Source organism: Acartia tonsa, chromosome 5, assembly GCF_053477335.1.
Source record: "Acartia tonsa isolate MP-2025a chromosome 5, ASM5347733v1, whole genome shotgun sequence".
Lineage (NCBI taxonomy): Eukaryota > Metazoa > Arthropoda > Copepoda > Calanoida > Acartiidae > Acartia > Acartia tonsa.
In genome coordinates, this window is record NC_137264.1 from 35,925,380 (window position 1) to 35,987,787 (window position 62,408).

The 62,408-nt window shown below is 33.5% G+C and overlaps 5 protein-coding genes across 6 annotated transcripts; 3 read left to right on the plus strand and 2 right to left on the minus strand.

Moving 5' to 3' along the window:
• The first annotated feature begins 8,054 nt into the window (after nt 1-8,054).
• LOC145319385 (uncharacterized) lies at nt 8,055-14,073 on the plus strand. Of its 2 annotated transcripts, none has more exons than XM_080161499.1 (3): nt 8,055-8,178; nt 9,749-10,533; nt 13,329-14,073. In XM_080161499.1, exons 2-3 carry the CDS (start codon nt 9,778-9,780, stop codon nt 13,425-13,427), a joined length of 855 nt encoding a protein of 284 aa, XP_080017625.1. In that variant the 5' UTR covers nt 8,055-8,178; nt 9,749-9,777; the 3' UTR covers nt 13,428-14,073. The 2 variants fall into 2 exon arrangements, with proteins under 2 accessions (XP_080017625.1, XP_080017628.1); XM_080161502.1 differs by having other exon boundaries at nt 8,131-8,226.
• Nucleotides 14,074-15,100: 1,027 nt separating this feature from the next.
• On the minus strand, nt 15,101-38,986 carry LOC145319384 (uncharacterized). The gene is made up of 33 exons (XM_080161498.1): nt 38,921-38,986; nt 38,688-38,701; nt 37,778-37,839; nt 36,952-37,016; nt 36,376-36,436; nt 36,056-36,080; nt 35,709-35,742; nt 35,005-35,050; nt 34,638-34,690; nt 32,360-32,445; nt 31,474-31,532; nt 29,502-29,566; nt 28,944-29,006; nt 28,105-28,242; nt 27,103-27,232; nt 24,426-24,601; nt 23,908-24,007; nt 23,544-23,672; nt 23,033-23,113; nt 21,894-21,965; nt 21,140-21,220; nt 20,503-20,630; nt 19,585-19,702; nt 19,343-19,407; nt 18,800-18,941; nt 18,228-18,354; nt 17,890-17,927; nt 17,607-17,664; nt 17,133-17,205; nt 16,701-16,743; nt 16,346-16,384; nt 15,872-15,943; nt 15,101-15,274 (listed from the first exon to the last, which is right to left on the minus strand). Exons 1-33 carry the CDS (start codon nt 38,952-38,954, stop codon nt 15,256-15,258), a joined length of 2,496 nt encoding a protein of 831 aa, XP_080017624.1. The 5' UTR covers nt 38,955-38,986; the 3' UTR covers nt 15,101-15,255.
• Nucleotides 38,987-41,510: 2,524 nt separating this feature from the next.
• LOC145320126 (uncharacterized) lies at nt 41,511-43,114 on the plus strand. The gene is made up of 4 exons (XM_080162566.1): nt 41,511-41,680; nt 42,258-42,308; nt 42,534-42,652; nt 42,993-43,114. The coding sequence occupies exons 1-4, from the start codon at nt 41,604-41,606 to the stop codon at nt 43,112-43,114; spliced, it is 369 nt and encodes a 122-aa protein (XP_080018692.1). The 5' UTR covers nt 41,511-41,603.
• Nucleotides 43,115-43,703: 589 nt separating this feature from the next.
• On the plus strand, nt 43,704-54,579 carry LOC145319386 (uncharacterized). The gene is made up of 12 exons (XM_080161503.1): nt 43,704-43,808; nt 44,294-44,405; nt 44,932-45,014; nt 50,452-50,534; nt 51,082-51,143; nt 51,404-51,450; nt 51,795-51,897; nt 52,359-52,445; nt 52,914-52,964; nt 53,262-53,376; nt 54,131-54,191; nt 54,469-54,579. The coding sequence occupies exons 1-12, from the start codon at nt 43,747-43,749 to the stop codon at nt 54,521-54,523; spliced, it is 921 nt and encodes a 306-aa protein (XP_080017629.1). The 5' UTR covers nt 43,704-43,746; the 3' UTR covers nt 54,524-54,579.
• Nucleotides 45,530-49,333, minus strand: LOC145319387 (uncharacterized). The gene is made up of 4 exons (XM_080161504.1): nt 49,212-49,333; nt 47,029-47,111; nt 46,509-46,560; nt 45,530-45,726 (listed from the first exon to the last, which is right to left on the minus strand). Exons 1-4 carry the CDS (start codon nt 49,295-49,297, stop codon nt 45,576-45,578), a joined length of 372 nt encoding a protein of 123 aa, XP_080017630.1. The 5' UTR covers nt 49,298-49,333; the 3' UTR covers nt 45,530-45,575.
• Nucleotides 54,580-62,408: the final 7,829 nt, after the last annotated feature.

A 62,408-nucleotide genomic window follows, 5' to 3' on the forward strand; every position in this document is an offset into this window, starting at 1 on the left:
TTTTTTGGTGAAATGGCACAAAAATTGTATCTCTTTCTCTACTTCTTATCAATCAACATTCAAGGAAAGTGAGAAGTATAAAAAATCTACTTGCAGATCTTTAGTAGCGCATCTATCCTATGATTAATTCAAAATGCCATTTTAAAGGCTGCTGTCTGAGATAAGTCGCTAAAAATGTTGTGGACATTTAGCGAGCATCAACTCTATGACTAACTTTTCCGCCCGTCTGCAATGATGGTGTAAAGGTCACTTGATATCTGAAGAATACATACAATCTATTTTTTTAGATGAATATATAATCGCGAAACCTTGTATCTTGTGCTTTTTTCATTTTGAGATTCATCTCTTTTGTAACTCTGTCTCAGCCTTTCAGATAAATTTATATTTTATTTTGTCTAATGTTATGCTTTTTGAATCCGTGAATAAAAAGTATTTATCAAAAAAATTTTCTTAAAATACAGACATCTTTCTAAAGAATGTTTGTAGGAGTAGGAGTCAAATATTCCCCCCTATAAAATATGCCTATTATTTCCAAAGATCGTATACATAAACATAATAATATAAGATTATTGAGAGTTTAGAACTATCTAATTCTAATTTGACGTTTTTGAAACTAATCTGACAAAGAAATAGCTTTAATTAGATTCATATGAGATGATATTTTACAATGACCAATATAAAAAATTAATTTACTCCCTTGCCTCTGTCAATTTTTATGCTTTTCCTCTTTGAATACAGAAGAGCTATATGCAATGAAAGTATAGAAATAGATTTAAATCCACCTTATTGTTTAATTTTAAGACTTTTGGTAAAATGTTCTTTATTTTTTGTTTTTCTTGTATAATATTTGCCTATCGAAATGTAAATGGGAAAAGATTTAAAGCTCATGGCCTAAACATTTGTTTCTTTACAAAAATAAAGGGACAAGAATAAGTATTTATACAACAATGATAATTCATATAGTCAAGCGTCTTAGAGGTAAATGGTTATGGACAGTTTATTACAATTTAGGGGAGGTTACCTCCACCCTTCCAATGGAAATCGCCCCTTGAAAAAATATTTCCCCTCCTCAATTTTATTTCTAATATAAAATTGAGAGTTGACGAAGGCTGATTTTACCCTTCAACCTTCCCTTAAGTGCATAGAGAGATCTTTCTTTTGGGAGGTAATATTGAATAGTTGTTTTAATCCGAAGTATTTTTTTAACAGACAATGCCTAAAGAAGTTTATAAACATTTTTGATAATAGTCCTGATATGACTTAAGCTCTTTTAACCCTAGCTGTGAGCTAATCTTATTTTTTTCTACTATATAGAGAAGTATTTTAAAGGGGTTGAGACATTTTCCCCCGGGGTTCTATTTCCCAATAGGCATGACACGCAGAATAGCCTAATACCAGCGCTAGACCAATACCAATCATTCATGAAAATTTTAGGACGATCAATGGTTTAGTTTACGATATCTTATTATACATAGGTAGTTACCTAAGCTTTTTTCAGCTATTCTGCTACATATTGAAAAAAAAACATTCTCTTATCCAGGTGTTGCGAACATTAAAAGAAGTTACTAAAAATAAAACAAAGGAGAACGATGAATGTCTATTTCACGCTTAACATCTCATTAACCACTGAACCAATTTAGCTTCACTTCAAAGGGATCAATCCTGAAATATCTGTGATAGTTTGAGGCTAATTTTCCAAAAAAGTTAGAGAAAATTCCACCCGAAAAAATGTGGATGAATCAATAGTTAACAGAAGATTTCTTTTAAAAAATATATACATTTTGCCTAGAACCAAATTCTGCTTGGAGTGATCTACCCTTTATTGAGGTCAATATTATTTCATTCGTCATTTTTAGTGGAAAGAAATATCAAAAGTTTTTAAAAATTGTTTATTTATATTCATATATTTTTCTACACTGTTAAAGATTGAATTGTCCTTGTTCTTATACTTCATCTGTCCTTTACAAAGTTGGAAATTAGGCAGACGCAAATAATTTGAAATCGCCCTTGATTGAAGAATTAAACTGTCTCAATCTTACAGGGACAGGATTACTTATTCTAAAACAATGCCGATTATATCTGTAAGTTGTGGCTCAAAATAATTAATTTAGGTTGGTAGAAGTTTAATTTGCATATAACTGAAATATAACATTTACTTAAATATTTACTGAAATCACTATCTAATTCCGTTTCAAAGACAAACGTTATGAAAATAAATCTGTGTTTATTCAATCTTTGCCCTCCCTAAAATTCTTGATTCGTAGTACTACAAAATTCTAAACTGAAAGATCTATAGCAGTGGTTTCCTTCTAGCATCAAAGGGCTTCGCCATTAAAAGGGTAGGTAATCCAATTTGCATTTATGATAAATTTCATAAAATTGAACCCATAGTTTGTGAGATCTTAAAGAATAATTATAAAACAATCTTCCCCTTTATTAAATAGTATATCAAATATGACACCTTGATATTAACAAAGTATTTGATATACATAATATAATTATACTCAACGTGATTTGAATCATGAAATGTTTAAAATTTTTTAAAACATATTTTATTTTATCTTTGTATTTTTTAGCGTGTTTTTTTTGTGTGTGTGTGTCAGCTTAGCAGTCGGTGCGTATGAGGGAGTGTGTGTGTGTTGACCGCTCACATTGGATCACTTTTCATTCCTTAAATTGTCCGAATTGTTGGAATTTCAGTCTCTTAGATTTAAAGAATAAAACAAAAAGACAGGAAAAAGATTTTTTTTCGATTGAAAACCTTGAATAGTAAATTATATTAAAAGATATATTTTCTTATGATTAAGCCATTTTTACAACATAATTAACAAAGCCGAAGAAAGTCCCTCAATGACGTCATAAAAATGAGGGATAAGGAGAGGAGGAGTGGGAAATAAAACCCCTAAAAAAGAATGGACAATACCTCATTTTTATGACGGAACATGATGATTTTTTGAGGGACTTTCTTTGTCTTTCTCATTAACACTACAGCAAGTATCTGTACGAAGGACCATCCGATTGAAAGACAACGTTTGTCGTAAATATCTCAATAGTTAGATATTGCATATTTATAGACACTCAAACTGCCCCAAATAAAAAAAATACAATCTATACTTTGAATAATACACAAAAAGTTTTAACTATTTGTATTACAATTGACTGCTCTATTTTAATAAAAAATATATTTAGACTATTATTGCTTGGCTTCTTATCGAAATAATTGATCTTGTTACTTCACTATAACAAAGACAGAAAGACACAAACAGACCTCTTTATTTACATATTATAAATTCTTTAAAAACAAGGATGACAACATCCATAAAAGCGAAGCTCTGAAACGATATGACAGACGAACATTAACTTTTGTTGAGTGTCAGAACTGAATATACAAAATATGAAAATATAAGGTTTGGCAAAATTATACGTAAATTTGTTGCAAAACTTCTTAAATACAGAATTCTGTTTAAGGACATACTGACATTTTTAATACTTGATTATAGAGATGCTTCGCTCATAATATTGTACCTTATTGTAATAGGAATCAGTATTCAAAAAATCAGATCTATCGGATGTTGTCATCCTTGTTTTCTGTTGTCCGCCTAACTTATTAACTGTTTTTTTTATTTAAGCTCTTCTATTTACGGATGTTGTCATCCTTGTTATTTTTTTTACAGATTGTATTTATATTACATGTGATATACTATATATCATTTTGTCAAATATCAATTAGATTTGTTTATTTTGAAAATGAATCTCTTTCAAAGTGTCAACAAGGACGAAGGACGATTAGTTTTTAAAATAGTTTAACTTAAGGCAAAACATGTTATATATGAAATGTAAAGATGTTAATGTTATTTACAGATATCTCGGGAATAGTCTCTTTCGTGGCAATTCCCCTTAAGCAGCGATTCTTCGTATTTTTAAAATGGCTTTTTATAGGTTACTTTAGGTTAGGTTAGGTTTTATTGAGTAAGTGATTGCCCCACAGGGTTAGGCAATTGGCCCCGCAGGGTTAGAGCCCCCCGCTGGAGCTAGAGATAGGATTAAACCTACTGTAAAAATTACGAAGAATCGCCCCTTAAGGTGCGTTGCCACGAAAGGGACTATACCAGATATCTCAACTACCAAAATCAAAAGAGTAAGCTTTAATAAGCTCAATTTTTGGAGGGTATTGTATGTAAATCAGTTGGTTTGCACAATTTGCAATTTGGAATTTTGAGTGTCGTACGGAGGGCCATCATATTATAGAGCAGCTGTGCTTCAAAAAAAAGAACTAAGGTGTTATAGTAGTCAGAGAGGAGGGAAGATTTGACTGTAAATTACATTTTTACCAAAAAATCCTGTTATCTTATTCGTTGGCTTAAAAACTTTTGGTGCTTTTATTTCTTAACCAATAATTTTATCTAGAAAAGGGGTAACTTTGTTTATTTTATTGGGAATATATGCAATGTAGAGGTTCATTGTCTTATTCCTGAAAATCCCTGAGTATAGTAAAGATGCAAAAAGATTGAATAAATAGATAAATCATGGGACAGAAACATTCAGCTTTCACTAAAAATTTAAATGACTATTAATGTGTCGGAGCACATATATATATCTAGTATTACATTATGTAAAAGTTTTAGTGAAAAATAAATTATTTTACTAAGGTGCATTCGAACACGGACGTTCAGACTTTATTGATTATAGAGTAGCTACGTTGTAATGAAAAAAACCCCCAAATGTTATGTAATTTTGATTGAGAAAACACCCGTAAACTTGCTGTTGTTAATGTAAAATTCGCAGACAGAAGTGTTTTAAGTCCTAGCACAACCCCTTGAGGTTAGGGGGGCAGCTGCTAGAAGACAAAAAGCGATTATACATGTCAATAAATTGCAAACATAGACAATACAAATACATACTTATTTTTACAGAGGTACAGGGATAGGGCATTAGCAGATAGATTGATATTACTCCCGTAATCATTTTGTCTTTGTGGGCATGTAAAAGCGGTTTACCTACACAGGGACTCTTCCCCCTCATTTGGAGATAAATTGAAAATAAGAAGAGGGGTTCTTTTTCCTGTGTAAATCTATATCTTAGTCTGGTTTAGGTAGGTTTTTGGGTACAGTTTAGCCAGTTGGGTTAGGGGGACTGTAGATCAATAAACCTCTACTGTCCTCTCCCTCCCTGAAACTCAACATATATTTTTTAAGGAAAAGTTTGTAAATGTGTTAAATATTGTCAACACCTTCAAATATTATCCTACCTTAGGGATACGCAAGTAAGTCGCATAAAAATATGTAGAGTAATTGACTTTTTATATATCTAACATGGATTACAACATTAAAAAAAACAGAAATCAGAAGGAAGGACAAACGAACACAAACACTTGTAGAGTGTAAACAGACCAATAATTTGTAAGTCTAAATAAAAGTGTACACAAATTTGTTGCAAAATTGCCTAAATACGAAATACTGTAAAAGAACATACTTTTATTTTTAGAATTTGTTTAGGGAGATGCTTTTCTTATATTGTACCTTGTTGTCATAGGAAGCATTATTCCAAAAATCAGATGAATAGGTGTAGTGTATCATTCAAAAAGTTGATTATAGAGTTGCTACGCTTTAAGACTTACCTAACTGTTATAGAAATCATCATGCAAAGTTTGAAATTGATAGGACAATTCCAACATGTCTAAAGGAATGAAAAGAGCTATTCGTTACTGCCGGACTTAAGTATTTTCTAAAACAGCCAGGTGGATTTGAATAAGTTGCTTGGCTGCAAAACCCTGCACAACACCGATTGCATGTAGGAATAAACACAGTGCAGTGTAAGAAAGTCATTGAGGACCCTCAGAGATGCGTAGATGTACAAATCAAAGACCAGTAATAAAATTATCCAATCAGAAAATAAAAGGCTGTCTATTTGTTTGTCTGCCTATCACACTGACCCCTCGACAGACTGGAAAAAACATTGTCTAGGTTTATTATCTACTTAAAATTTCTTTATTTTCATAGTAACTTTCATAAACGAGTTTTTACAGATTAAAAAGATGAGCAAATCTATCTAAAAATATTATAGAAACAAAGTAAGTTGAAGATCAAATGTTCAGTGATCATAAGAAAAAAGAAAATGATAAAAAATTGAAATTCACGAAACCCTTACATATCAACATATTGTATCTTGCCTGTAAGACTGACGGACCAAGTAAGTTGTACATTGGAAGCGCGTTGATAAGAGGTATCTGTACCAAAAAAAACAGCAACCTGTCTTTATTAACAGCCGAGAAAATCAGTTTCCCTTCTTAGCCTTAAAGAGTAGCTTTATCTCAAAAATAATGTTCTTGCGCTACACTATGAGTATAATTTTCTGTTAAATGTATAAATCTAAAAGTACTGTACTTGAAAGCTGTAAAAATAACCCTGACTTAAACTAAATAAAATGTTCAGATATAAAAATACCTCAATCAAGGCTGTTTTAGATTTTATTTGCAAATGTTTTAATTAATACAAAGAACTCTTCTTGACTAAACTTTGAAGTAGGATTTGTATTGTGTTCCTAATAATCTAAGGGATCTGTATTCATATTAATGAAGGAGGCAAAAGTAGCCTAAAACCATCTCAAGGCTTAAAGGCTTAGGATTATAAAGTATGTGTGTGCGTGTCTGTCCGTTTAGATCTCGTAAATGACTGACACTTTGACGTTCTACAGTTTACAGGGACGTTCAATATAAGTCCAAACTAGGTTATGATTTAATATGATTGAATCTACGCGACCTTCGAAGGGGTAAGTAAAAATCTTAGATGGGTTGACAACATTTTTTGGCAAAACTCAGTGCACGCCACTGGTTTCTACTCTTATTATGTGTTTAATTAATACAACAAAGTCTACTTATAGAGTATACGTGTGATAATTAGCACAAATGCTTATCTAAAAACCTCAATAATCTTGTAAAATCCAAAATATTTTACATAATTCAAATTTTGCCTCTTCCAATTTGAGAGAAAAGTGTCAATTTTGCATTTTACTGTGTAATTGTTCTCCTATAACAAGGATGGAAATTTCCATGAAAGCTTGTATGCTTCCATCATAAAATATGTTTAATTTCTTTATATCCTGATAATTAAAATATTATTCAATTTGGTTATAAAACAGAAAATTGTTTCATAAAAGGGATATCATATGTTTCTGGAAAATTGTACAAAAGTTAGGCTACAAATATTACGGACAAAAAAATCTTGGATTATATTCCTGCCGTAGTGACAAACTGACATACAGAACCTTGTAAAAGGTATACCTCGCTTTTGATAACTCTCTTCAATTTAGATATATTTCCCCTCTCTAATTAGGGTCACCACACGCACTGTCCCTTTGGCCCACGGCGATCTCACCGCCCCTATTTCCACTCCGCCTCTTGACCTTACAGGGGGGAAGGATTTTGTGGGGAAAGGAGTAAGGTATGTAGAGGTCGCTGGGAGGGGCGGAGCACGTTGCATTGTTTTAATCCTGGGAAGGAGGAAATAGTATTTAGAGTGGGTGATATTTTCTTAATATTTATTATGTTTCTACATAAATCAAATGCTTTGCTAAAATTTAAAGTGTATCAAATTTAAACTAATAAATAACACAATATTATGATTAATGATATTTATAATTCCAACAATTTTGAATAATTTTCTTAGGTAGAATATTTCTTAAATGCCAACAATTTTATAGGGCTACTTTTCATAACAAATTTTCATTTCTAAATTAATTTCTAATCTAATATATATTTTTTTAAAGCAAAACTTCTTTTTAAGTGGCTGTGTCTGACTGTCTTACAAAAAGGCTGATTTGTAACATCCCCTGGAATTCCCTGCCTAAATTTTCCCACTTCACCTATCACTTTCTAACCATTCCTTCTTCTCTACAATTTAACTTTTTCTCTCTTTCTTCTTTTTTCCAATTTCTTCTCTCTGTTCTAATTTCTTTATTCGATTTTGAAAAACAGGCTTGCTACTAATGGACGTTATCGTCTTTGTTTAACGTTTAAAAGTTGGACCACACCCACACACAAAATTTTAAATAAAGTTGACCTGCCTAGGCTGGGAGGAAAGATTGACGGCGTATCCATTGTGTCTTATTGTATCGGAGTCTTGCTGGTGTATCACGGAAGTGCAAATTCGCCAGTCGACTCAAGTCTTCGACTCAGATCAGGTCAGGAGGAAGCGCATTACTCTGTGTCGCAGCTGCTCTTTAACTTGGGTATGTCCGTATGTCTAGTACTATATCTTTCTATTCTGTTAAGAAATTAGAAAAATCTCCCCTGATAAAATGACATTAAAGAGTGATATAGCTTCATGCTTTTTTTTTAATTAAAATCTAATTTTTAACATTTTTTAACTATAAACAATTTATCCAAAAAAAAACTCACACTATTAATGTTCTGATTATCTTGTTATTGCAGCGCTTCTTATGGAAAAAATCAAGTTTTCCTTACTTTTAAAAACCCAGCTCTTAATTTTATTTAAAATTTCTGGTAATCAATTCAAACTTTTTTTTACTGCAAGGGAATTCGGATGCCCTTGAGATATTGATTGAGTAATAAGTATGTTTATCTGATAGAAATTAACATTACTTTATTCATTGGGTTTCCTAACTTCCAGCTTTTAAGAAAATAATTTTTTTCTCATGATAATTTAGTGTCAATTATATTTTTTCCACAAATAAACAACTTGAAATTATGTCCCTTTTTTTTGTTAAAGAAAATGAAAATATAAATTAATATATTTTATATTAAATTAAGATATGTTTTTACATTTTTCAGCACAATTTGACTTTAAATAAAACCCAAGTTATTTCTTTTGCATTTCTATGGTCCAAGTTGACATTTTTACGATCATGAGATAGACAATTTTTTTTTCTCTTTCTCAAAAATTCTGTTTTTTTTCTAATTTATTTCACACAAAATTATCTTTTTGATTGCAAATAAATTTGATAGTAGCTATCTGCATTTTTAAACTTGCAAAAGGTTAAACGATTTTTTCACTCATGATTCTAGTATTTTTATCTAATATTTCAATGGATTTTTGTCTGCCAAAAAATGGCCTCAGACCTGAAAAAAAATAGCCTAAAATCATCTAAATCCAAGAATCTTTTCTAAGAGTAGTAAAAATGCCCCTTCTATTTTGTTTCCCTAAAAATTACTACTTAAATAGTCCAGTTATTCAAGGAAGCTCTTTATAGTATTTCTAAAAAATGACGCAATAATGGCCTACCATTAGTCAATTAAAATGTATACTGGCCTGCCATTTGCAATTTGGTCTGTGTATTGGCCTATCACTGGTCATTTGTATTGTATGCCGTCTTTTTTCTTTACAGGCACTTGAAACAGCTTCCATTTCAGTGGTTTTTTTGTTTGAAACAAGAATAATTATATCTTTATTTTATTATCTTTATAAAAATGATTAAAACTATCAGAAAAAGTTAATATAGGCAATTTTCAATTTAAGACTAAAAAGAAAAACAATTTTTCCGCCTATTTATTACAAGAATGTCATGCTCTGTTGTAAAATAATAAAGCTTCATTTGTAAAATTATATTTCCTGTTGTAAAAACATTTATGCTAATTTCAAAACATATGCTTTACACCCTAATTTGGGCCTATTATTTGTCATTTCTAATTAAAGCTTTTTAAATTTTGTATTAAATTTTCATTTATAATTTTAAGCAATTTCTCAAAGAAACGTTTCAAAGCAGAATTGATATTTTTTTTTCTATCCATTAGAGTTACGGTAGAAGGCAAGACTAGCTACCATGGAGGCCATCAAGAAGAAGATGCAGGCCATGAAGGTCGAGAAGGACAACGCCTGCGACCGTTGTGACGCCTGTGAGGAGGCCAGCAAGGTTGCCAAGCTCAGAGCCGAGAAGGCCGAGGAGGAGGTGCTGGAACTAATGAACAAGGCCCGCCAGCTGGAAACTGAGCTGGACGTCACCACCGAGCGCCTGTCCCTGATCACCCTGCAGCTGGAAGAGAAGGAGAAATCCCTGATGGCCGCTGAGGCTGAGGTCAACGCCCTTAACAGACGTGTCCAGGGTCTCGAGGAGGACCTGGAGAAGACCGAGGAGAAGCTGCTGTTGGCCAACCAGAAGCTGGACAAGGCCGCCACCGCCGCCGACGACTCTGAGCGTATGAAGAAGGTGCTCGCCAACAAGGCCGAAGAGGACGAGAAGAGGATGGCCAAGCTGGAGGAGGAGCTGAAGGACGCCAGAAACCAGGCCGAGGACGCCGACAGAAAGTACGAGGAGGTCGCCAAGAAGCTGCAGCAGTGCGAGACAGAGCTCGAGAGGGCAGAGGAGAGAGCCGAGACTGGAGAGACCAAGATTATGGAGCTCGAGGAGGAGTTGAGAGTTGTCGCCAACAACCTGAAGTCCCTGGAGGTCGCCGAGGAGAAGGCCAACCAGAGAGAACAGTCCTACAAGGAGCAGATCAAGACTCTGACCGCCAGATTGAAGCAGGCCGAGGCCAGAGCCGAATTCGCCGAGAAGTCCGTACAAAAGCTGCAGAAGGAGGTAAGTTGTTTTTCAAATGAAAATTTCGCCTATATACATTATACATATATGTAGGTGTGGTGTAAAAGAAAAAAATAGTTTAATACAGTATTTTTCAAGAAGTGATTTAGATAGGTTTAGTAAATCCCCATTCACAGACGATCCCCTGTTTTATTTATCTCAAAAATATTTTCTTGAAACCTTTTTGAGATATTAAAATATAGAATTATTTGAGATTTGGCTCTGTGTGTAAAAAAATATATTATCCTGAAATTTATAATGCATATTTAAATGAGTTTAAAGTGTGTTAAATCAGATAAAAGTACAATTATTTAAGATAAGATATTTAAGAAGATATTATGTGAGGAATGTGTCCTGTTTCTCTTGTCCTGTCCGTCCATTCCTGTCCATTTTGTCCTTCCCAAGAACTCAATCCAGGTTCTTCTGGCCTCAAACAAAAATTTTATTTGTCGGTGTTCCAAAAATCTTGCAAAAAAATCATTATTTTTTTAATCAACATTTTAGCATAAATAGCATTATTATATAAAAAAAAAAATTTTTAAATACTTTTGGGTTAGGTTAAATAAGGTTCAAAATAGCCTTTCAGGGTGTAACTGCAAAAAAGTCAATTATTTTTCTTGGCTACATTCATTAATTCATGTGTGTGTTTGTGTTGACACCGTAAAACTCTTGAGTCCTTGTCTTTGTGTTTGCATTCTTCAAATTTTATGCATTTTGCACCTCCCTACATTTACTCCTAATATACTCCCATTTTTCACCCATTTACCCCACCTTAAGTTAAGAGATAGGCTCCTAGATGATTTGTTTGTCTGTTAAGCCAATATTTAAAACTTATTTAGAATAAGTAAAACCATGAAATTATCTGTAACTTTAAATAGCTAAAGTAACAAAATTAAATTTAAAAATGATTATTTTAAAAACATAGAATTTTTTTTTTTTTTAATTTCCGCCCATTTTTTCCCCATTTTACTTGTTGAATGCTTTATCTGTTGTGCATTGAATTCTTAAGATTCCACTCTAATCAAGATCTAAAGTGTATGTGTACTTGATACTTGTGCCAGCCACAGCTAGGCTTTCTATTTTACAAAAGTTTTTCTTTAAAATTCTTTAAATTCAATTCCACATTAAAATTAGCCCATGGATATGTGTTAAAATCAGGGCCGCCTGTAATTCTCAGGGAAATCAAATCAACCATTTAAAATTAAAAAAAAAACAGCTGGAAGTCTAAACCTGGTCTAAATATGACAATCCCTTATTTTAAACAAAACGGGTTTAAATTTGAGGCTTAGTCGTGGATGACGTACGGCGGTTGAGCTCTGATTAAAATGTTGCTATGATCTTAATTATTAAACAAATAAATAGTTTTGTCCAAATGTAAGCCATAGTGTGCTGTCATTCTTAGATTTTTTCTATTCTGAGGAAAGATATAAAGCAGTTGCTTTTCTAACAAATTTTTCTTAAAGCAAATGTTTATTGTTAAGCTAAGGGAATTTACTCCTTAATTGAAGTTAAATTTGCTGTTAAATATCACTGTTTAACAAGTAAAATAAAAAACCTTAGAAAATATTGACAAATGAAAATCAAATATAAAATAAGAGTTATAGAAAATCAAAAACAAATCCATAAAAGTTTTTAAAAAGGCAAAATAAAACAATAAATTTAAATCACAAAAGGCAATAAACATCAGTTTAAATGGTCAATAAATTCTAGATGAGATTATTACAGTAGTATTTTCCAAATGTAAATGTGCCAAAATTTTACCCTTACAGCCCTGTAAAACCTTAGTATTTCATGCGATTCAAATGCATATGGCTGATATATTTTTTTTTATTATAGAAGTGAATTTGCTTATAATAATATATAAGTCTTTTACAGGGTAAATATGCCTTGAATATTTATAATTTTTGTTAAGAAAAAAGAGTATATAATTCCCGAATTAATTCAAGCATGTAACTGTCCATCAAATTTTTTCTACAAAAAAAGTCTGCTAAAATCAGATTTCATTACGCCACAAAAAATAAACTCTTAAGTCTAAAAAATATTTGCATTTTCTTCAGGAAATATAAAGAATTTAAGGAGTATTATGTTTATGTTAAAGCTTAGAAAACATATCTTTATTTAAAAACTTACATATGAAAGATACATTTAATTTTTAAAGATACCTTCGATTCCTGAAATGATTTTCTAAACCTTTTTTTGGATAGAGATCAAAAGTTTTTTTTTTGCATATCTTTGTTGTGTAATGCATTTTTAATCATTTATCAGTAGCGACATACACACAAACCCACCCACCACACATCTACACCTCCCCCCTCCCCCTACCCACAGTAAGAAACTTTAAGTCTTGCATAAAGACGTGTAATTAGAATAAACATTTTTTTCCCTGCAATTTGTATAATGGTCAGTTTAGTTTTTTAAAGAACTACTTATCCAGTACTATTTATTTTCACGTGTTTTTTTTACTGAAAAAAACACAAACATTTCAATAGTTACCGCATTTTTAGAGGTTTTAATTTGTTAAAAAAGAGTAAGAAACTGTAATTTGATACTATAGATTTTATTAAAAGTAAAACTTATGGGTTGAGGAGACATTGGGTTAAATTACAAGGATACCTAAAGTTTAATAAGCATGCTCTCTAAATTGCTATATCAAAAACTTAGGTTACCTAATCTTGATTTTTTAGTTTACATTTTCAACCAATAACCTCAACCTACAAAAGGCGTAATTTTGTTTATAATCATTGGGAATATACATCAATCTACCGTTCCTCAGTAACATATTTTTCTTTGTTCAGGTTGACAGGCTTGAGGACGAGCTTGTTGGCGAGCAGGAGAAGTTCAAGGCTATCACCGAGGAGCTCGAGCAGACCTTCGCCGAGATGTCCGGATACTAAACAATCACACACCACCATATTGTATTGCGGGGACCATCAACTACACTGCAGCACACTGTATTGCGGGGCCGAGGCTGAATTTTTGGTTTTTGTCCTTCTTCAGCTACACGCTAATTACTCATATTTATTTTTCATAAAAGAAAATGTTCCGGCCTATTTTACAAAGTGAAATCTCAGTTTTTAAATTTCTGTAAAAATGAATAATTAATTTACACAAATATCTGTAAAAAAAAATTAAATCCCAGAAAAAAGGCAGAAATATGACAGAGATAGAGAGATAAAACAATATCACCTCTCGCATTTTGCATTACATAGATTAGAAACATTCTCAATTTTTAAAACCTTTTCTCTGGGTGCAGTCCTTGACTCTCTTTATCATTAGGATTATATGCATTTCTCATTACTATATTCGTAATCTTTATATCTTAAGCCACAAGAATATGTGTTTTTGTTGTTAAAATTTTATTATGCCACCACGTTGCATTGTTTTTATACTCTTTATTTATCTCTTATGTATAGAAAAATTTAAAATTATTATTGTGTATTACAGTATTGCTTTTGTTAATATTTATTTATAAAAATTTCCTTGGTGCTAACAGTATGGCACTTTATGGAGACTTATTAATAAAAGTTATCAAATTATGAATTTATTTTCGTTTTTACTTAAATAAGGTTGGAATTTATGATAAGATTTTGTTATAAAGGTAGGATAAACTGTAGAAACTGCTTTGAAAGGATTTATATAACAGTCCGGTAGAAAGATCTATTTTTAAGATCTTTATTGTGTATATGTTATGATCGGGACTCGATCCTTTGGCTTTTCAGTTTATTTTTCTAATATAATGATCAAAATTGGAGCAACTAAGCCCCTAGGCCTATAACCTAACACTTATGGAGTCTAAATGCCTTTACTGTATGTATATTACAATTTAATGTCGTTATACTTTAAACCAAAATTTTACATTATGAAGAATATTTTCTTTTTGTATGTTTGAAAAAGTTAAGAATGATTTGAAATTATATTTAACATTTTCGTTTAAGTCAAAACTATTAGGACTTTTTTTTAGAAAGCCACAACCTCAAATTTTTTATATATAGCTGGTCATAATTCAATAATTCCTTGGAATCGATTAAAAAAAGGATAATGATAATAATTATGTTCCAGTTTTAAGTGATATATTTTTAAAAGCTTACCCATGCAGGGAGGCCCTGAATCTAGGGGGCTATCCTCTACTCTTTATATCCTAACCTATTCTGATTCACGAATAACTACACACTTTTTCGATTTATTTTTTTTAAATGGGGAGGTGTGGTTGTGCACATCTAGGCACTTTAAGGGAAAGCGTCGAAAATCTAGGTTTCTCTTGCAAATACACATAAACATTGATATTCAATTTCTGGTGTTGTCTCATAATTTGAATATCATATTATTTTAGCATAAGAACTAAATTTTGTCGATTTAGCGGTTACCGAGAGATGGAAAGACACACATCAAACTACTTTATATTACAGATACGTAACAACATGTCATTATACAAAATGCACTTTTTTTCTTAAGTTTTTGACTAATTTTCTTTTTATTTCTTTTACTTCCTTATTACAAACGGACAAAGATACAGACATCCCCAATTATAGAGTAGCTGTTATTATTATATCAAAAGAAATGCTCCATATCTGATACTTATTTATAATTTATGAGATTACAGTTCTAAGTTTACAATATTAACAAACAAAATTAAAATAATTTTATAATTCGTTCTCTTTCATATATCTCTCTTTTTATATTTATAAACTATATAACATTATAGCATTATGTAACTATATTAAATCAATCCATACGAATTTTCCTGAAATAAAACATTATATGATGGTAATATTCGCAGAATGAGCTGTAAATGTACTTAAAATTAAGATTAAAGGATCCATTTAATATTGTTGTTAAACGAATTTTCCTGAAATAAAACATTATACGATGGTAATACTCGCAGAATGAGCTCTAAATGTACTTAAAAATAAAATTAAAGGATCCATTTAATATTGTTGTTAAACGATTAGCTTTCCCTACTCTTTTTATCTGTCTGAAAGATCCACTTCACTTTTTAAAAATAAGTGTTTATTTTAGTTTTTCAAATAAATAATTTAATTTACTTTTATACAATATTTATTGATATTAATGCTTTGACACATTTAAGTTTTGATTTAAAAAATATAATATGGGGGGAGTTTTTTTTCCTTATATGTTTTATTCCTGCGGGGCTAACCAGTACTCAATATCACATAATAAAACCTGACCTAATGTAATTAACAAAAAAAAATACCCTACTCCCTAATTTTCAATTGATTTAGAATTAGATGGTACACTGGACTATTATGAAAATATATTTTATTTTCAACTAATTATCATTCAATGTTTGTGTGTTATGACCGTGCACGGACTTGTGTACCTTTGTGTGTATGAGTTTCTTCTGGAGAAAATAATTACCAACCAATAGATCAGTTCCATCAATGACATGACACTAGTTTAAATATAATCTATATAAAGTAACAGGATGTTTGTCTGTCTGTATGTTTGAACCGAAGGATCTCAATAAACGATGAAAGCTCCTTTACTTACAGGGTAACTTCTCATAAGCCCTGGGAATGATTATAACTATTTTGGGGGAGGGGACCACCAACATCCCAAGAAAATTCACCCATAAAAAAATTACCTCTCCCCCTTTCCTTTCCTTTTTTTGACCCCTTTCCTCCTCCCAAGTGACATTAGAGGCCCCTAGGGCCGTAGCAGCTAGTGTGAAATATAGTGATATTATTAGGTCTAACCCTTTTTCTGAGTTCCTCCATTCCTGTTATTGTTTTAAATAATTATAGCCTTTTACAATAAGCATCACCTGTATTAAAGAGTCTTATTTTAGACCTACCTTATGCCAAGGCATAGCCCAAGATTTTCTCCAATATTGCTAAAACATAAAACAGAATGTGACCTTACAACACTTTGAAAAATTTAATTAGACTTACTATATTATGACATTTACCCAGGGACATTGAAATTGTAAGGTTGTTCAAATACAAGTATTGAACATATAATACATATATTTGACTTAGGTGTAAATTAGACTGATGTGTTTTTGTAAGTTATAGATGTACTATTGACAATATGTTAAATGTGCACTTACCAATAGTTTCACTTTTTTTCAATTATTCAGTTTGAAATTAAATGGCGAAAAAATATACACACTGAAATTTTGCTGAATGTTCCAACTACAGTTGACTTACCCAATAAAAGCAGACCAAGTTTTGCTTACATCTTTTGTATACCCTAAACAGTTAAAACTATTGCAATGTAATATTGATATAATATATTAAAGGTGTTACAAACATTAAATTTCCTTGTGAATCAAATTAATTCATAATGCTACAAAAACTCAACAATTGATTTAATATTCCGCAATTTAAAGGCTATTTTTAATCTGATTATACAAACAATGAAATTAATGTGTTTTTTTCCGCAGCTGTTGGGGGGCAACTCATAGTAGAATTGACGATCTTTTTATCTTACCCCCCCCCCCAAAAAAAAAATATTACTTTAAATTTATTTCGCTTCTGGTTATACCTTACTCCTGATTTTGAATATCTCAATATCCGAATGATCTAAATTCAGTAATATCCTAAATTAATTGTAATAGACCTTCTATTAATAAAGTTTACCTGGAAGTGAATGTTTGCTGAAATAGATATTAAGAACAGCCAAATCTTCCAGTAATGCATCATAGTTCACTCTCTAAAAATAACAAATATTTTTTTTTTGTAAAAAAGTTCATTTAATGAATCTTTAAAACCCCTCCTTTACTTTTAAAAGCGAAGCTTTTCTATAATTAGGGTCGGCCCGTCCGTACGTCCGTAACGAATAGCTTTTTTCGTTAATTTAGGCTTGTTAGAATTGTCCTATCGATTTCAAATTTTGAATGGTGATTCCTTTAGTAGTTAGGTACGATTTAGAAAGCGTAGCAACTCTATAATCATTACCAAAATGTCCGTACGTTCATTTTAAACATGTTGAGGCAGTTAAAAAGTTCGTCAATTCTACTATGTGATGCCCCTCAACGACAGCTTAAAATCACGTATAGGTTTTGTGGTTTTTTTCTTGAATTAATTTCCTTGTTGTTATAAGCTGATGCCAACCTGAGTTAAGTTGTACACAATTTCTTGTTCTTTGAGTTCTACAGGATCATAAACTAGTCTTAACATGATAAAGTTATTTTTGGTAGCGAAGCAACTCTATAATTTATATTGTCTGTCCGTCCGTTCGGCAATGCGCCTGTCTTTCCGTCAGTCCGTAACGCTATAGTGAGAATGTGGTTTTCTCGGCTGATGCTTCTTTCGAATACACCCCATACTATAGTGTATCTATTATACAATTTAATTTGTGTGTCGGTCTGCTCTGTTATTAAAGATGAATTGTAACCTGTTTGTGTCGTTGATTGCAGCCAAATAACTGGGAATCTGAAAGTAAAGTGTGTTAATATCAATAAAAGTTAGAATAAGAATAGTAAATCTTAAAAGAAAATACTTACCGTAAGAAGTTTTGACATTATTATTGAAATCCAAGCCCCCCTCCCACAAAAAAAGTTAAAAAGGGATAGCTTTTCGTTTGGTTATTACGTTAGGTCAGATTAAATTGGGTTATAGGAAAATAAACTACCCTCCTTATTTTCAATTTTAATATCATATGGAAGAAGAGGTTGGGTCAGGGGACGACGGGATACCACCGAAGTTTTAATTAGAAATAGTAAATGGCATTACTGTATTATTATTATCATTATTTTGAAATGAATATTTGGCTGCATGGGCCCAGGGTGCAGGTTTGAGTCCATCCTCTAGATCAATCTTGCACAGCGGAGACAAATTCAAGTTATAGGAATCACATCTCCTAAAAAAGTATCTTCTGTGTTTAATCATCCTTTAAGATTATTGTCACATCTTTATACTTAAAATTAATTTTGACACTTCGTGAAGAAAATGATTGTTTTAGACAAATTGTTTTCTACAGGGGCGATATGAGGTTGTACATTATACATTTTTCATTGTTCATATTTAAATGCAGTTCATTTAAGAACATATTTTTTTTCTCTTACTTTTCTCTGTTTTGTTTATCTTTGTTAAAGCGGCTTAAAGTTCCTAATAAAATATGACGGCATACAATGAAAATGACCAATGAAAGGCCAATATACATTTTATAGACCAATAGTAAATGGCCTACCTTTAGCCATTTGTATTGCATGACGTCATTTTTATTAGGAATTATAAGTGGCTTCCTCTTTGTTTATGTATCACACGTTTTGTTAATGTTAAACTGTTGTTAATTACACGATTACCTAAAAGGGGCAGAGTTACTCATAATACTGAATGAGGAGCTTTGGCAGTCAGGCAGACATCCACAGTCAGCTGCTGATACCTTGGGTAGCTGGTCACGGAATGTGCGGCCGTTCCACGGATCACAGGGTGGATAGCCTGGCACTAAATTAAACAATAATTGGCTAGACTAAATAACACTGAAGTGGGTATTATAGACTTTTAGTTATGTAAAGTAGTATGGCTGGTAGGCCAATTCTCCTGAAAATATGGTATAAAATAAATCTTTCTTACAAAATTTAGGGTTATAGCACTAATTTCCTGAAATTAATATCGGTGGAAACACTTTCATGTATTAGCTTTAAAATACCAAAAAAGAATAAAATATTACTTATGTTTTAGTATTTACACAAATATGTAATATAAGCGGCTACGACCCAAGATGAAGAAGGTTCACTGCAAAAAGTAACCGTATCTGTTCTGCGGTTAGCGAAATATTAAGGTACAGACACATGGACCCACAGAGAGACAACCTGTTACTTTTATATAAGGATTCATTTATTTACCCTGTGGCATATACCATGGAACACATTTTAGCGACAAGGCAAGTTTCTTTAAGATGCATTCAAACCTATAAAAAAGTATAAAAGCATTCTGAACTTAAAAAGGAGAAATATACATAGAGCACCTATTATTTTAAAAAGCACTTTAACTTGTAATATAGTAGTGATTTATGCAAAAGTTGCATAAAGACTGTATGCCTGCCTATGAAAGTCTAAATCCCACTTTTCTAATAAAGAGTTTTTACCTACAATTGCTATATGTATAAGTGTTGTATAGATCCAAAGTTTTTTCTTCTGGATAATAACATTTTCTATCAGCAGGGTCTAGATCCTTCACACCATCCCCGGTTTCAATAAAATATCCTAAACAACAGTTAAAAACTTCAAGATCATCAAATTCAACATTAAAAGGATGGTCAACGTAATAGAAATAATAATAAAACAAAATTAACTCTTCTCTAAATTAAATTTCTAATAGAGAAGCTTGGACACTGATATTTTCCAAACCAACCCATTAATATTTGTTATTGGTACCCAATGTTTTTTAAAGCTAACAAATGAGAACGGGTATTATTAAACTCTGGGTACCAGTATAATTGACAGTCCAGTGTCCCCTTCCTACCTACATTAGTGCATTTTTTTTTTTAGGGATAAAATAGTTTTATTATATAACTATACTAGCGGCTTCGCACCTAGCCTCTAGGGGCTTTGCCCCAAGAGGTTTGATTAAACCAATTTTTCGTATTTTAGATTTAAAATAAAAAAGAAAAAAAAATTTTTGGGGGGGGGGATTTTTTTTTTTTTTTTTTTGGGGGGGGGTTAGTCAACTTTACTATTTTAATTTTAGTTTTAAAAAGAAAATTTTTTATTTTTTTGGGGGGTGGTATCTTTTTATTTTTGGGGGGGTTGGGGGTGTCCCACCCCCCTAGAAAATAGTTATAAACCTTCCCGGGACCTATGAGAAGCTACCCTGTAAAGGAGAACCCGATCGGTTCAGCGGTTAGCAAGATCCGTCGCTACAAACAAACAGACAAACAAACACACACACACAAACAGACAGACATCGTTCTACTTTGTATTATAGATAATATTTTTTATTTAATTTTCAACAATATGCAGTCGTAGGTACGTGAACCATCATATAAAAAAAATGCGCAAACTACCTGAAATATCCAAGTTAATATATCTGCCTGTATCCATAATATAGCTTCTATCAGTCATCACAGCAAACTCAGTGGCATCACCAAGAAAAACTTGAAATCCGCGAAACATGTTGAACATTGAATAAAAACTGAAATATGCATTTAAGTATTAAAAAAAACTATCAATACAGCAGTTTTCCTATAAGATCCCCCCTCTATTTTGAAATAAATTGAAATTAATGGATTGGGGAGTTTTTTTCTGTTTTTTTTTGATGTTGTTGCTAGTTTAGGTTAGGTTTTGGGTAAAGGGAATGGGTTTCATAATATAAATATAAAAAAACTACCAAACATTTATTTTAATTATTTTACCTTTGATTAATCTAAAAACTAATGATAGAAGGGATCTTTGTCCTTGATAGTCACTTTTAAGAAAAGCACCTGAGTATGCTTCTGCTAATGATAATCTACGCAAAAGAAACAGACTTAAATCTTACTTTAACTTGGTAAACCATTAAACGAAGGGAAGTAAGAAATAAAGTTATGCGTCAGTTAAAGAGTTACTTCTCCACTAATTACTGTTCAAAATTCTATATATAGGATTATTTAATAATTACTTTGCTTCATGGTCGTTCTTCCCAAATCTGTTGACATTGTTTACCTGGCTTTATTTGAGTTTTGATCGAGAACCAAAGAAAGTCCTTTGCTCTTGCCAGGAGTTATTTTCTTCAATACAGGAGAACTAAAAGGAAATCTTTATATACTTCCCTAGAGACATCTAGGGACAGTTAAATGTTTGTTAATTTTAGTTATGGACAGACAAACTGAAAAGAAAGTAGAGTTGTCATTTTTTTCTTGAGACGACTTCTCTTGATAGGTTGGCGTTATCCTCACCTAAAATAATTATACAACTTTCATAGAATTATGATAAGATTTAAGATAACAAGATCCTTTGCTAAGGACAGAGAGACATCTTTTACTTAGGCATTTTAGTTTTTAAAATGGACGTTTAGGTTCTGAATTAAAAAAAACACTTGCAATTAGCTTTTTAAAATCGTGCTTAATTGATACAAAACACATCATACAAAATTTCAAATCTAGAGAACGATGATAACATACCTAGATTAGTGATAATCCTAATTGTAGAATAGTTATTTATCCAATTGCATTATAGACAGCTTTCAGTGGATATTTTAATAAAAAAATATATAATTAAAACCAGGTTTTTAGCCCCGAAGGGCCAAAGGTCTAGGTAATGAAATTGGTATAAATTTTATGATTTTTATTTTGATATTCGTGGAAAATTGTTTATAATTCGATTATATACATGATTTTTCAGTACGGCTGAGAACCGGTTCTAATCCATTGTATGTTATTCGGTCTCGAAGCTATACTGGAAAAGCTTTTAATAATACCTTTCACTTTCATTTCTTATCTTTGCGTCTGCAGCTCTCATATTATTCACCAACTCGGAATATTGTGAAGTCCTGAAATAAATAAACAAGAATGACAAAATCCATAAAAGCGAAGCTCTGAATCGGTAGGACAAACGAACATTACTACTTGTAGAGTGCCAGAACTGAAATAAGATGTCTAAACAAAATTGTAGGTGAATTTGTTGTAAAACAGCTTAAATGCAGGATATTGTTTAAGGACATACTTACATTTTTAAGACTTGATTATATAGTTGCTTCGCTTATAATTTTTCATCTTGTTGTATTAGAAATCAGAGGTGAATTCTTAAAAAAATTGTCTCACTAAAATCAGTTTGCCCCACTAAAATCAGTGAGGCTGGCTAAATTTAGAGGGGATAATTTTGCCTCACTAAAAGTTTTTTTAAGAATTCACCTCAGTATTAAAAAATCAGATGAATGAGATAATTATATCACATACAAAAATGTTGTTGAAAAGGTAAAAAAATACATCTTTCTGAAGTTGCTACGTTTTCTAAATCGTAAATAACTGTTATAGGAATCATTATACAAAGTTTGAAATCGATAGGACAATTCTAACTTGTCTAAATTAATTAAAAGAGCCAACTGTTATGAACGTACGACCAGTCCTAAATATAGAAAAACTTCCGTTTAAAAATACTTAAATCGCATTAAAAGATATTGTTTATTTAGAATCACAATCAACTTTACATTTGAAGTAAATCATCAAACTTATATTTAGCACAAAAGTATTCACTATTTAGATATTGCACCTTGACATCAAAGGTTAAAATTCTTCCAGAATATAAAGAAAATCTATTTTTTAAATATCTTATGATTTTTTTTCAGACGAAGCCCAAAATACATAACTTTTGCACCACGTCGTCTTCCTGTGACGTCCTAAAATGAGGGAGATGAGAAGAGAAGTGGTAAAGAAAATCCCTAAAAAACGATGGAGAATATGACGTCACAGAAAGACGATGTGGTGCAAAAGTTATGTATTTTGGGCTTCGTCAATTTTAAGAGTGAAGCTCCCTCTCTAAGTATTTCTAAGTAGGGCCTTGCTTGTGTATGTCCATCTGTACGACCTTGACTGATTTAAAAAAAAAAATGCAACTTACTTAATGGCATCTTGAGCATTAAAAGAACAGCACATGCCACGGTCAGTAGGAACCATCTTGAACAGCTCAGAACATTTATACCTGGATGCAAAAAATGGTGCTCATGACTGAGAGAGAGGGGGCAATGTTTTGTCTTCTTATGTTTTCTTATTCGTTGGCTTAACAACTTTGGATACTTGAGTAAATTTTGATTGGTTAGTTATTAAGTTAAGTATTTAAACGTTTCAACCACTAATTTTAATTTACATAAGGGGTATTTTGATGTTTTAAGAATAGGGTTGTACATCATTTTATCGGTTATTGGCTCGCCTCTTTAGATACCAGTGCTCATGACCGAAGATAACAAAACGTACAACTTGACAACAAGTGTATTTCCATCAGACTGTTTCCGTTTTAAGAATTTTGTAAAAAATGAAAAAAACCATCCCAAATCGTAAACTTTTCACTATTTAGCGTCATTTTTAACAAGCTGTTCATGGATTTTATTATCCTTGTTTCAGATCAAACTTACTTTTTGCCACTAAACGAGCATTCTTTCAGCATAGGATTCATATTCAGCCCATTAAGATCCGCACAGGGTAGGGCAGAGTACCATAACAGTTTTAAGATCTTACCATACATGCCTGCCATTGCCCCCTCTCTATTAAGAAATTGGAATTATATCACAAATAGCGCAGCAGTGATTAGTTAAAGCAGGATTTAGAATTACAGTACTCTTACCGTCTAAAGTAAAATTTTTAACAATTTTAAGGTTTTTTATTCAAGATGATATCCTTATATAAAAGTAACAGGATATGTGTATGTCTGTCTGTCTGTCTTTACCGAAGTGGTTGTCCTTTACAATATATACATATTTTTACAACAGAAATATTTACCTATAAACATTTTTAAGAAGTTGAGTAGCTTCTCCCAGTATGGCTTGCCTTTCTTCCTCTATATAAGGATTAACAAAGAAGTCCAACAACGGTTTCAAATCTAAAGCAATAAATGTTGTAATCAGTTGGTGCATAGGGTTTTGCCAGGGGTGTTTTAATGGGGTATATATCCTTGTCCAGTAGGGAATAGAGGGGTGTATTCAATCCGCTTAATTTTACTAAGGTGTTAAATAAATTCTCATTCTTCACGCTCTTGTAATTTAAATTCCAAATGTTTATTTGGCAGCTTTACAAAGTGTTCCAAAAATCTACCATGAGACGTCATATCCATCTCTTTTTATGGGTTTTCTTTCCCACTTCCCATTTATTTGGAAACTATCCTAATTTTCTAATTGTGTGCGAGTGTATCAGCTAAGATATCGTAAATGGCTGAACCAATCCTTCCATAATATTATATTCAATGAAGATAGATATTAATAAATGACGAGAATAAACTGGTCGTCATTGAATGATTTTACCTGGTGCAGTTGTACTTGTAGTGGTTGTAGTAGTAGATGTTGTGGTGGTAGTTGTTGTTGTTGTTGTAGTTGTGGTTGTTGTTGTAGTAGTGGTTGTGCTTGTAGAAGTTGTACTAGTTGTTGTGCTTGAACTTGATAATGTTGTTGTTGATGAAGTCAAGGTTGATGTTGTGCTACTAAAAATATTTATATTGCTTAAATAAAAGAAAAATTTCAAGTAAGAAAAAGGAAGAACCATACAGTTAGAAACCTTAGGAATATATTTGAAGTAAAAAAAAACTCAATATCAATTGCACCTACAAACAAAATAAAAAAATAAGGGTATGATAAAGCATTCTGCAAAGTCAAAACATTTAAACTTAACTTTGATAGCAAATGATTATGTTTAAATGTGCACCAACAATTCACAAAGAAAAGAAAAATGTATATCTTTACTTTAAGATCAGGGGTAGCTATTCTAACCAGCAATTCTACAAAATTCATGAAACCTTATTAAGTATCTGGTGGTATATTTTGTTTTTGTCATGTAACTGAAAAGAAGGGGAGGAAATGGGAAGGGGGGGTTATTGGGATATTTTCCTTTACAGTTGTTTGTCAGAATATCATTCCATTGTCCCTGCTTTAAGATGGTTGTACAAAAATATAGGGGAGGCGAATACTATGATGTGAATTGAAAAGGGAGGGGGAAAGGCATGAAAAAAAGAAACATAAAACATTAAGATTAAAAGATAACACACAAAAATAATCGTTTAAGTGGCATTTATGTCAAATACAAAAAAAAACTTGTGGGGGTTCTCCTGTAGGCTATAATCTACCCAAAATATCCTTACCTACAAATAAGATTAAATTTATTCGAAAGGACGGGGTGTTGTGTTTTACTATTCAGTTTAAGGGAAATCGCTAATCCTTTTATATAAAATACAATGTTTTTTTGTGCAATGCTTAAGATTTCAAAAACTACTAAACTGATAAATTTCTCCTTTTTAAGGAAGCTTCCATAGTCCACGGAATGGTTTTAGGATATTTTAATTTGAGATTTAATTCTTGGTATGGTTTTAGGTTATTTTTTAAAACCCTTATATACCCCTTTAAATATAGAGCCCCCTACACTGTTAAAAATAGATTTTTTTTTAGCATTAGATAATACCATATATTCATTTCATTAATGTATAGTATCATCCCATATCTTCTAGCAAAAAAAAACTTATTATGATACAAGGAAGATTTCAATACTGTATTGAGTATTACTTAGTGTTCTTGGGAGTAATATGTATTACTAAATAAAGAATGTGCATAAATAGTATTATCCAATACGCTCTATCTATAATACAAAGTAGCTTGATGTCTGTCCGTCCGTCCTTCCGTCTGTCTGTCCGTCCATCTGTCCATCCGTCTGAAGCTTAAGATCTCGGTAACCACTCAACCGATTGGATTCTACTCTTCAGGGTATATACCTATTGGTCCTGTGGTGGTTTTAAGCTATTTTCTTGGGGGGTGGGACACCCTCAACTCCCCAAAAAACAAAAAAATCCCACCCCCATTTTTTTATATTTTTTTTTTGCTGAAGATTTCCTTGGTCCTTTATGTTTTGTAGAAGATTTCCTTGGTCCTTTAACGAATTTCGCCTTACTTTTTTTATTACCTCTTGGGGCAAAGCCCCTAGAGGCTAGGGACGAAGCCACTAGTGTAATAAAATTCAATATGATAGAAGTTTCTTATACTCTCTATCGTAATTTTTGATACCCTGTAGAGTATAAAACTGTTTTACTTTGGATAAAAGATCAGTTTATAATATTTGATTATATGTACATATACATTTTATGATATCAACAAACATACCAAGCAGAGCCATAAAACAATAATTTAAATGTAAATTTAGTAAAAAAAAAATGACTTTAAAGATGTTTAGGGCTTAACACAGATCCTTAAAAATAAAAACTATGGTCAACTATACTTATAAAAATCAAAACTATAAATTTAACCATAAAAGGTAACATTATGTCTTGGTCTAAAACAACCAAGCCATTGCTTATAACACTTCCATGAGAGGTGTGCACGCTTGGTTTCTGTATTAATTAATCTATACAGTATAGATACTTACTCTAGAAGGTATAAATTGTTACTATAATAATAAACTAATTTGTATAGTATTGATCTTTACTCTAGAGGGTATGAAATATTTCTATATTAATAAACTACTCTCTAGCGTATTTTCCCATACTCTAGAGGGTATGAAATATTACCATATTAATAAACTAAACTGTATAGTATTGATCAATATGCCAGAAGGTATGAATTGATACTTATTGTGATAATGATAATTATTGTGTTATATAAATAGTACTATATAGTGTTATATATTAATTATGTAGTTACAGCATACTTACGGGTCCAATACTCCCCATTTAAATTTTAATTGATACTAAAAGAAAAAAATAATTTTAACAGTGTAGATTCTAGGGGCACAGCCACTAGTATATAGCCTCTAGAGGCACTTGAGGAGAGGGAAGTTAAATCCAAAAGCCATTTTTTTAAATTTAGATTTTCTTTTTTTGTTGTAGGGTGGGATTTTTCTAGGGAGATTTCTCTTGGGAGGATGGACTTATGAGAAGCTACCCTGTAAAGGAGAACCAAGTACGGTTCAGTGGTTAGCGACATCCTTTTACTTTATTATAACCTTGTAGATGAAGTTAAGGTTGTAAAACTAGTTGTGGTTTGTCCTTGTGCTGTTGTTGTTGTTGAGGCTGCTGTTGTAGTTGTTCCCTGCCTATCTCCACAATTATTAGCTTTGGGATTGTTTGATGCACCTTAAACATACTTTATAATAAAACCAGCGGCTATATCCCTAGAAGCCTCTAGGGGCACTTAAGGTTGATGGGAACGTCAACCCCTCCACCCATTCTCAATTTAAGTTTTAAAGTGAAGTAAAAAATGAGGGGTAATTTTTCCCTAAGGGCGATTTCCCTTCCCCCCAAAAAGATAAAACCTTCCCTGTACCTATAAGAAGCTTTAATCTAAAGGAGAACCGTATCGATTCACCGGTTGGCGAGATTCTTTGCTACAGACAAAAAAGCTTGCTTTTTTATACGATAGGATAAGATAAACTAACTACTGATAAGTATCGCGGAAAGCATAGGAGGTTTTTTTTTCAGACGTAGGAATACAAATATCATTTATCAATAAATCTTCGAGAATTGTTAAAATCTACCTTATCAATATTGTGTTGTTATTATGTCAATATATATGTAGTTATAGCGTCATTAGACTGTCGTTTTTATGTCAGCCAGTATCTAACCTTAAGTTTTCCCCCTTCCAGTAACTATTTCCAAGATACAATATAATATACTTGCGGTTACGCCCCTAGAGGCCTCTAGTGGCACTTTTTTTTGGTTCAAGCCTCTGCGATATCTATCTATTTTGCGATCAAGTCTCTAGGCGAAAAATAATTTTCAATTTTTTTTTGTGATTTCTCTTGGGATTACCCCCAAATAGTTATAAACATTTCCAGGACCTTAGCTAGATCCTTCGTTACACACAAACAGACAGATAGACAAATAGACATCCTGTTACTTTATTATTAGGATTCGACTTATAAGAGTTTTAGTCGCATTTAAAAAAATGTAGCTGCCAATCTCTCTTTTTCAACTCACTAGCAAATTGTAAAATCCAAAAACCTTACATCCAGCAGAAGTAGTTATAGTTGTTGGCGAAGAAGTGGTTGTTGTAGAAGTTGTTTCAGTAGAAGCAGTTGTTGTTGTACTAGTAGATGCAGTACTTGTTGTGGTTGTTGTTATTGTTGTAGTTGAAGTCGTTGGTTCTGGTAAAAAATAAAGTATTTTTTAGAATTATATAAAAGTTTAAAGTATGAGTCAAACTTTAGAATTGAAACTGTAAAAATTGAAATATCTTTAATTTTTCAATAATTATTTCTTTAAATAGTCAATTCATCAATAAATTAATTTATGAAACTACTAGCCGCTTCGTCCCTAGCCCGTAGGGGCTTTGCCCCAAGAGGTTTAATCAAACCAATTTTTCGTAATTTAGATTTAAAAGATAAATTTTAAAAAAATTTAGGGGGGGGGGGGGTAGTCGACCCCACTTTTTTGATTTTAGTTTTAAAAAGAATTTTTTTTTGTTGGGGGGTATTTTTCATTAAACCTTCCCAGGACCTATGAGAAGCTACCCTGTAAAGGAGAACCCGATCGGTTCAGCGGTTAGCGAGATCCTTCGCTACAAACAAACAGACAGACAAACAAACATATAGACAAACAGACAGGCAGACATCGTTCTACTTTGTATTATTGATAGGCCTCCGATTATTATTATGTTTATACAAGGATTTTAAGCTATTTTTCTAGAATTTAATGTTAAAAATAATATCTAATAACCTTATAATGAAAAATAAATGAGAAGGATAACTAATTGTCTTTACCCAAAGATTTCTAAAAGGCTGAAAAAGCTAGGTAAATATCATTTTTAAAACATCCTTTTGGTTTTAAGATATCAAATTATTTATACCTGTAGTAATAGTAGTATCTCCTTGCGTAGTTGGATACACAGCTTCTTCAGTTATTTTAGAAGCTGCAAACATAATATATTTCTTTTTCACTTAGTCTTGCATCTTTTACAAACATACTATTAGGACCTCTAAGACTTTCGCAATGCTATTTAAAACAAGGAAGGTGTAGAACCTTATCAAGGGGGGTGTATCCACCTCATTAATTTTATTTAAACCAAACGCATATCACGCAATGTTAAACGTTTTTTTTTTAATAGAGATTAAACATTCTGTTGTACAGTTACCTTTCTTCTCTTAATTTTTTTTCTCGTAAACTTGCCTTGAGAAAGATTAGTATGAATATTTATTTGATTTTATTACTAACAAACTAAATTTTGATCTGCAAGACCATGAATGTAGAATAAATATTTATTGCATCGCATTAAAGACATCTCTCCGCTGATAGTAAAATGAAAAAAAATACGATACTATTCATGAATTTTTAATATCGCTCAGATCCAGTTCTAATCCAGCAGAAAATAATCGGCTTTAAAGCCAAGCTAAAAAAACTAATTAACCTGTGTCCACGAGATCTTGTAAAGAAACAAGTTGGTTAGCACTGTAGGTAGTTGTCAGTTTATTCCTTTAAACATAAAAGATTGACAATTATTATTATTAACACTTATAAAAGTAAGAGGGTGTCTGTCTGTCTTGTGTTTGAACTGAAAGCTCCTGAAACGCTAGACTGATATGGTTCTCCTTAACAATGAAGCTTCTTATAGATCGATGAAAGGTCTTCATATATTTTGTGATTCTCCCCGAAAGAAGTTTTTTTTTTATTAGCGAAGCTACTCTATAATTCACTTTGTATGTCCGTCAGTCCGTCCGTAACGCTATGGGGGAAATGGGTTTTACTCAGCTCCTATAAAAGATAGAAAGCTGAAATTTTTAGAAAACATTCCCATCTTTAAGGAGCACAATTAATTATAAAACATTCCAGACGATAGGACCGCTTTTTAGCAGGAATTTGGCTATTTTTATATTTTCCACATTTTCCCCCATATCTTTAGTGTTTATGATCCGATTTTCAAATTTTTTTCAGGTAAAGATATCAAAATTAAATTTCCCGTCGTTTGAAGAAAACAGTCATGACAGCCAGACTGCCTTTTTGCAGGTTTTAGGCTGTTTTTTATTTTTCACAGTTTTTACCATATCTTTGGTGTTTATGGTCCGATTTTCAAAATTTTTTCAGTTATAGACATTAAAATTAATTTCCTGGCGCTTTAAGAAAAAATACGATGGCGATCAGACTGCCTGTTAGCAGGTTTTTGGCTATTTTTATATGTTTTACATATTTCCCCATATCTTTGGTATTTTTGGTCCAATTTTCAAACTTTTTTGCGATGGCAGTAAAATAATATTGTTTTCCATTGTTATGCGCATCTAGTATGTAATTTACTTTAACCGTCGTTAACATACAAAATAAAACAATGTTTCGTGTTTATTTTTTCCAATAAATCTATTCTTGATTTTAATAAATAATCTTTAAATCTACTTGTACATATTCCCATCCACGTTTTTTGTGCTTCTCTACTTATGGATGTTGTCATCCTTGTTTATCTAGGTCGACCTCTCATATTCTACTCTGTAAAGATATTGTGGGAAATTTTGTTTTTTTGAAAATCCTCTATATTCTACCAGGAGTAGCCAACAAGAGAAAAATATATAACATAATACAGTATACGTGACGAAAAATGACTGGTCTTTAAAATGGTCTAGCCCACCCTGTAATGGAGTTGTACCCCCATTTTTTTTGTGTGTGCTCTTTAAATACATGTATGATGGTGTTTGTTGCGGTCAATTAGATCAAAGAACATTTTCCGACATTCAGCAGGCTATAAAAAAAGATATTCAAAATGAAAAAATTCAGACCCTTATTTTTAAAAAGTAAATTTTACTTAAGCCGAAAAATCACTTAGTAAAATTAAATTAAGCATCGTGTCGAGTTTTATCTAAAGCATAAAATTCTGCTTCCATAGACACCTTACCCGAATTCTTAGCTCTCATACAAGTCATTTGAGCTCAAAAAGTATGTATCAAGAACTCAAAATCTATGATTTTTTAGCTTAACCAAAATTCACTTAAAATATATAAGGGTCTGTTTTTTTTCATTTTGTATATTTTTTTCATATCCTGCTGAATGTCGGAAAATGTTCTTTGATCTAATTGACTGATACAAACACCTTCATACATGTATATAAAGAGCACACACACACACAAAAATAGGGTTACAACTTCATTACAGGGGGGCTAGACCATTTTAAAAACCGGTCGTTTTTCGTAACATACTGTATTTTGGGGGAGGTTGGGTGCAGATAAAAAAGGTCATCAATTTTATTGTTGCCCCCAAACAACATCTGAGTATGACGTATAGTTTTTAAATTTTTCCCAAATTAATTTTGTTGTTAGAATAAGTTTATATTCTACCATTAATTAACTTGCTGTTGTCCTTATGGACAACATTGTCGCCGCAATTCAAAGCCTACTTACATTGCTTTAGAGCCAGAGACACCAGTTAGTTGTTGGGTATTCAACGAGAATACAAAGTCCTGAAAAAAAAATTGTCACGTGTTTTATGTGGATTGTTTGGAAGCGATGCTGTACGTATTGGTGCAAAAAATGGGGACAAATTTCAAATTGTTTTGGCGTGTTACGTCATACCCCCATCTCCCTTCTAGGGGGTTTCTTTCCTCCTTCCCTTTTCTTTCCCCTCACTTGTGACGTAAATAAACAGCCCCGTCAAATCAATTTAAAAATTGTCCCCATTTTTTGCACCAATACGTACAGCATCTTTGGAAGCAGAATAACTTTTTCAAGGGCGTCAATTAAAAAATAAAAAAAGTATTTCACATGGAAGCAAAAAAACTATTGTCTGACTGTCGTCTTGACTTCATGACTAAACTATGACACAAACTATAACAGAACATTGGCGAAGCCTTGTTCTTTTGACAAAGATCACATTAGTCTACATGAACACAGTACTAGTGTCTGACTGATTATGACTTAAAAAAAAAAATTAGCCAATGAGAGGCCGTTATTGACCAATGGTAAAATTTATAGTGGCCTCTCATTGGCTAATTTTTTTTGTTACGTCATAATCAGTCAGACACTATTACTGTGTTCGTCTACATTTCGAGGGAAATTATCATCTACATGGGACAGTATATGCACTTGCACACATCGAGTAAAAACCTACACGTGTTTTTTTATGGATTTAGTATAAATTGTTATTTACAATATCTCTGCTGCAAGGTTGTTCGGTTTTATGATATTATGTTTCATTGTGAGGTTAATATTTGTAGCAATAAACAATACATGTTTATATACAGACAAGACTTAGTTATGAAGAAGCTGCGCTACTTTACTTAATTCCTACCCTTAACGAAAAAGCGCCAGCATCAATACCATATTCCTCCAACATAAAGAGTTTCTGTTTCTCAGCGATGGTCATACTGGCAATACCTGACCAAAAGACATTGTATATCTAAATAGCCCAACTGACCACATTTTTCGTCAAAAGAAGGTGTATTAACTTTTTTGCTTTTTATTTAAGATAGCTAGCCGGTGCTTTTAGTAAGTAGTAGATGTAAAATTTTTCATAGAATTCAGATATGTAATCGGTTTTTTTTGTAGACCTCTTATTTTTTAAGTATTTTAAGTTTTTTAATAGTTATTTCTCGTATCGTATTATAAACGGCTTTCCGCGGATATAGAATGTACAATTATAAGATTAAAACTAGTTTTTTTAGCTCCGTGGTGCCGAAGGCACCGGCTAAAAAAAACTGGTTTTAATCTTATGATTGTACATTTCTATATTCGTAGAAAACTGGATATAATACGATGCTAGACATAGTTTTTTCGTATGGATGAGAACCGGTTCCTATCCACCGGATTCGAATGAATACGAGAAAAAAATAATTAAGTCGGTTTTAAGGTACTAAAACGCAACAAAATAAAAGAAGAAAATGGCCAGTATGAACAAAAATAGTAAGATCTTTAATTTGACACCTTACTTTTAAAATTCTGTTGAGTAATTATTGAAAAAATCTATTTTTTTAACCTCGGTTTAATAAAAACTTTAAACCTAAATATTTTCTCAAACAGACATAAAAAATATGGGTTTATATATACCTTTAGAATCAGAAAAATATTACGAATCTATTCTAAGCAAAATTGAAAAAGTTTTATAAAACTATAATAAAAAAAATAAGTTTATTTTAAGAATCATAATTTTCGGCTTTAAAGGGTTGACTTGAACAAAACCTGAACAAAACCTAAACAAATGTACATACACTGTAACAGATATTTTTTTAATACAAGAAACAATAATGCATTTTTAACTGCATTGTTTTGAAGTTTATTAACAGACTGAAGCATACTTGTTCATAATTTTTCATTCTTTACATGTTATGTAAGTATCACTATTTTTATTGTAGTATCTATTGTATATATTGTTTGAACATTATCTTTTTTTTGTCAATTCTCTTTGTTAAGTTTTGAGGTGAAGCTTCTTGATTCGTCAATTTTAGAGATTTTTGATTGGCTAGTTTAATAGTTACAATTAGGTGTTGCCTGTAAAAATATAATATTTTAGGCCATTTTTATTTTTTTAAGTTTTTACTTTTTTTCAATTTTGCTTAGAATGGATTTGTAATATTTTTCTGATTCTAAAGGTATATATGAACCCATGTTTTTATGTCTGTTTGAGAAAATATTAAGGTTTAAAGTTTTTATTAAACCGAGGTTAAAAAAAATAGATTTTTTCAATAATTACTCAACAGAATTTTAAAAGTAAGGTGTCAAATTAAAGATCTTACTATTTTTGTTCATACTGGCCATTTTCTTCTTTTATTTTGTTGCGTTTTAGTACCTTAAAACAGACTTAATTATTTTTTTTAAAAACTTAAATTACTTAAAAAATAAGAGGTCTACAAAAAAACCGATTGCATATCTGAATTCTCTGAAAAATTTTACATCTACTACTTACTAAAAGCACCGGCTAGCTATCTTAAATAAAAAGCAAAAAAGTTAATACACCTTCTTTAAAAAAAGAATTTTTGCAGACATACCTTTTGTTTACGTTTTGTTATGTACTATATACAGGCGACGAAATTTTAGACAAATTTATTCAACGATATAATTTTTAGAAAAAATTATAATTCAAATTATATGAGGGAAGAATTTTTTACACGAATTAATTTACCCAGGAAAAGCTTAATCCTAAAATATGCAAAAAATTATAGCTGACATATAATATGAACAAAGTGAAAAAATTAAGCTCATACTTAACAAAATGTGTACACAATTTTAACCAATGAGATCTCTTGTATGTTCCTTTTGTATTCTGCTATTGGTGGAATCAGACAGGATGTATCTTGAGTAACTCTATTACCTGACCAGAGAGAGAGGGGGGGGGGGGACGATGGTCTGTTTATTACATTAGTCCCAAAATTTTTACAATAACGATTTTTTATTCATTGGCTTAAAAACATTAAGGACTTTTTACTGAATTTCAATTCATTGGTTTATTAAGTTGAGTGTTTAAACGTTTCTACCACTAATTCTAATCTACAGAAGGGGTAATTTTGTGTGTAATCATTAGAGATGTACATGAATTTATCGGCCATTGTCTTATCCCTTTAGATCCCTGATACCTGTCTCTCCAGGTTGCAGCAGTTCAGACTTTCGTTTCCTTTCCTCCCATTCACTTTAAATTTCAATAAGTATTGAACATTATAGAAGACAGTTTAACCAGTGATAATTACAAGTAACAAAGAAGTAAGATAGTATTTAAATTCAAAAATAGATTTTATTTGAGATAAAATAGGGGTGCTCACAAAAACATAAAAAAAGGAATAGACTCTTTAGTAGGGCTAAATATCAAGATGAAAATAAACTTTTTTCAATCAATTCTAAAATAATAAAAATATTAAACTGAAAAAAAAAGATAATATAAAAATGGTTAAAGACAGTACTATCATAATCAGAATGTTGAAAAATTAGCAAATTTAAAATTTTTACTAGAATTGTTGATTAGCAACCGCCATAGACATATCCATATTCAATCCTATAAATAAACAATAAAGGTAGAAAATTAGTCTGAATAACATAAAATGCATATGTAATAATATATTTTTTACAAATTGTTAGGATACCAAAATGTACCAAAAATGTACTAGGGATCTACAGGGGTAAGACAATGGCCTATAAATTGATGTACATCCCAAATGATGATACATAAAATTCTTCTTCTATAAATTACAATTATTTGTTGAAATGTTTAGATACTCATAAAAATTCATAAAAAGTCCCCAAAGGTGTTAAGCAAAGGAATAAGACAATGTTATTAAATTAAATATTGGGACTCGTGTAATAAACAGCCCATTGTCCCCTTTCTTCCTGAGTGAGTCTACAACAAATAGTGCATCAACTCGTAGTAGCGTCGAGTAGGTCCTAGGTTTGAAGTTATGACTTCCAGACAAAGGTCGTGCAACCAAAGGGTTATTTGTCTGAAGATGCTTTACATTTTAAACTGTTTATTTAAGAACCCGGTATTAGTGTCGGACTGATTATGACGTAACAAAAAAAATTAGCCAATGAGAGGCTACTATGAATTTTACCATTGGTCAATAATGTCCTCTCATTGGCTAATTTTTTTTGTTTCGTCATAATCAGTCCGACACTAATACCGGGTTCTTTATTTAAAGAAAAGAATTTTAAATTACCATCAGCACATATTGTTACTTGTGGAAAATCCACCTAAAAATACAAAAAATGTATGAAACTTTCCCCCATAGTGTCTATCGAGCATTGACCCCCCCCCCTAATTTTAGAATATAAGGAGAAGGAGTGACCTTTCCTCCCTATGCCTTACCCTCAGGGGCCTATACCTGCGAACCGATGGGGGCACTTTGTAAAATGTTCAAAATGACCCCCCCCCCTTTGACAAAGTGCTTTGCATACCACTGTTTGCGATGCTATGCAACTACAAGGCTTCCCATTACCCAATATAACCTAACCTAACCTAAAATTACACATCCAATATTTCAAATTTTTCAAATAAACTCTTTACCTCTCGGAGACTTTTTCTTGTAGAGCTGAAATAATTTTTTATTAATTTTAACTACATATTGTTTTTATATAAATGGTACCACCCTTTGTCTAAAGATCATCTAAAATTCATTGACAATGAATCAAAATTTAGTATAGTATAGCACATTACGTATGAAGAAGTAATTGCCTCTTTATTAATTTTTGACATGAACCATTAACCCTTATAAACTAACTAATATTTTTAAAAATGAAATATATATTATGCAAAACAAAACAAAAAACTTCTAAAACAATGTAATTCAAAACTTATAAATTAAATTAAAAACCTTCTACCATTACCTTATAGTAGTTATTGTAGGACTGGCCTTCCAGTTTGAATATATTCCAACTATGGAATACACTGAAAAATAAAACAATAGTGGTTAATTGTCCTTAACTCTTAAAAGTCGGGAGGTGGAGGGGGGGGGGGGGGAGATCTTAGAATGGTCCACACTGGGAGAAAACATTTCTTGACTTCAACAAAGCATTTAAAATGACCAATAACACTAAAATATCCTACATTAGAACATAATTATACAAAATAAAAAAAATGCAGATGTAAAAGCCAATTCAAGGTAAAGGAATAATCCTAAAGGCTCTGATCCTACTAGACTTTAGTACCATTAGAGAAAAATCACTGTTGCCAAATTATTTTACTTAGACACTTAAAATTTTACTGCAGAAGATTATAAAAATTTACAAGAAATTTCCCAAATAATGTCATATTAGAATAGAATCAATTACTCTAATATAACTTCATATGGGATACTTCGGCAAGAAGTTTTTCAAGTTCACTTCTTATAGACACTATTAAGAGCTTTCAATATTAATTCAAATTAATTTACATATAAAGCAATGAGAATTAAACTATTTTACCTCCAAAAATAAAGAGAGCAGTGACAATGAAAAGGAATGCCAAGCGCTCGATAAGATGAGCTTCCCTGAAAAGTGTAAAATAAGAATGATTATTGATTAATTAGTAGCAAAGGCTTTTTATACATTAAAGAAGCTTTTTTGAGCTCGAACAAAATTTTACCAAGGATGACAAAATCCAGAAGTAGTCAAGAATAAAAATATTAAGTTTCAAGAAAACAACCGAAGTCAAGAAACATAAAGTGTACTAATCAGAGAAGGGGAATCGTTTTAAAGAATTTCAGAAACAAATATCATTCCCATATAAACGACCCCTTAAATAGTGGATGTAAATATACATTTATTTCCCTGGTATGATCATTTATATCCCTGGTATCAATTTTAGAAGATTTTTAATTTTTTTTGGAAGATTTTAGAATTTTTAATAATTACTAAAAGAAAGAAAAATGATACCAAAGAAATTAATGAAATTTAAAAACCAAAATTAAACCACATTTTAGAATAGAAATGAGTTTTTGTTTAAATGAGATTGATATTCCTATCCAGTTTTTTGTTTAGGAATGAATAGGAATACCCCATTCAAGCACTTCGTAACGTACAAAGTATACAGAAAGAAGTTAAAGAAATAGAAACAATAGATAGGTTAGGCTAGGCAAAGTTAGTTTAATTAAGGTTTGTAAAATAAAAATAATAGGTTAGGTTAGTAAATGGGCTTGATAATGTGTAGGTTGAAAGTTTACCGAAATATTAGAGATATAAAAATTACAGAATTGCATAATTAGGTTTTATTAAATAGGCCTTTAATGTTAAAAATATATAAAAATGTTACCTTCTAAAAATGTATGAAATACCATGAATGCTGGTACTTCCTCCATAATCAAATCCCAATGTCTATTAAAACAAGTTATAATTTAATTTCTGTAGTGTAGCTCCTTTACTTTTAAAAAAAGCTAAGCTTGTCTATAACTAGCTTCGGTCCATCCGTCCGTCCGTCTGTCCATAAGGGTTAGCTCTTGTTGTTAATTTAAACAGGTTAGAATTGTCTTATTGATTTCAAACTTTGCATGGTTTCCAATAGCAGTTGTGTACGGCTTAGAAAGCGTAACAACTCTATAACCGTTAAAGTCCATACGTCCATTTAAAACATGCTGTTTTTCTACTTTTTTTGACAACATAGTTTTGTATGTTAAAATTATCCGATTCATCTGATTTTTAATACTTATTCCTATTGCAACAAGGTGCAATCTTATAAGCAAAGCATCCCTATAATCAAGTCCTAAATATGTATGTATGTCCTTAAACAGTAACCTATATCTAATTACTTTTGCAACAAATTTACTTACAATTTTGTTTAGTCTTAAGCATTGATATCCTGCTTATTCAGTTCTGACACTCTACAAGTTCGTTTTGTCCACCCATTTCAGAGCTTTGCTTTTATGGATGTTGTCATCCTTGTTTATATGTGTCTACCAGGGATATCATGGACAAAACAATGGACGACAAATTTATATATATCGCCATTAATGATAAATGAAATTAACCCATCTGCAGATTAAAATAATTGGTTGAAAAGTGTTGACTGTGCCATCTTCATATAACCAATTAAGATTTGATGGAACATACTTAATCTAACGAATGAGATAATGTGTATTTAAAACTTCAATGTCCCCTAAGCTAGTTGATACATTTATTAAAAGCATATCTGTAGCACTCATTTGAACAAACAAACTAAATTTTACCGTACAAGCTGATTCTAAAGAAAAACAAATACTTTTATAAAAGATGAAACCTTTAGATTAAAGTTTAATGTAATTGCCAGAAGGTTTTGGTTAAAATATGAAACATATAGTCAAAATATAAACATAAATTTTGGCGATTTATTTTCAATGTTGAAAGTTGTAAAAAGTTAGGTTTTAGATATAAACATTATTTAATCAAATTGTTAAAATAAATTTTGTGAAAGTATGTTTTCCTTTTTGTTTGAGGCTCACTCTAGAACTCCACATCCTGACCAGTTACTAGTGCTATTGATTCATCTGAAATAGTTGACAAATATGCCATTTTAGGAGGGGAGGGGACTTTAGGCTGTTTATTTCACTAGTTCCCAAAGTCTTATAATAAAGTTTTCTTATTTTTTGGCTAAACAGTAAACAACCATGGGGACTTTTATTGAATTTGATTGATTGGTTCATTTAGTTGATTGTCCAAACGATTCAACACTAAGTTGTGATGTAAAAAAGGGGTAATTTTGCTTATTATAGTTGGGGATCTATATCAATTTATCTGTCATTGGTTTATCTCTAAACTAGCGGCTACGCCCCGAGCATCCAAGGGTTCTGTATACAGAGGAGTAGTTAAATTTTAACATAGTCTAAAACTTACCAAGACAAATAGAAAGGATGTATTTGAAAACCATCCCAGGACCCTTGTGAGGCTTCTCTTAAAAGAAGAAGTCAATCGTTTATTGAAATCTCAAGCTTTCGACAAAAAATATCCTAACTACTTTGTATAAAGGGATAAATTTATTAAGAAACTATAATATAACGTATTCCTCTGATGGATAATTTAGGCATATAAGCATTGTCTTTTTTCCTTGACGTTTCTAAAATGCTTAGCTTTAACAAATTTGTTTTGCTTTTATATACCTATACGTTTGTGACCTTTTAGGTGCGAGTAATAAAATTGAATGAAACATAATTTTCATGAATCTAATACAATCAAAGCAATAATGATTAATTAATATATCGATTTTGATATTTATTGCATACAGCTGACTAAATAATTTAATAATGATATAACATTTATTTGGCTTTTGAAGTATTAAAAATTGAAGTTGAATCCAAAAATTTATCTTAAAAAGTCTTGGCCCTCGGGGCTATTAGAAACTGGTCCTTAATTATTTTTTGAATTTTCTTTTCAAGTATGGCTTCGAAACCGAAAATATCCCCTGAGTTAGAAAAATCATGTAAAGCATCGTATTACAGAAATTTATCACGAATATTAAAAAAAATATCATAAAGATAATACCAGTTTTGTTAGATTGTGCCTTTGGACACTCGGATCTAACAAAACTGGTTCTAATCTTATAGTTTTTCATTTTAATATCCGCGGAAAGCTGTCTATAATACGATGCGATAAAAAACTATTTAAATAAAAAAACTTATAAAAGTACTTATTTAAATAACACTGTATCTACAGTGTGTGTTTTTTTTATGAGAACTTTTTTGAAAGCAATTTTACCCCACTTATAGTTATCAGAATTTAATGATTAATGGCTTATTTTCTTTGTTTTTTTAAGGCAATTAATAGAACAACAAAAAAATATTTCAGTTTTTATTTTAGGTGTCAACATATAAAAATGGTTTTAGCGCATTTTTCTTTAAAAAATGGATTTTCTGTAGTCGACTTTGGGGGGCCAATACTCCCTCCCTGGTTGAGATATGACCTTCAAACTTTGATATGTTCTAGTACATGTCCCTTATAGTATCTGTATACATTTTTAGCTCTCTATCTCAACTGTAAAGTGTTTAGCATATTTGAGCATAAGAAAAATGCGCTAAAACCATTTTTAGATGGTGACACCTAAGTTTTGAATTTTAGATTTTACTGTACTTTTTAAATAAAAACTGAAATATTTTTTGTTGTTCTATTAATTGCTTCAAAAACGAAGAAAATAAGCCATTAATCATTAAATTCTGATAACTATAAGTGGGGTAAAATTGCTTTCAAAAAAGTTCTCATAAAAAAAACACACTGTACAAATAATCATAAGCTTACATCTATTCGTGTGTCAAGGTATACAGGGATATAAATATGGAAATAAATATATTAATCACATTAAAAAAATTATTTAAATGCCAGGTTTATAACAATATTTTTTTAATGAGCGCGAAAATGTTATATTCACTTTAAAAAGCTATATGATGGTGTAGTCTCCTAGTTCTGTATAATACACCGGTTTATCTGTAAAGACATTCTCCCCATGCTTACTCTATATTTATGATATTGGCAGCAAAGGGCTAACTAAGACGCGCTGTGGCCATGACTTGAACTTGATACCCACCAAGGTTCAATGTGTCTCTAGACTCTTGTATTTACCTAATTCTATCTATCTATCTTTGTTTCTAATAAATTTTGTGGTCACATTAAGTTTAGGATTTTCTTATCTTTTTAAACTAAGAAAATATTGATTTATCATTTCATACAATCTTCAGTTTATACTTTTAAGTGGAGTTTAATGTTTGTTGAAATAAAAGCCACTCAATAATTAGGGTATATCTGTATAGTTCTGTGCGTCGAAACGCTTAAAAGCAAGCGAGTAAGGGAAAATTATCTGTCATGAATAATCTCCCTTGCCGATAAACCGATATGTTCTATACAGTGAAGCTTCTAATAGGTCCAGGGAAAGTTCATATTTATTTTTTGAAAGGGTGGCTACTCTTCCCAAGAAATTAACCCCAAGAAGAAATATCTTCCCAAAAAATATTCTTTTAAAACTAAAATTGGAAGTGGAAGGTCGAATTCAACCTAGCCACAACAAATTATATTTTAATTTCAGATAAAATGGCCATAACTAAACGAATGTGACTATTAATTAATCATCTAAATAACCAATAAAATAAAAATATATCAAGCTATTGTTTATAACCTTTAGAATGTCAATAATAAGCTTTATTACTCGGTGGATCCATGTTGAGCCGATATTGGTCGCTTTTGGACTTACTCTACAGACGTAAGAATCATTAATCAATTATTCTGTGGTTTTAATATATTCTTTCATATAAGTAAGCGCGTGTTTGCATGTCTGTCCGTTTGTGTTTTGCAAATGATTACGCTAACCGCTAAACTGATAATATTCTCGTTTACAGTGAAGCTTTTTATAGGTCTAGGGAAGGGATGAGTTAAACTCACACAAAATCGTCCATTGAAAAAAGCCCCCCCCCCCCAACTAATTAAATTTTTGGTTTGTTTTTAAACTATAATTAAAAGTAGAGTGTCAACATTACGCACCCCCTTTAGTTCCCAGCGAGTGCTCTACTCATGTTTTCTTAGTTCTTTCCTTTTTTAGCTTAACATTCCTGATTTATGATTTAATTAAATAGTTAGTAGTTTTATTTTAAATCTCCCAGTATTTCATAAAAAATCATCGAAATTCAAAGAAACTTTGAATATTAGAGCTTTTAAAAAAACCTAGAAAAGCATTTAAATCCTACGGCAATTCAATATAAATATAGATTACGTAACTACAATAAAAGTTTTGAAGGCGATTGATAAATTTTCTATGAATTTTGTTTAATTTGATTTTTTAGGAGCGTTGCAAAGCAGAACTTCTACATTGACAAAGTGCAGCAACATTACAAGTAAGAATATTTTGTTTCATAAGAAATGACTGGTGCAACAAATAAATGCTGTTGGTTGATAAATGAAACGACAGCTTCAGATTCTCTAAAAAATCTGGCGGCTGTTAAATTTTATTATTTACTAGTCAACTGCAAAAAAAAGGCATCTTTCAGAACCTTTGTGAGCCTTAGTTTATTAAGTTAAAAAAGCAATATTATCTAACTCTAATTGCATTTTGACTTTAGCAACACAAACACAACAGATGGACAAATAGAAGAATGGACAAGTTCTCTAATCAGCACTTTGGTTTCAACAGAGTTGGGAATATCAGCGGCAATGATGGTTTTCTTTGGTCCATTATCAGGTACTAGCAGTCCTTCGTCAAGTAGCTCTAGGCAGCAATTGAAAAAAAAGAGAGGAGAGTCGAATCTGCTTTTCAAATTAAGTTTTTAAAAAATACTTGTGGAATGTTTTTCTCGAGGAGATTTTTTTTAGGAAGGTAGTTACCCTTGCCCCCCCAAAAAATTATACTCCTTTTCTAGACAATAGGAAGCTTTCTAATGCAAAGAAGAACAATATCGGTTGAATTTTAAGACTGACTTGACATTGAAGGTTCGAATCCTTGCAGAATGTAAATATCCATTCAACTAAAACTGCCTTCCCTCATATGTTTAATTACGACAAATTCAAAATTGAAATTTTAGATGCCTATGGTAGAAAACCTTTTATGCTATGGAATCTTGGTCTCAACACTCTAGCATATTTTCTTTTTGTTCTCTATCATTATCTTGATACCAGGAAAATCTTGGAAAATTCAGGGAGCTAAAGGGATAAGACAATGAACGATAATTTGATGTAAATTGTACATCCCTTGTTATGACAAAGAAAATGACCCCTTTTGTAGATTAAAGTTATTGCTTGAAAAATTTGGACACTAATCAAAAGTTGACAAAAGTATTATGTCTTTTTGAGTCAACGAATAAGTTAACTTGGTTACAAGAGTAATTTAAGTCTAACGTTTCCTTCCTACCTGTGAAATTAATAACTCTCTAAGAACTTACATAAATGTGAAAGTAATGTATTTTGCATTAATAATTTTTTTAGTAGCGAAGCTACTCTATAATTCAATTTGTCTGTGCCTTCGTTAGTCTGTCCGTAACGCTACAAAAATTTTCAAATTTAAACATGTAAAATAAACAATTAAGAAGGGTTTCGTGATTTTTTCTTTATTTATGACTAATGCATATATGCTTATTTGATTACATTATCCGTTTCTCCATCCATGATTTTTGTTATTTGCTTTTTATGGAGGTTGTCATTTTTTGAGATTGATAAGTGGTCGTGGTTAAATCTATGTTAATAATTTTCAAAACTAAGCTCCCCAACTTTTTCACTCAAAGTATAATAAATTTTACAAGATTTCTTGATAGTTATGATTTTGGATACTGGTATTTTTATATGGTAGCAATATTAACTGGCCTTGGAGGCGGAACCTATAACTTTTTCCTGTTAAATTTCAGGTTTTGCTTTTGATTTATTTTGAATTTATCTAGTAGACTGCCTAATTTTATTGTATGAATTGTAGCAACACTACAATTATCATCAGAAATCCATTTTCAATTTTGTTTTAGCTATTTTTTACTTCAATTTTTTACGTTACAAAGTCATCAAATGCAGCAATATTAAAAATCTTGCATTTTAATAGTCAAGTAGCTACATTTTTTCAGCCAATAAAGATACATAGCTTAGAATTAATAACACTTTTTCCCCTTAACTAGCAGCTTCACCCTTATCATCTATGGCCTATGTATTCGAAATGGTAGGTTTGGGGTAGAAAGGAAAATAGCCTAATACAATCCTTAATTCTTAACATAAAATAGCATAAAACCCCCACCGAAAACTTACTTGAAACTCAACATCTGTTATTGAAGTCTTACGCTTCATACAAAAAACACATATTACTTTACTAAGATTTTTTTTGATTCTTCGGTTTGTGATTGTTTAGTTATGTAAGTGATTTATCAAAGAAAGACCCTGGAAGTGGATTAAAACGGTTCAACATGGGAGAGGCTGTGCTTGGGGCGGGGATAATGGGTGGAGGTCTTCTTACAGCAGAGGTAGATTGTACATTAGATGCGCAGCAATGTACTTTAATTATTTTGCTATTCTACATCTAATTATCTATCATGTCGGTCGGCATGTCTAAGCTGATTTACGTAATAAAAGGACTAATCTTATTAAATTTCTTAGGCTAGCCTGTGAGTTAGAATTTCCTTAGTATTACTGAGTTAGGCTAAGAATTTTGATTCAATAATTTTAGGTATGCATTACTTCTTTACTGAACTTTTTAATATATCAGAATTAATGTTTTATAATGTTACGGTATGTAGATTTTAAAGTTTTTAAAAGGAATGCAAAACAAAATAAGGATTTGGAAGATATTTTTTTTGTAATCTTACAACAATTTTAGATAATACATGGATTTCCCAGTCTTTTTTTAAGTTACAGGTTTCGTGATTTTTTTTGAAAAGAAAAAATTCAATGCTGCAAAGTAGTGTTTGTGTGTCATGAAATATCGCACAATTTTCTGGAAAGTTTAGTAATGGTCATAAGAAATTAAAATGTAATCTCATTAATGTTTAGGTATCCAAAAACATTGGGAACCATTGGGTCTTCATAATCTCAACTTTCCTAGCAGCATTCTCCTTCTGGTATTGTTTGATAAGGTAATTATTATTTTTGTTGCTGTGCCACTCATGGACATCATTGTCCTGGGTAAAGGTGATAATGTTTTACCCATCCATAATACATCCAAAATTTCAGCAAAAGAGAGTGTCAAGTATAAAGAAATATTCCTTTAAAATCGTATGAGGTGTGTCAAAATTTTCGGTTGTAGCAAAAGTATAACATCTATATAACTTGTTTCAAATGTAAGTACAATACATGAAGCAATTTTACCACTTTGTTTTATTTCCATATAATATTTTTTTTTGTAGAAAAAAGGTCCATCAATTTTGAGCTTTGTTCATATGGATGTTGTCATATATAGTTTCATATTATTCTCTACCAACTATGCCCCTAGAAGCCTCTTGGAAGGGAACCCTTTTTTTGGATTCGTTTTAAACATAAATAGCAAAAACCTGTTAAATAGTGATTAACTTCTCTGGATCTATATTAGACTTCAACGTAAAGGAAAACCCTTCGGTACAGACAGACAAATATCCAGTTAGTTTTAATAGGATTATGGTTTACAAGTTTATTTATTTAGTAACAAAACATTGTATAAATCAAATATTATGCTTTAATTTTCCCCAGATATAACATAAATTTGGTCCAATATCATTGATTTTTGTGCATTCATGTAAATACTCGTTCTTATAAGTGAAACAATCACAAAAATATATTCCATTTGCATCACATCCATTGGAACACCAAAATCTAAAAAAAGAAGTTTTTTTAAATTAAAATTAACCATTCACTATAGTTGTGTATTATGATATTTTTTTTTAGTAGCGTAGCTACTCTATAATTAACTTTCTCCGTCAGTCAGTCCGTAACGCTATGGGGGAAATGGGATTTACTCAGCTTCTATAAAAGATAAAAGACTGAAACTTTTTGACAACATTCTCATCATTAAGGAGCACCATTAACTTTAAAACATCCATGGCGGTCAGACCACTTTTTATCAGGTTTTAGGCTATTTTTTAGATTTTTCTCCATATCTTTGGTGTTTATGATCCGATTTTCAAATTGTTTTCAGTTATAGATATCCAAATTAAATTTCCGGTCGATTAAAGGAAACAAACATGATGGTCCGACTGCCTTTTAAAAAAAATCACTTTAAATCTACACATTCCCATCCACGATTTTTTGTGCTTCGCTACTTATGGATGTTGACATTCTTGTTTTTTTTTAAATGAAGGAGAATATAGTATCCCTGTTAAATATCATGTTGTTATAATGTTGGCAAAAGTCCTTGTTGCGTTAATATGTCAATATTATGTCAGCAATGATAACTTTTATAAAATATTACGTAAATATTGTCAAAAAACTTTTTATTTTACATAGCATGTTTATCGATATTATGTTAGACCCGGCCGCTTTTTAAAAGGCTAATTAGTCGCTATTTGCAAGGATGTCACCTAAAACATCAAAGAGGTGTGATAGATTAATCCAAGATAAAACATATATATATCCCCCCACCCAAAAAATATACTTACTTAGAAAAATCCTCATATACTTTTGGGCCATACCCTCTACCAATACCTTGGCCTGAAGAAAACAAATATTTTATTAATTATTATAAGGACAAAATAAAGAGCGGATAATTATAATGCAAACTAAAATGTAAAACAATAGAAAATCACTGGCCATTAGTCATTAAGAACTAGCGAAATTTTTAAAACGTGTTTCTACGGCAAACGTATGCTTTGCACTCCGCGGATGCGATAAATCTACGTTCATTAACAATTCTAATGCTATTGCTACTCAGGAAAAGACTAGATATTGAATAGTTAATAACTCTGGTATCCAAAGTTTTTATAACCATATCATCTTATTAGTTGGCATAAAAACTTTAGGTACTTTTATTATAGAGCAATCGGTTGGTTTAAACTAGAAGTGTCTAAACGTTTCAATCAATAGTTTTAATTTACAGAAGGGGTTATTTTGTTCATCATTATTGGTTACATACATAAATTTATCGTCCATTGTCTTATCCCTTAATTATCTGATTGTTACCTGTCCTGGTGATGATAGGTTGATGGAAATGTTGTCTGAATGGCCCTAGAGCCAATCCATCCCTGGATTCTGGGTGGTTTTGCCTGCAAATATCAAAATTTTTTCAAAATACTAGCGAGTGCAACCCTGCCATCTTAGAGCTGGTGGGGGCGGGGGGGGGGGGGGAGGAGAATACCCCAATAACATCACAGGACCAATGTGAAGCTTTCCTAAATTTAAGAACTCCTAACGTACAAACAAAAATCTTTACTACTTTATTTAATGTTAACACAAGACATGATTATTTAGCAAACACAGAAAGATAGAGTGATCTAAAAATCGTAAAATTATCGCCAACTTTTTTTTTTTGGTTGCTAAAATATACAAAATTGCAAAAAAAGCTGAGATAAAAGTTGCAAATTCGCAATAAATCTTAAAATGTGCTAAAACTTGCTAATTCACTTAAAATGAAAACTTGCAAATTACCTATCTTGCTAATAATTGCTAATGATTGCAATTTAGCACTAATTAGATTTATTCCCAATCTTGCTAATTAGCAAGTTTTAGAAAATTTTGAGATATAGTGCGATTTTGCAACTTTTATCTGAGGAATGAGAAACTGTCCCAATTTTGTATAACTTTAGCGGAACAAGTTCCAATTACGTCATATTTTTCTTTCCCGAAAAAGAGAAGGGGGAAAGAAAAAAAAGGGAAGGGGGGAAGAAAAAAGAGATGGGAGAAAAGGGGGTTTTCCCCATCTCTTTTGAAAAGATTTTCTTCCCCCCCTCCCTTTTTCGGGAAAGAAAAATATGACGTAATTGGAACTTATTCCGCTAAAGTTATACAAAATTGGGACAGTTTCTCATTCCTCCTTTTATCTTAGCTTTATATTTGTGATTTTGTATACTTTATCAACCCTAAAAATTCGCCAAAAAAAACGTTTTCGCGTATTTTCTCTCTAATTTTTATAATTTATAATCTTGCTAATTAGTTTATCACATTTTGAGATTTAGTGCGATTTTGCATATTTTCGCCAAATTTTTCAAAATTCCCAATCTTGCTAATTAGCAAGTTTTATCACATTTTGAGATATTGTGCAATTTTGCAACTTTTATCTTAGCTTTATATTTGCGTTTTTTTATTATTTATAAAACCAAAAAATTCGCCAAAAAAAAGCGTTTTTGCATATTTTCACCATAAGTTTTATAATTTATAATGAGATTTAGTGCAATTTTGCATATTTTCGCCAAGTTTTTAAAATTTTCAATCTTGCTAATTAGCAAGTTTAGCATATGAGATTTAGTGCGATTTTGCATATTATAGCAAAAAAATTTAAATTCCCAATTTGGTAATTAGCAAGTTTAGCATATGAGATTTAGTGCGATTTTGTATATTTTAGCACAACAATTTTAAATTCCTAATTTTGCTAATTAGCAAGTTTAGCATATGATACTAAAAGGTGATGACGAAAATCGCAAATATTTTGCAAATTTTCTTTTTTTTTTCGCTAAAAATTAGCAAATTTGCATATTTTCGTTCTCTCAAAAATCTAATTAACAAAGTCGCAATTATTAGCAACTTTTAGCTTGCTAATTCACAATTATTAGCAACTTTTAGCTTGCTAATTTGCAATTTTTAGCCTATACATTTTGCAAAATTTTCGCGAATTCAAATTTTTTTGCAAAAATATACAAAAAATTTTGCTAACAACTGCTAATTCGCATTTAATCCCTTGCTAAAGTTCGCGATTTCGCCTGGCGAAACTGGCGAAACTGTCGGCTGGGTTGTATCTAATGGGGTTAAAAAAGGGGAAGCAGTTTTTCAAAATTATATTTTTAGGGTGTGTTGACACCCCACTACCTCCACCTTCCGCACGCTTATGTGCCCATAGTAGGCAATGTGAATCTAAACAAAATATCAGATGCCTATCTTACAATGCATGTTCTTTTATTTAGTTGCAAAGAAAGCAGGTCTACAAAGTGTCCGAAAAAGTTAGCCGAGTGACGTCAATAGATACATCTCTTTTTAAGGGGTTTCCTATCCTAATACTCCTCTTATCCCTTCTATTTATGACGTCACATGGCTAATTTTTTCGGACACTATGCAGAGCTTCGCAAAGCCAGAGAGAACCATTAAAAATAACATTAGTAAAGAGTAGTTGAACTACTTTAAATAAAAAAAAATATATTAGAATTTAAACTAACCTTTGACCGAATCTTCTCCTAAAATTCGGAATGGCCTGTACAAAGGCCACAATACAGAGCAGAATTATGATAGATCTGGCGGTCATTGCGAACTGATGATAACTAACAATAAATATGGCATTGTTGATGATCTTGCCTATATATAATTATCAAAACAAGAGATAATTGTTCTAAAATTAATTTGAATATGAAGGAATAGACGTATACAAAATAATATCCAATAAATTTTATTCCCAGCATGGCTTTGAAACCAATTAATATCCGCTGGATTAGAACCATTCTCAGCAATACTGAAAAATCATGTATAGCATCATATTACAGACAAGTTTCCACGAGGATTAGAATAAAAATCATAAAATTAATACTAGTGTTATTAAATCCAAGGGGCCGAAGAGTTTTAATATTATAATTTTTCATTTTAACAACCGCGGAAAGCTGTCTAAAATGGCTATACTAAATATATTTTTAAAATTCGTATCTCTTTCCTAAAATAACTGTTGTAATTATTATACAACCCCTTACCCGTCCTTTAAACCTAACTTTTTAAGAAATCTAAAAATAGAACAGTTTTACCTGCTTAAGTATTATAGGGATACAGGGATTGGGCAATATAAGATAAATCTTTTCACATTCTTGTAAGTAAAATAATACTTTTTTTGTGGATTTTTAAGGGTGTTGGGGGTAGGTTTACGAAATGATATAGTTTGATTGTCAGTGTCATTGTCTTTCCTCCCCGCACTGATAAAATTAGCAGGCAACAGTTGTTTTAATCAAAGCGAATGGGGGGGGGGGATATGAATTAAAAGAGTAACAATAAATTGGTTTCTCAGCCATTCTTTGTGATTAAAAAAATATCTTAATTCTTTTTCTCGTTTTCATTCGAATCCGGTGGATAGGAACCGGTTCACATCCATACGAAAAAACTATGTCTAACAGCGTATTTAAGCCCATGCCTTCGGCACCTCGGGGCTAGAAAAACTGGTTTTAATCTTAAAATTGTACATTCTATATCCGCGGAAAGCTGTTTATAATACGATGCGAGAAATAATTAAAAAAAATTTCCTTTATGGCATATATCTATGACCCAATCGTTCCAAAAATTTGAAGCAGCAAGACTGGTTGGGCACATTTAGTGGAAATTGGACCAAAATATCTACGGGAAACATTTTGAACTCACCATGATTTTAAGCTATTTTTTGGATGAAAATTTCCATAAGTATATGTTATTTATATTTTCTAGAATAAAGAATATAAAACCAGAAGAGAGTGCGCGAGAGAGAAAAATATGGAGAAGAATTTTAGATTTAGTCACTGTACCTTTTAAGGAAACTTTTTATAATTTAATGGCCAATGAAACCAGTTTTTCTTACATTTTCAAATGCTTTTAAAATGCTTTCTGATGGTTTATATGATCTAAGGACCTCTATAACAATATGATCTATGTTTCTGTCAAAATTTGAATGAAAGTATTATACAATATTCTTGTTTAAAGATTAGTTTCTTTCTGTAGTTTAGCCTCAGGTTTGTTTTGGTAATAAGGTAAATAAAAAAGTTTGAATCTGCTTTAAAGTAGCTGCACTACTAATTTTTATTTGTTGCATGATTCCTTGTTAAAATAAAAAAAAACAGTGTTCGAAAATTACAACAGGGAGTTTAGATTAAATGTTAGAGTATTTTATGTACCAATATGTTGGGTGGTGTAGGAAACCTATAACAGAATCTATATTTTAAGAAGTAACATCTGGTTTACAATTCTTAAGTAGGATTTGTTCCAAGGCAATGATATAGGTATGAGTACTAAGTAGGGCAACAAACTGTTTGTTTCTTTGTTATCTAGATTAATTAAGCCACTAGTTATGTAAAAGTTATTAGAAAAGAGAGGGAAATAGAAGAATGGTTATCCTTCTATTGGCTGGGTGTTTCATACTTCAGGTTTTAAACTATTACAATATAGATACTCTCCAAGCTATGTCTGTCTATTGGTGAAAGATCTTTTTTTTATGGGGGCGGGTTGGTTGGTTGGTTAAACCTTTATTCCTCCACTTGAAATAATCAAACGACATTGTTACAGGATAAATATAAGATTGTTTAGTTGTAAAGAAAGATAAATAAAATCTAAATTTAAAATGATTAATGTATGGTTATGTTTATGATACTCAAAATAAATTTTAAACAAAATTAATATTTTTTAGGAGGTTCCTTTGCCAATTGAAGATAGCCTTTTCCCACTTTATGTTAGGTAAGTATTTTCAAATCTAAATAATTTTTTTAAAATTTCTTTTTCGTGGACAATTTACATAGATCTGTGCTTTCAGAACTTCTCAGCACAGCTTTGATCACTAAATTATTCAACTTTGCACTATAGATTGTTTCTTTTTTTTCTTAATCATATGTTATTATAAAGCTATGTTTGACGGATATGTATATTTGCAAAGAGTGTGTTTCAATAGTTCAGAGGGGAAATTTTTATCAATTTTAAATAATTTATCTCTATTAAAGGTAGTTATTTGTATGGAATATTGATACATTATTGCACTTTAGACTCAATCTATTATTTACTTTTACATTTTATGTTATTTTTAGAGAGCTATATGGCTGGAATATGGACACAGTGATGTATTTTAGAGTCGTCCTATTTGCATTCTATACGCTTAGTCAAGTTATAACATTTCCATTGCTAGTCAAGGTATAATAAACAGCCATTTTTAAAGTGCAGCTGTAAATATAACTGTGTTATGGGGTTTCCTCAATGATAATTACAAAATTATTATCAAACAATTATGTTGACTACAATTCAAAAGTTCTTCTTTAATAAATGCCTGAGTGTTTGATTGTTCTTTAACATGAAAAATTATAAGACTTAATTCAGTTTTGTTAGACCTAAGGGGCCGAAGGCCCAGTAATAACCAAACTACTATTAATTTTATGACTTTTTGTTTGAAATTGTCTGTAAAACGATGCTAAAAATGACTTTTCAGTAACGCTGAAAACAGGTTTTAATCCATCGTAATTAATCTGTTTCGAAGCCAAACTGAAAAAAAGATTTTCAACTCATAAGATTTGCAAAAAAATCTCTAAACCTCTCAATAAATTAATTCTAAAAATCACGAAATCTTACGCATTATATTTTTTATTTTGATAATTCAGGTATTGAAAGTTCCAATAATGTTGGTAGGGTGTTTGAGCTCTATAAACAGATGTATTTATTATCTTATTTTGGGATACAAACAACAGGTTAGCTTAATAAAATATCATTTGAGAACATAGACAATTATATACATTGAATTACAAATTACAAATAGACCAATATAATAGATATAGAATATACAATATACATGGATCAATTTAGGTTATCACTTATTGGTCTGTTCGTTCATCCAGTAGGGGGAGAGGAGATGGGGTAAAAGGATTGGATAGGGGGGGGGGGGGGTTGATCGTTATTTTAGCCAGTTTCAAGTTTTACTTTATCAGAGTACATGCTAATCATGTGTAATATCTAAGTTATAATATATCAATTGATAGCTCATCAAATTATAAGCAATTTTTTCGAGTCTTAGAATTTTTAATCTGTCAAAAAATAAGGAGAATAAAGCTAACATGGTACATGTATGTAAATTTAAATAATAGAGTATATTCTAAGTTTTAAAAAAAGAATATGACTAAAGTATGGCCACCTGGTATAAATCTAAAATATGAATTTAGGAAGAATGGGTGTTTGGTAGCGCCGCTTGTAATATTATTTCAGGAGCACAGGTATAAGTCATTAAATCCATCTTACCATATACTATTAGCTTAGTACAGAGTCAATTTTTATAAAAAAATGCTAAAACTTATGCATTTTGTTGAAAATCACAATTATCATTAAATAAATTTACAACTACCACTCGATCATTTTAAAAAGTTAAATTATTGAGTAGGGAACATGAAAAAAAGGGGATAATGGAATTTTTCAACAACCCCACAAGATTCACAACTAAATTTTATAAAAGATTTAGGTAGTCTATATAGTTTTGAGAAGAATTATCAATTTTAAGAAAAATTCTACTTTAGGCAGTAATCAACAGGTCATCCATGTCTCAAAGTCTGCCACAGGATGAAATAGGAGCCATGTTTGCTGGCATGGAGGTTATGATAGCAGCTACACCTACAGTTCTTGTTCCATTAGGTATACATAGATAGATAGAATAGGGGCCATGTTTGTTGGCATTCAGGTTTTGATAGCAGCTACACCTACAGTTAAAGTTCCTTTAGGTATACATAGATAGATAGAATAGGGACCATGTTTGTTGGCATTCAGGTTATGATAGCAGCTACACCTACAGTTCTTGTTCCATTAGGTATACCTAGATAGATAGAATAGAGGCCATGTTTGTTGGCATTCAGGTTATGATAGCAGCTACACCTACAGTTATAGTTCCTTTAGGTATACATAGATAGATAGAATAGGGGCCATGTTTGTTGGCATTCAGGTTATGATAGCAGCTACACCTACAGTTCTTGTTCCATTAGGTATACCTAGATAGATAGAATAGAGGCCATGTTTGTTGGCATTCAGGTTATGATAGCAGCTACACCTACAGATCTTGTACCTTTAGGTATACATAGATAGATAGAATAGGGGCCATGTTTGCTTTGCTATGAAGGTTATGATAGCAGCTACACCTACAGTTCTTGTACCATTAGGTATACATAGATAGATAGAATAGGGGCAATGTTTGCTTTGCTATGGAGGTTATGATAGCAGCTATTATAGCTACAGATAGATGGATTTATGTATTAATTATGTATATCTATCATGATTTTATTTAAAGAGGGGTAGATATACAAGCGTATAAATAATTAGGTGGATAGATAAAAAGGTGAATAGACAGCATGATAGATAATATGACCACTGCATAAAAGATGTTACTTTTTTTTAGGAAGTTATATTTTTAATGCAACCTTATCGTACCAACCTGGAACCTGGACTCTTCTACAAATAGGAAATTATTACAAACAAAATCTTATATATAATACTCATAAGTAGCTAATGATTTAAACGATATTTTTTAAAAAATTTGATTGTATTTCATGATATTAATATTCAAATGTCTAACTGAAACAACAGCTAAGGAGCGGTTCAGATGTTAATTTGCTAGATATCTATTACACCATACGATACATTGTGCCCACTGCAAAAGATGCGACGAATGTAATCAAGATTATATTGTCAAGATGAAGGTACATTTTTTATATTTGTAATAATTCAAAAATATTCAGGATTGCTGCTGTTTCAATATCCCTTATACCTAGCTTTATATTTTGTCTATTAAACAAAAATTGTGGTTTAAATTGTCAAAATATGAATAAAAAGTAACTTGGTAACAAACCACTTTTTACCTTAATGGTCTTACAATTTCCCTCCACTTTTTTCGAACTGGTAATTTCGCACAAAGTGCTTGTTAAGCACTGATACCAACCCTCTTTATTCTTGATATAAATTGTATATGTGGTATCCGCCTAGGGTAAATGGCAGACACCAGAGTTCGAATAAAGACTACGGCAGTGTGAACAGACGTGGACACCTTACTATAGAGAAGCTACGCTTCTCTAGCATTCACTAGACAAGAATCAACATCTATTTCAGTTGTCACTTTATTGAAGGTGTAAAGGATACTAAAGCTATATACAACAAACATTAACTATATGGATAGGAATAAATAATCATAACATAAAAGCATTGTAATACATATACAATAGTCAGTTTGGGCAATCATGGTCCCCCATCCCTGGAAAGGGTGGGGGGGATTAAGAATACAGTTAACCATAATATAAATGCATATGGATTAGGAATAAAGATAGTTAAAGATAAATCATACAGTAAAACATAGATAATTGCAATGGTTAGGTAGATGGCTATCCCTGTCTGGGGCAGGCAGGATAGCCCATGGAGCAGCACAATAGGCAGATAAGCATAGAGGGGTTGAGTGGTAGGTCTGGGTACTAAAGAGGGAAGGTTTGATGATTACTGGTGACAACAACAGTCTGTGTGGGGGTGATTATATCAGGTGAGGGCAGGTTTAGATCCTTTATCCTCAGGGTTGAGGTGGTGCTGATAACTTGGTGGTTGAAGGGGAAGGTTCCGGTGCTTAAGATGGGAGAGGGAGGGGTAACACCCCTCCCTCCATTTGCAGGACAACTGAGAGATGAAATCGGTACCGTTATCTGACATATTTTCAGGTGGCTTTATAATTGTAGAATAACAGGATTTAGCTAGGTGTGTAGCATCACTATAATGTCTTGGTTTCTGCATAGTCCAGAGCTGCCGCATACCACAACTACTCTCCCCTCGGAAGGCTGGAGGGGGGTTGTCTGCACCGCCAGACTTCCGACAGTGGTAGCGGCCTTCAGTGTGTTGTCCTTGTGGAGTGGGTCCGCCAGGATACCAGCTGCTGACTGGTGGTGGACTCCAGCCCTCCCCAGGTCGAACGGAATCTACTGTATCTGCTGGAGTAGCTGGTCCTGTTGGATGTTCTGGCCGTTGGATGTGTACCTCTGAGGCCACCCTGGCAACCTCCAGGGGTGGTGCAGCACATGAGGGGGCTTGGACCCACAGCCGCCTGGTATACACCCCTCCAGGTTTCTCCACTGGGCTGGTGGTCTCCATCGTGTTGGTCACCTTGCTGCTGGCAGGCTGGCTACTGGATGCAAGCGCAGTTTCTTCGCCCTCGGGGCTGGTCAGGTTCATTCGGCTTCCAGGGTCTCTGTCAACGCGGGCAGGTGGTGGTTGCCATACTGTAGGAGCGTTGCCTTCCTCAGGCTCATCCTGGACATTGGCAGGGGGGTGCATGGCAGTCAGACCTGCGGGGTAGGGGACGGTAACAGTCCATCCCTTATGCCGGAGGCTGTCTTGGATCTGCAAGGGTGGCTCCGCTCTAGTTGGCTGGGAGACAGGCCCATCCTCGGCCACTGCTGCTGGTAGACTGGAGGCACAAGGCTCCGGATTTCCTCCCCTAGCCTGAAGGGGTCCAGGCACATTGTCTCCATCTTGGGTAGACATAATTGTTGGGGATCCTCTACTTCTATGTTTAGGCTCGGCACTTGGCGCATCTAGTTGTGTTACTCCCCAGGCAGCGGTCAAAGCTTCTTCAGTTTGGCTGGTAATGGCTGATATCCTGGCTCCTGGGGCAGATGCAGGGGGCGCAGGCAAGGTTGGCCCAGCCCAAACTTCCTGGTACACCGGTGCAATACAATTACCCTGGCTTGGTTGAGGGAGGTAGACAGCTGGATGCAGTTGAGGGTGAGGGACAGCTGGACTCTCCCTGCTGGCTGGGGGCTCTGGCTGGCTGGGGGTGACGGGTGTCACCCCTTCCTCTGGGGCTGCGGGCTCATTCCGGGGTCCAGGTATCTCGGTGGCGGCGACGGTTGTCGCCCCAGGCACCAGTGTGGGGGCGCTGGATAGCACCCCCCAGTCTTCACAGGGGTCCAGGTCTCTCGGTGGCGGCGACGGTTGTCGCCCCAGGCACCAGCGTGGGGCGCTGGATAGCACCCCCCAGTCTTCACAGGTGGCGGCGACGGTTGTCGCCCCAGACATCAGCTTGGTGGTGCAGGGAAGCACCTCTCGTTCCTTCCAGGTGGCGACGCCGGTTGGCGTCCCATACATCGACTCAGACTCGCTGGCTAGCGCCTCTTGCCTCTCCCACTCGGCGGCCGCCAGTTGGGGTGACGGCTGGGCATCTCCCTCCAGGTGGACCTGGGTGGCAGACTGGTTGCATGCAGGTTGTTGGGCGGCCTGGTGTTTCTTCATTTCCTGGTCCCAACCGGTTCTACACTTGGCGGCTGTGTGGCCGTTGAAGCGGCAGCGCCCCTTCGTCCAGCTGGGTCCCATCAGGCCGGCTTCCCCAGGGTGTATCAACCTGCCAGGTCTCTCCTCCTCCAGTTGGGGCACCAGCTGACAAACAGGGTCTCCCCTACTAGGGGTCAGGCGGTGCTGGGCTGCTTGTGGTGGCTCCTTGGTTACATTCAGCCTCCTCCCCATACACACAGGTTCCTTCCATCCAACAGCGGCTCTCCTCCCCTGGGTGGCGAGGCCAGCCTCGGCCTTAGCTTCTGCAGGTGCTTCTCCACATGAGGGATCCTGCCTCTGGGTATGCCAGGTAGTTGGTAGCAAAGGCCGTTGAGGGTGCCAGTCGGAAAGGGGGCTATGATCTCTGGGGGGCACCTGTGGCCAGTGTGTGGACAGGTACCCACAGGTGGACCAGCAAGGCCCAGAAGATGCCATACTGATGGTAGCCTGGACTGTATTCCGGACTGTCAGCAGACTGTTGGTAGCCACCTGAGTTGGGCCAGAGTTGCCAGCTGGTATTGCGTCCCTGCCAGGCTCCGCCAGCTGCTGGTGGGGAGCCCCGGCGGTGGTTCTGGTTTTGGCAGGGGGTGGCCTTCTTATTGACTTCCCTAGTTGGAGCTCTGCATCCTGGTGGGCCTCCATCTTCAGCAACATGGGGGAACTTGGCTGGGACATGTGCAGTGGTTCAACAGAGTAGCGGCATCTGGTCTTGGAGTGTGGGGGAACAGCCTCACTGCTGCTGGTCAACTCTGCTCCCTCCGTGCTGGGTAAAGTCTTCCACTGCAGCAGGTCACCAGTCCCCATCCTTAGGCCGGTCCCCAGTCTTCCATGCCTGGGGGCTCCCAGGGAGGCTTGGGTGGCGGCTCCCCCACCCCCAGGTACGCGTCGGGCATCTGGGAGAAGGGCCTATTCCCCTGGGGCAGCTCCCCATCCTCCAGATTGGTGAGGCCAGTGCCAGGGAGGACCTTTCCACCCCAGAAACAGGTGGTACTGGCCCTAGGGCTGGGCCCCTTTGGAGTCTCAGTTCTGGTAGTAGTGTCCATCTTGGGGCTGGCCACTAAGTCTCTGAAGCTTGTCACCTTCTCATTTGGCTCAGTTGCATCGTTCAACACCCCCAGGAGGACACCTACAGGTTCAGCAGTTCCCAGTCCAGTATTGTTATTTCTCGTACGTTGAGCACCAACTGAACAGGAGCTGTGCAGCGGACATTCAGTCACCCTTCCAGGCAAGGGCATCTCAGGGACCAGGGGTCTGTGACCTGGCATGTGTTTGATGTTCACTGTACTCAACACAGTAGGCCAAAGTAATAATAGAAGCAGTATCGTGTATGAAGAAGCAGAGAGTGGTGGGGTACAGATGTTGGTGGTTCTGGTCCAAATGAAGACTTCTGTCCACCACAGTGTCAGCAGCAGGCCTAGGCACACAGTTAATGCCCAATCATGAATGTCTTCTATTTCCGCACGTCGGGCTAGGGGCGGCCAAGTTCTTATCTTGTAGATGTAGGAGCAGAGTAGAGTAGCCGCGCCGCAAGGGGGTTCGAGCCGGCTCACCCCTAATATAAATACTATAGCTGTGTAATTAGGGTGGTAGTCCACGTAGCCGTAGGCTCGGTCCTCCTGGCTCAAGAGTTTCTGTGGCTGGCGCGTCCCCATGATAAGTAGCAGGGGGTTGGCCTGTTGGTGCCAGCGTCTTGTTTAACTGTTGAGCCTGAGTTGTTCTCCTTTCCAGTATAGCTCTTGATTTCTGTGATAACCAGCGGATCTTAGCTTGAAGGTAAAAGGAATATGTTAGGGATCCACAGATGTCTCTAGGAGCGTATCCGCTGGTAGATATATGGATAGGTAGGCTAACTATATATATATATATGGCTACACTCCCATATATATATATACGTGTATAAGAATATCCCCAGAGCTAGCTAGCTTTCCTCCTTGCTCCAAAAAAATCACGCTTCCTCTGGATAAAGTTCACAACTATGAGGTCGATGGTCCAGGTACACACCACCACTGCCCAGTGTGGGGCATCAAGTCAGGCTATGTCCACAGGGTGGGCGTACTTTCGTTCAGTTACCATATCAGTTTCCAGTGTTGTATGGTGGGGTTAGTATTCACTTACTTGTACCCATGATACAAAAAAACAACATTATTTATCACTTGGGTATTTATATATACATATATTTGTTTCACTAACCACTCAGCTTTGAAGTAGGGTTGGCAGGGTTAGGAGATGTTGAGGGTCTGAGCGGGTTTAAGGAACTGGTTTAGTTTTCCTTATCACACTGTAGACAGGGAGGGAGGAGCTTGCAAGTTTTTCTCCTAAAAAAATATCTCTGTTGTATGCTATAGAGTGGCCCCTCTCCTGTGTGGGTGTGTGTGTGTGTGTGCGTGAAATCTCCTTTCCGTGCAGCGCGCTTACGCACCGTCAATCCGCGCACACAGATAAAACGCGCACTTGTCCCTCAACTCGCTCTCTCGTTGGTCCGCTTTGTCCGTTGGACTTATGAGATTTTCCGCACTCTGTTGCGCTACCCGTGAATGGCGCTTTGTGTTCCCGGTCGCTAGCCCCACACTACAGACGGACTTAGTCTAGTGTGGGTAGGAAGGGGGGGAGCGCGTGAGGGGACGGGGGTAACTCCGTCCGTTCCCCCTGTGAGGGAGGGGGGTAACTGTGTGCTGGTGTAATAGTGCCTTTTCTTCTTAATCCTAGGCTTATCTATTATATCACCCTGATTGTATTTGCCTTCAATGGAGAGGGGCTCCTCCCCTTCCCTTGGAATAAGGGGTGTATTGTTGTTGTGCTATAGGCTTGAGGTGATTTGATTGTATATCAGGGTCTTTATTATATTACATCTAGCTTCTATTTTTGTCCTTATCACAATTGCATAACAGATTTGTTTACCAACTCTGTTCTATTTTTAGCTGTTATCACAATACACAATAATCCAAGCCTGTTCTATTCTTAGATTTATCACAACACAACAATTTGTTTGCCAAGCTTTGCTCATAAATCTATTGTTTGGCCATAACACCAGGGTGGTAATCCCTGCAATGTAACATAATATCTGTTTTTCTAGATGGGTGGCTGCGTTGTAGCCTCTCAGGATACTTGGAGTTGACGTAGTTTTTCTCTGTTCTGGTGCACTACACTCGTATGTTGGCTCGCAGCTTGCAGCTATGTGGCGTGTTTCAGCCTATCGGCGGCAGGGAATGTCCCGTCCTGCTAGCGCCGCTGGCAGCTATGTGGCGTGTTTCAGCCTATCGGCGGCAGGGAATGTCCCGTCCTGCTAGCGCCGCTTATCCAAATCCAGCTGATGGCGGCAGGGAATGTCCCGTCCTGCTAGCGCCACTGGTTCGGATCCTGCTATCTCTTGCAGTAAAATTGGCCTATTTTCAGCCGTTTACACTTATTTGGCTTGTTTCAGCCGGTCCGCAGGCCTGTTTCAGCCCTTTTGGCGCTCAATTCTCCGTTAGATATCAGCGCTGCTCGCGGTTAGTCGTCAAATTTCGCTGTCTCGCTTCCACAACTGCCGGATGCAGAGTTAAACTTTGCTGTCCAGGGTGGGTAATTCAGGTTGCTTGCGTCAGTTCTACCAGATTCACTGCTGGGAGTACCTTAGCCTCAGATGCGCGTCTGCTCTACACTTGTGGTTCGCCGTAATCTCACACAGCTGTCACCAAAGTTGTGGTATCCGCCTAGGGTAAATGGCAGACACCAGAGTTCGAATAAAGACTACGGCAGTGTGAACAGACGTGGACACCTTACTATAGAGAAGCTACGCTTCTCTAGCATTCACTAGACAAGAATCAACATCTATTTCAGTTGTCACTTTATTGAAGGTGTAAAGGATACTAAAGCTATATACAACAAACATTAACTATATGGATAGGAATAAATAATCATAACATAAAAGCATTGTAATACATATACAATAGTCAGTTTGGGCAATCATGGTCCCCCATCCCTGGAAAGTCTGTGTGGGGGTGATTATATCAGGTGAGGGCAGGTTTAGATCCTTTATCCTCAGGGTTGAGGTGGTGCTGATAACTTGGTGGTTGAAGGGGAAGGTTCCGGTGCTTAAGATGGGAGAGGGAGGGGTAACACCCCTCCCTCCATTTGCAGGACAACTGAGAGATGAAATCGGTACCGTTATCTGACATATTTTCAGGTGGCTTTATAATTGTATAATAACAGGATTTAGCTAGGTGTGTAGCATCACTATAATGTCTTGGTTTCTGCATAGTCCAGAGCTGCCGCATACCACATATATATGTGGAGGGGGATGTTTGTTTTTGCTTTGCTTAGACCCATATGTGCCTTAACCCTCCAGGGCTACAAAGTATTCAATACAATCTAACTTAACCTTATTTAAATTAATAAATAAACAAATGAAAAACAAGCTCAACACTCTTATAATTTTTAAATTTATTTTGACAAGACGAAGAAAGTCCCTCAAAAATAATTCGGACGTCATAAAAATGAGAGATGAGGAGAGGAGGAGTGGGAAAGAAACACCCTAAAAAAAAGATATGGATAATCCCTCATTTTTATGACGTCACATTGAGCGACTTTCTTCGTCTTCTAAAGGAGACTATCAATGCTCAATAAGGTGAAAAGCGCCTTTGAACTTTGAATAACTTGTATCAAGAGCAAGAATTCAAGAATCTTTTAAAAGGATTTTATTTGTGACAAGTGAAACTGAGTTTGGACGTTGTAATCTTAGTTTGTTGGTAAGTAATTAAACTAATTAAACCCCTCACAACATACTTGTTAAATTAATTTAACTAATTCTGGACACACAGACAAATGAATACACAAATAGATGAACAGATAGATATGGATGCCTAATCAGAAATGTATATGTATATTATTATTTAGACCGATCAATACAGCTGAATAAAAACAGGTATAAATATAGACAGACTAATAAAAGATATATAGACAGATAAATAGTAAGATTCATTGACATAAAGATAGATAAAACAAGGATGACAACATCCATAAGTAGCGAAGCACAAAATCTATAATAAAATAGACACACAGACAAAGTAATTTATAGAGCTGATTAACTGTTTTAGCCGAGAAAATCAGTTGCAAAAAGTAAAAGCGGTTAAAGAGCTGTTTAGAAGCAGTATGGCCGCTATTGATGATGAATACTTAATTATGCTTCATATTCTTGGGGATGTTGACAGGAAGTTTCAGCCTTCTATCTTTTAAAGGAGCCGAGAAAATCAGTTTTAAAAAATAAAAGCCGCTCTAAGCTGCTTAAAAGCATTCCGACTGCTATTGATGTTTCATACTTAATTATGCTTCATATTGATAGGAATGTTGATAAGAAGTTTCAGCCTCATATCTTTTACAGGAGCCGAGCAAAT

Coding starts and splice junctions, on each gene's coding strand:
- LOC145319385 (XM_080161499.1), top strand. CDS start 9,778: ATGGAGGCCATCAAGAAGAAGATGCAGGCCATGAAGGTCGAGAAGGAC. Junction 10,534..13,328: donor TACAAAAGCTGCAGAAGGAG/GTAAGTTGTTTT, acceptor TTCTTTGTTCAG/GTTGACAGGCTTGAGGACGA.
- LOC145319384 (XM_080161498.1), bottom strand. CDS start 38,954: ATGTGGAGTTCTAGAGTGAGCCTCAAACAAAAAG. Junction 35,051..35,708: donor AGTAACAATATGTGCTGATG/GTAATTTAAAAT, acceptor GTTTATTTATAG/GATTGAATATGGATATGTCT. Junction 29,567..31,473: donor GTCTCTGGCTCTAAAGCAAT/GTAAGTAGGCTT, acceptor TTATGTTTAAAG/GAATAAACTGACAACTACCT.
- LOC145320126 (XM_080162566.1), top strand. CDS start 41,604: ATGTCAATAATAAGCTTTATTACTCGGTGGATCCATGTTGAGCCGATA. Junction 41,681..42,257: donor TTTGGACTTACTCTACAGAC/GTAAGAATCATT, acceptor TTGATTTTTTAG/GAGCGTTGCAAAGCAGAACT. Junction 42,653..42,992: donor TTTCTTTGGTCCATTATCAG/GTACTAGCAGTC, acceptor TTGAAATTTTAG/ATGCCTATGGTAGAAAACCT.
- LOC145319386 (XM_080161503.1), top strand. CDS start 43,747: ATGGTAGCAATATTAACTGGCCTTGGAGGCGGAACCTATAACTTTTTC. Junction 44,406..44,931: donor GAGGTCTTCTTACAGCAGAG/GTAGATTGTACA, acceptor ATTAATGTTTAG/GTATCCAAAAACATTGGGAA. Junction 54,192..54,468: donor ACCTGGACTCTTCTACAAAT/AGGAAATTATTA, acceptor TCAAAAATATTC/AGGATTGCTGCTGTTTCAAT.
- LOC145319387 (XM_080161504.1), bottom strand. CDS start 49,297: ATGACCGCCAGATCTATCATAATTCTGCTCTGTATTGTGGCCTTTGTA. Junction 46,561..47,028: donor ACCTATCATCACCAGGACAG/GTAACAATCAGA, acceptor TGTTTTCTTCAG/GCCAAGGTATTGGTAGAGGG. Junction 45,727..46,508: donor GTATATGAGGATTTTTCTAA/GTAAGTATATTT, acceptor TTCTTTTTTTAG/ATTTTGGTGTTCCAATGGAT.